Below are 72,044 nucleotides of genomic sequence, written 5' to 3'. Positions count from 1 at the left end.
TAAATAGAATGGTATCTTCATGACGTAAGTCCCAGATTTGTCTCTCTGGGCTCCTCCTATTGCTGTGAAGTTGCTTAGGAACTTGTCCTCACAGCTCAGAGAGCTCACTCAGGCACCCCTTAAAGATATATCCATTCAACATTTATTGGCACCGACTATGTTCCAGACACTGAGGATTCAGAGATCAATAAGAAATAGTTTCTGCTCTGTAAGCTCCCAGAACCTAGAGCTAGTAACACACTATATATTAAATATAAATGATTTAATATATCTAAAGTCATTTAATATATCTAAAAAGTGCTTGGTAGAGCTATTTAGATGTTGTTGTAGCAGGTTGAGGAGGCCATAAACCGGCTGAGAGGCTTCCCACAGGAGGTAAACTCTGTTCAGTATTGTTTTCTCAATGTGCTCATGGTGAGCTGAGGTCAAGGACACCCTCCCTTTTATCCTAGGGGTTCCTGATTGAGAGATAACTTTGCCCATCCCTCTGGTTCAGAGAAGCCTTCCCTCCTCACCCCTTTTCTCCTATCTGTCTAGCAAATCCTTTCATCACACTGCCTTCATTCTAACAAAAGTCCAAAAGAGCCTAAGGACTGGGCATCTGGACAGGAAGTCCAGAAAGCACCGTATTTTTTGGACCATAAGACCCACCTAGTTTTCAGAGGAGGAAAACAGGAAAAAAAACCTTGAGGCAAAAAATGTAAAATATTTAATAACATAAATAACACAATATTTCACCAATTTAAATGTAAACAGAACTCAACAGCAGCATTAACAACCATTATTCCTCCCAAATTTGGGGTGTGTGTGTCTTATAGTTCGAAAAACATGGTAGTCCAAGGCACTGACTAATTTTTAGGCTCATGAGGGCTTGGTCTTGCTATACCTCAAAGATCTTTGAATCAGATGGCAAAGTGCAGGAATCACCTAGAGCAACCCATATGTGGAAAACTGTTTGTGGAGAGTCAGTGTGTCTGCAGCAACAAATATTTATTGAGTCCCTTCCATGCACTGGCCACTTTCTGAGAACAGAGCAAACAGGGTGCAGTAAGGACCTCACAGGTTTTTCCATCATGGGGAGAAAGAAAGATGATAAGCACATATACAACCAAGAAACAAATCAGTGAATAACATAATATCAATTAAGTCATGAGGGCTATGAAATATTATAACACAGGGATTGTTAACTAACATGGTTAGGGAAGGCCTCTCTGAGCCAAAGACATGGGAGCTGAGCCTAGATGATGGCAAGAAGTTCATGAAAAGGTCTGTGGATGGAATCAGCAAGAGCAAGAGCAAGTGCAAATGCCCTGAGATGGGGCTGGTCTTGCTGTGTTCAGTGAGCATCGTATGACTAGAGCAGGTGGGTTCAGGGAGCCAGATGGGGCCTGAATTCCATGCAGTGCAGGGTTGTGGAAGGGTCTGAGCTACTAGTGACTGTATCTGAGGTTTGCTTATAGAGGTCACTATGTCTGCTGTTAGAAGGTAGGCTGGGCCAAGACGTGGGTGGAGGGTCCTACCTGCCTCCTTATCTTGGATTCCTATCAAAACCCAGAAAGCATATTTTAATTCTAAGTTTTTATTTTAAATTCAGTAAGCTGGAAGTCATACACTTATAAATGCCAAGTGTAAGCCTATTTGAAGTATATTGTACTTCACAGATTTTCTGGAACTGTGCCTCAGTTATAAAAGTAAGTTCTCTGTCTATCTGAGCACTTTTGACCTTATTAGATGGCACACTCCCATTTGAGGTATTGAGGAGAGAGGTCACTGTCCCAAGTGGACTTTTGTTGAAAGAATCTTCTCGTCACTCCTTCTCCCATGCAGAAGTACCATCTCAGACTAGCCCTACTGTACTTCTTAGTTTGGCTTTCATCCCGAGCTCCTGGCTCCTCAGTAAGAATCCCGGTTGTTCAGTGAGAATTACATGGAGCTGGTGGGTTCTGTGCTCCAATGTGGGTTGAAAATCACCCTTCTTATTTCATTTTTATCACCTCATACCTATGGCAGGGGCTTAACGAAGAACATGGTGGGAAGAACATAGTGGGAAGAACACAGAACATGGTATAAAGGCCAGCTGGTATTTCCATTTTATCTTTCTGCTTCCCACACTCCAGCCAAACTGAATCACTCCCTCCGTTCACACCTATACTGTTTCTCCATCTATTTTTTCATCCATGTTCCTCCCACTGGGACCCTGCTCCATCTCTTTTAGGTATTTATTCTTGGTACTCATCCCTCAAAGCCTAGATCATATGTCATCTCCTCCAAGAAGGCACTCTAAGAGTCGTTGAACCCTCTGCGAGATCTCCCATTGCATGAGCATGGATTCTGGATTCAGACATATCTGGGTTTGAATGTAGCTGAATGACCTTAGGCACATAACTTGTCCTCTCTGAACCTCAGTCTGCGTGTCTCTAAAGTAAGGAGCATAACTGCACTTACATCATGGTGTTGTTGTGTCACAGCTTTTGACACCGTGACTGATATATGGCCGACATTCAATAATGGTGACTGTAATTGTTAGTAGAGTCACTTGTGCATTGTTTTATACCTCTGCTCACTCTGAACCCTTCATGACACGAACTACCCTACTCATCACTGTTTCCATGGCAGTGTCTCACGTCGGGCCTAGACAGCCAAGCTTTGCTTTTTTGAACTTCCTTGAGTGGAGCCCATCACTTCCAGTCCTGCACTTCTGAATCAGGACACTAGAGGGGAGCAAGAGACCACAGACCCTGGAAAGAACACAGGCCCTGCTGGGTGTTCCTTCTTTCTCTTGGCTAGCTTGTGTGGTGGTGAGCCACTCACTGTAGATTCCTCTTGCTTGAATTGTACTCTCATTCCTTCATACTGGGAAAATTCCTAAAACACATAAGCCAGGACCCAATCACGGTAGTCCTTTTGGGAAGGCTTTCTCACTCCCTAACAGATAGTTTGCTTTAGCCAACTGGCTGATCAAAATCAGCTGGGATTTCCTGGTACTTACTGTATACCCTTTACTATGTCTCATGTTTTTAGGATTAAATGGGTTCAAAAATGCAAAGTACTTTGAACAATGCAGGCACATAAGACAGAAATTAAGCCTATTGTAATGGGCCAATTAGCGATGTGAATCAAAAGCAACAAGGGAAATAAAGGGAGCTTCTGAAATCCCAAAGGGGCGACAGAAATCCTTCCTTTTATTTGCTGAGTTCTTTCTTGTGAGCTAGACTCTATGCCGAGTACTTGGCAAATATTATTCCATAACCAAACCAATGTTAAGAACAAGGTCAGTATTTCTGTCTGCATTTTAACCATTGTCATGGACTACATGTTTTTGTCTGTTTCCCCCATCCTGATTCTGTGTTGAGATCTTAACACCCAATCTGAGGAGGTTGGATCTCCCTTTTCTCTTCCTCCATGTGAGGACAAAGAAGACAGCAGCGTGTGAACCAGGAAGCAGGTCACCAGACAACAAATCTGCCAGCACCTTGATCTTGAACTTCCCAAACTCCAAAACTGTGAGAAATAAATGTTCAAGCCACTCAGTCTATGGTATTTTTGTTATAGCAGCCTGAGCAGTTTAGGAAAACTATGAAGAAAGAGAGCAGACATATTACATAACTTGCCAGTGATCAGACAGAATGTAAATAGTGGAGCTGGGTTCAGTCCCAACTGTCTGACTACAACATGCATCCATTTAGCCTCCACAATGGTGCCTCACCTGATTGTTATTGTGTTTATTGTTATTGTTATTGTTGTTGTTACCCTGCAGATTGTTCCAGATACTTATTTCTGAGGGATGAGGGCCAAGATAGTCTTTCTTGTATGATATACTGTGACATTACAATAACTTCTACTACTGGATATGGCAATCTGGAGGAAATTAGAAAATGCTTAGAACTAAACAGTAATATGAACACCACATACCAGAACTCAGGGAATATACAGTAAAAGCAACAAAATGAAAGAGGATTCAGGATTTAAAAGTTTTTATAGAAATATGAAAGGCTGAAGATGAGTGATCTGAAAGATAGCCCCAGGTGCCCAACGTAACACCCAGCTCAACAACACACCCTTGGGTTGACTTTCTCTCCTGTCTTGTTTTATTCCTTCTAGTGCCCTTGAATTCTCCTACTTGGGGTCCTCTCTCAAAATAAATGACTTATTTGTATGTGTTCTTTTGCCTCAGATTATACTTCTTTGGGGGAACTGAGAAGATATCTCTACGCAATGTTTGGAAAGGTCTACACTATTCTTTACATTTTTAAGTTGAAATCTAAATTTTTTACTATACACTTAACTAATTAAAAAGAACATAATTTCTATATTGTATATATTAGTGTTTTTAATAAAATTATTTTTATTATTTTGTGGGAATTTAAACCCATACTAAAAAGAACAGAATAGTAGAATAAATCCTATGTGTGTCACCCAGTTTAATAATTATCAAATTATGGTTAATCTTATTTCATTTTATCTCCAGTCATTGGTCCCCTCCAGTTTTTTTAATCCTCACCTGAGGATATGTTTATCAATTTTAGAGAGAGAGTAAGAGAAAGAGAGAGAAACATCAATGTGAGAGAGAAATATCAATTGGTTGCCTCCTGTACACACGCTGAATGGGGATTGAATTTGCAACCTAAGTATGTGCCATGAGAGGGGATTGAACCCACAGCCTTTTGAGGGTCCAACCAAATGAGCCACATGGCCAGGGCTCCCTCCAGTGTTTTTTAAAGAAAATTATAGGCTTATGTCATTTCATTTGTAGATGTCTCTAAATTAAGGACTCTTTTCCAGTAGTTATGTTAAATATTATCACACCTTAAAAATACCCCTCAAGTCTTTACACTATGAAATATCTATTCAGTGTTCACATTTCTCATTATCTTATAGAAGCAATTAATTTTCTACTAATTTATTTAAATTGAGATCAAAATAAAACAGGTACATTTTTACTGGTTAATATGCCTATTAAATATATTTTAATCTATAGATTCTCTGTCCATTGTTGGTTTTCTTAGAATTTTTTGTTGAAGAGACCATGCTATTTGTCATATAGAGCTTTTCATAGTCTGGATTTTGCTGATTGTATCCTCAGGGTGTCATTCCATAGCACCTGGACATGCGTATGGTTTTGCCTCTATTTGTTCATACTCTGATGCTTCTTCAGATGACTTCCCTTGGGCAACGGAATTTGCTCTGTACTCACATGCAGAAAGCCTAGTGTTCTGTCTCCTTGGAGTGGCACTTAGCTAGTAACTTACAGGGATGGGAGTACCAAAGCCTAGGTCAGTACAGCTCTAAGCCTTCTTTAATACTCAGAGTTCTCTTGCTGGACCAGGTTGAAGCAGTTCTCCATAGTTCTTTGCTGAAACCACATACCTGCATGGTTTCTCTTCCATCCCAGTGTCTCCTGGTAACCCTGCCTTAATAAATCACTTCCAAACAAAGCCTCATATCAGGGAGTGCTTCTGGGGAACACAAACAATGAAAATTGGTACCTGCTGTGGTTCTAAGACAATGGTTCCTGTGGTAGTGTTACAGGGTGCAGCCAAGAGGGGGGACCCCAAATGGGCATTTGAAATGGGGTCCGGAGCTTAGGGTGTCCAGGAGATTTTAAGATGTCTCCATACCCCCACCCAGGGTGTGGGTTGGGGGAAGGGACAAATGGAGCAAGGCCATTGAGAGCTGTTTTGCATAGCAACAGCCTTGCAGCTACCCTCTAGCATGGTCACTTAACATATCTATAGCCTTTGGCTGGTTGCTTAGATATGTTAAATAGCTGTGATCATTTCTGAGCTAGGAGAATGGAAGTAACTTCCCCACCAAGATGTGACTGGGGGCAGATCCCCCAAGCTACAGCGCCTGCATGGGAGCTCAGAGAAGACTGGCTCCATGACAGGGGACCACGCCTGCCCAGACTCAAGATGGCAGCCCAGTAAAGCTGGAAGGATACGAGTTCTGGCATGTGAAGCCGAGTGTGGGAGGAGTCGGAAATGAGGCTGCAGAGGAAGATTGGCCATGGGGATTTAAAACCCAGACTTGGCGGCCATTGGGAGAGAACCATGCTGCTTTAAGAAGGAGAGCCATGTGCAGCCCTGAGAGAGAGAGAACCATGCGGCTTTAGCAGAATGGGGAGGACCTCAGCCATTGAGAGAGAACCATGCTGCTCTGAGAAGGAGAACCATGCGCAACCCTGAGAAAGAGAGAACCATGAGGCTTTAGCAGAATGGGGAGATGTGGCGGCCATTGAGGGAAAAACCATGCTGCTTTGAGGAGAGAGAGCCATGCGCAGCCCTGAGAAGGAGAGAACCACGCGGCTTTGGCAGAGTAGGGACTCTCCCCTTCCTGCAGCCCTGAGGGGGAGAACCACAAGGCCTGGACAGAGCAGGGACCCCCACAGCTTTAGAAGGGGAACCACCACCCAGTTTTAGCAGAGATCCTGGCGACTCAGCAGAGGGTGCCGGGAACCCAGGGAGGTCTCCCAGTCGAGATGGAGGACTAACTGGGAAGAGCCAGAGGACTGCCTGAGCCATGGACTTCTGTTTCCTTTCCTGAGATACAGTACTCTGGACTGGGCAAAGGGGGAAGGAAGGAAGGACTGTGTCTCTTTGTGGGTGTTTTAAGAGACTTTAGGATTTTTGATAAAGACATTAGGTCACTACTTGAAGTCTGTATAGCATTAAATAAACATTTCCTTTCCTTTTCACGAATCTCTGGCATTGAGAGACGTCTTTCCCCGGGCGGTGGGCATGACGGACCTGGGGGCCTTTTAAATAATAGTATATTGTCCCAGGCCCCCCTTGTTGTGTTCTGTAACAGTAGGGTTTTGGAGTTGGTTTACTCACAGTCCAGAAGAAAACAAGAGCCTCCTTACTAGTGGTAAGTGGAGTGTAGACAGCTCTTGGCATGTTGTAGCATTGTCATTATTAACTTTTATGGTGAATTGGAGCAAGGTAGAGTGGAAAGTGCTGCACTGGATTGTACAATATCTTCGATATTTGAAATATATGTAGGAAATGGTAACCATAAGGGCAGTGGAATTGGTTGATTGTTGCTGAAGGCTATTGATGCTTTAAAAAGGAAAAGTGAGGACTACTGGCCAAGATGGAGGTATAGGTAGACACAGTGTGTCTACCTACAACAACCAGACAGACAACAACAATTTAAAAGGAAAAAACAACTAGAACTGACAAAAAATTGAACTGTATGGAAGTTCAACAACCAAGGAGTTAAAGAAGACATTTTGATCCAGACTGGTAGGAGGGGTGGAGACAGGCAGCCAGGCAGAGAGGACTCTCAGCAAGGTGGAAGATTGTGGAGCAGGGCTCACAAGGCTGCAGCAGGTGGACTCAGTGGGGCAGCAGATTGCAGACTGGCAGTCCCACATTCCAACGCAGATAAACCAGGAGAAACAATGGGAGAGCTGGATGGACTTCACAACCCAGGGCCCCAGTGCGGGGAAGTAAAGCCTCAAACCACTGAGTGAAAACATCTGTGGGAATTGAAGTGGCAGCCAGAGAAACTCCCAACCTCACAGGAAACTTTCTTGGAAAGACCCACAGGGTCCTAGAACATGCACGAACCCAACCACATGGGAATCAGCACCAAAAGGGCCCAATTTGCTTGTGGGAAGTGGGGGAAATGACTGAAATCTGTCAGAGAGTGGAGCAAGTGGCATTGTTCCCTCTTGGACCCCTCCCCCACATACAGCATCACAATCCAGCAACATGGGTCATCCTGCCCTGGTGAACACCTAAGGCTCCACTCCTCACTACATAACAGGTGCATCAAGACAAAAAAAATGGCCCAAATGAAAGAACAGATCAAAGCTCCAGAAAACATACAATTAAGTGATGAAGAGATAGCCAAACTATTAGATGCACAGTTCAAAACACTGGTCATCAGGATGCTCACAGAATTGGTTGGATTTGGTTGCAAATTAGATGAAAAAATGAAGGCTATGCTAAGTGAAATAAAGGAAAATGTACAGAGAGCCAACAGTGGTGGGAAGGAAACTGGGACTCAAATCAACAGTGTGGACCAGAAGGAAGAAAGAAATATCCAATCAGAAAAGAATGAAGAAACAAGAATTCAGAAAAATGAGGAGAGGCTTAGGAACCTCTGGGACAACTTTAAAAGTTCCAACATATGAATCATGGGGGTGCCAGAAGGAGAAGAGGAAGAGCAAGAAACTGAAAACTTCTTTGAAAAAAATAATAAAGGAAAAAAACCTTTCCCAATTTGGTGAAGGAAATAAACTTCCAGGAAGTCCAGGAAGCTCAGAGAGTGCTAAAGAAGTTGAACCCAAGGAAGCACACATCAAGGCACACCCTAATTACATTATTCAAGATGAAAGATAAGGAGAGAATCTTAAAGCAGTAAGAGAAAAGGAGACAGTTACCTACAAAGGAATGCCCATAAGACTGTCATCTGATTTCTCAAAAGAAACCTTACAGGCAAGAAGGGGCTGGAAAGAAGTATTCCAAGTCATGAAAGGCAAGGACCTACATCCAAGATTACTCTATCCAGCAGAGCTATCATTCAGAATGGAAGGGCAGATAAAGTGCTTCCCAGATAAGGTCAAGTTAAAGGAATTCATCATCACCAAGCCCTTATTATATGAAATGGTAAAGGGACTTATGCAAGAAAAAGAAGATAAAAAATGTGAACAGTAAAATGACAGCAAAGTCACAACTATCAACAACTAAACCTAAAAAAACAAAACAAAAACAAAAAATGAACTAAGCATACAACTATAACAGGAACAGAATCACAGAAATGGAGATCACAGGAAGGGTTATCGGTAGGGGAGTGGGTGGGAAGAGATAGGGAAAAGGTACAGAGAATAAGTAGCGGCAGTGGTAGGTAGAAGATAGACAGGGGGAGGTTAAGAATAGTATAGGAAATGTAGAAGCCAAAGGACTTATATATATGACCCATGGACATGAACTAAAGGGGGGGAATGTGGGTGGGAGGGGGTGTGCAGGGCAGAGGGGAATAAAGGGGGGAAATGGGACAACTGTAATAGCATAATCAATAAAATATATTTAAAAAATAAAAAAATATTAAAAAAGAAACATAAATGGTAGGTGCAAAATAGACAGGGGGAGGTTAAGAATAATATGGGAAATGGAGAAGCCAAAGAACTTATATGTATGATTCATGGACATGAACTAAGGTGGGGGAATGCTGGTGGGAGGCAGAGTACAGGGAGGAGGGAAATAAAAGAGAGAAAAAATGGGACAACTGTAATAGCATAATAAATAAATAAAAAAAGAACAGGGTAACCATGTGTGCTCTCAGCATTCCTATTCAACATCTTAATTGAAACCAGAATAAAAAGGAAATAAACACTTCACCCTCAAAGATGGGGAGCTTAGCTTCCCACTTGTTAATTGTGGGCTTTTCATAGTGACTTTTCTCCAAAGAATACAATGTAGTAGGGTGGGATGTTGCAGGAGGGATGAGGAGAGTAACTTTACAATGGAGAAACCTGACACATACTACCTTATCCAGGTCATCAAGGTGATAAATCATGTCAGTAGTGTGTATAAAACATGTATATAATATTTAAAATGGTATTTTACCTCTGTATTCTTCCTCCTAAAAACCCATAACTCCAGTCTAATCATGAGAAAAACATCAGACAAACCAAACTGAGGAATAGTCTAAAAATACTGACCAGGACTGCTCAGAACTGTCAATGTCATCAAAAAAAGAAAACTCTGAGAAACTGTCAGAGTCAAGAGGAGCCCAAGGAGACACAGCAACTAAATGTAGTGTGATGTGTAGGTTCCTGGAACAGAAAGAGGCATTAGGTAAAAACTAATTAAGAAACTCAGAATAAACCATGTACTGTAGTTAACAATAAGGTATCAATATTGTTTTGGTAATTGATATAATAAATGTACCATACTAATGTAAGATGATAAGGGAAATTGGGTTTGGAGTGTATGGGAACTCTCTGTACTATTCTTGACATTTTCATAAATCCAAAACTGTTCTAAAATATAAGGTCTATTAAAAAATCATAACCTAATACTTCAAAATAATTTTTCACATATTCTAGGTGTTTTTAATTACTTCTGCCCCTGCCCCTAATTTCTGCCACCCCCAAATTCTACCCAGACTTCCTCTTAACTCTTGTCCTGTTATGAGAACCTGAGTCTGCATTCTCATCCTCTAAGTAATGAAAGGCACTGACAAGTGTTAACCCAAGGAGGGATGTGGTTAGATTAGAATTTTAAGTAGAACACCCTGTCCTCTATGTGACAGGTGGATTATGGGGTGAATTGCCAGGGGGTAAAAAAAGCCAGCTTGAAGGCTATTGCAATAGTTCTGGTAAGAAATGATTGCAGTCCGAGCTTGAGAGGTGTGTTAGGAATAGCAAAGACTTGATCATTGGTGTGGGGTAGGGGGGAAGAGAAGAGGAGAGAGGAATGATGATAGTGTCTCCAGTTTAGGTGAGTGCATGGGTGGTAGTATCATTCCCCAAGAGAAAGAACACCTGAAGAGGAAGGATAGTGAGTGTTGCTGGAGTTGGGAGGGGAGAATAGATGCTAGATGCCATTCAGACTTATTTAGTTTGGGTGCCTATGGAAGTCTCAATAAAGATGTCCCTGACATATTGTCATGCCTATGGTAAAATAGCTTTGGGTCATTTGAGACAAAATGCCTGAGAGGATGTTGTTAAATAGTTAAAGACTGGTTATTCCCGGGAAAGAGGGAGTGCCTCTTCCTGAAGTGACTGATGGCAGTAAAAACTACAGAAATGTCGAGGAAGAAGGGTAATGGCTACAATAACCTTGGATTTGTATTTTTCCTGCCAATCCAGTATTTTGGCTTCCATGATTCCTGTTGGCCCAACTTTTCCTTTCTTTAGTGTCACTGTCACACTCCCCATCAGAGATCTGTCCCAAAAGTCTCTTCTGTTCCAACCTTGCTCAATTCTGCTATCTAATGCTTTTCTGAAAACTTCCTTAATTGAGTAGGCAGTCCACAAAACTCTTGGAAAACAGGAGGACATTCTACAGAGACAAAACCCAAGATGGGACCAGAACCCAGAGGGAGCTCCCACTTCCTGCCCATGCCCTTGGTCATGGACTGAGATTGGGCTCCATGTGTGCAAGGCAGTGCAGGGCTGAGACAGCTAGATCCCCTTCCCTGCAACCAGAATAACTCATCTCCCCTTCATGACCCCTTCATGACTGTGAGTGTGCTTTCAGATGCATGGTGAAGTTGTTTTTGCCTTGGTTTGGTGTTGATTTGGTTTCATTTTAGAATCTATTAAAAATATTAGATAGTTTTTGGAGTGGACTTAAAGTGAAATCAAGATGTCTGTCCCCCTTTGGGAGCTGGCCAAGAGAGTCCATTGTAACCATTGACCCACACATAAGTTTTCATATGGTAAGACATGGAGGAACATAAGCCAAAGAGAATACAGGATCTCAGGACTTCCAGGATTTATTCTGTATCATTGTACATACTCACAGATTCAGCTATAATACTACGGATGAAGTCAGAGTTACCGTAGTAACTGTCCTCAGGCAGAGGCTCTGGCCACCTGAGGTTGGAATTGGGTGAAATCGGAGTCATCAGGAGTAGGTACTGGGCAATACCACCCCCAACCACACTATCACAAAGACATGCAGAAAAACAGGGTCAGGCAAGTTTACAGATAAGGTGGGCCATCCAGACTGGGAGACCTGAGGTAAGTGAGGCCACTGGCTCAGCTTTCTCTTCACTTGTATGGGTTGGCCTGAGGGCATCTGGGACACTGGGAGTGGTTATTTATGCTTGGGGGGCCACTACACCTCCTCTTTCTTCTGCTACTTCTCTGCAGGGGGTAAGACTTCTCCCAGCAGTGGCTGGACTGGGTGGGTCTCTTGGACCTGGCCAGGAACTGGGAACAATGTGTGTTGCTCCAACTGTCCCTTCTGCTGCTCTGTTGCTTCTAGCTGCCCCTGCCCCAGGTGCTCCAATTGCTGCTCTTCTTTCTTTTCTAATTGCTCATCTCTCTTTGCTAGCTCTTGATCCAGTTGCTGGTCCAGGATTTTCTTCTCCTGTTCCAGCTGTTCCTTTAGCTGCTGCTCCCTTTGTGCTTTATCCTTTTCCAGCTGCTGCTCCAAGTTTTCTGCTTCTTGGTCCTCATGCTGTTCCTGTTGATGTTGCTTCACTTCCTGCTCACATTGCTCTAGCTGTTTCAGATGCTGTTCTGGGTGCAGTTTCTGCTCCTGTGAGTCTTCTTGCTTTTGTTCCAGATGCTGTTCCTGCTGCTGTAGTTCCTGCTTCTGTGACTCTTTGTGCTGCTTTTGTTCCAGATGTGGTTCCAGATGCAGTACCTGCTTCTGTGACTCTTGCTGCTGCTGTTCCAGGTGCTGTTCCTGCTGCTGCAGCTTCTGGGGCTGTGGCTCACAGTCTTGCTCAGGTACCCCCTTCACAGGAGTTGTGTGCTTCTCCCCATGTTCCAAGAGGACCTCCCTTGGCAACTCAGAGGTCACCTTTTGGCATGGAACAGGCAGTGAAGTTGGCTGCTTCACTTGCTCCTGCTGGGTATCAGTGGAAGGAGAAACAGGCTTGAGGGGCTCCTGACTGAGAGCAGGGGGAAGGGTCACTGGCAGAATGTGTTGCTGGGACATCTTGGAAGCTGCTTTTGGTCAACCTGAAAAATAGGAGGGGTCAGAGGAGTGGCTGAAGAGAGAAAGTAGACGAATTCCCAAGAAATCAGAGCCTGGTTTCTCAGCACCCTCTCTCTTCTCTGGGACTGGTCACTCTCCCATCACCTCCAGCTGTCATTCCCCAGAAGCACCCAGAAGCAGCAGAGAGTGAGGATAATAATGTGGACAGGTAGGGAGAGGCCCACCTGGGAGCCGCCTTCTTTCCTACAAGAGGTCTGTCTCAGAGCTGCTCTGCCAGCATGGCCTGGGCACCACTGTGCCTCCTGCTTGTGACTTGTCCTTGTCTCTCCTCAATTCTGACCCTCATTGACCAAGGAGAAGAGAAGAGTTCTGAGATTATAGCAGAGAGAGGTAAAGTCCTAGGAAAGAAAGGCTTTCTAGAGGAATGCTGAGTCTTGGAAACCAATAGCCCATGCCGATGGGACATGAGAAGTCATGGCGTGAGCCCTGGGTCAGAGTCATATGACATATTCTTGGTTTAAATCTCCCTGTGTGCTCCTTGGCAAGGTACTTAGCCCCTCTGGGCCTCAACTATCTCATCTTTAAAGTGAATGGATTGGTGTATTCAAGTCCCAAGATACTTTCCCTCCTGATCCAGAGCTTCAGCTGCAGCCCCACTGCTTAGGTGAGGGGTGGTGGTGGGAGGGGCTGCAAGGTTGCTGAGAGTGGAGCTGGCTCTTTCAAATCTCCACTTTTAAGTTGGGTTTTCCTGCCCCTGTTTGGCCTGGGTTTCTCCAAATAGAAAGTTTTCCCCATTCTGAAGTTTCCCCTTTTGCCACAGAACCAAGAGTTGCACGTGTTTCCCTGAAGCCCCTGCCCCCACAGAGAAGGCAAAATCACAGCAACCTAAGTCAAGAAATTTTAAGAAAGAATTTAGCCATATTGTCCCTGTATCCACATCTCACCCCCCACCCCTGTCTGTCTGTCTGTCTGTCTGTCTGTCTCTCTCTCACACACACACATACACACACACACACATTTCAAAATATGGTCCCAAGAAAAGATGGAACAAGAGGGGGTTGTTGTCTGTTCTGTTTCTATTCCACAGCACACATCCCTCAGCACAGTGACCTGAGCTCTTCTAGGAGGACAGGTGCTGCAGCCGAATCCAACCCATGAGTAATACCTGCACCCACCCTGATTGGCCACCCTAGCCACATTTTGGCCTACGGGAGGCCCCTGGTCTCAAGCCTGCTGCTGCTGGTTAACACTTACCAGGATCACAGTAAGGATGGCTGGAGAGGCTTCTAGTGGAGTGCTGAGCTGAGCAGGGACCAGGGCACCCTTTATACCATCCCCAACCTGGCCACCTTCCCAGGTTGAAGGAGATGGACTGGTTTCACCACTGAAGTTGGTCAACTTCCCCCAACCCCTTCCTGACTCACTGGAGGCACCTAAAGCAGAAAACCGCTCAGGGCCCCTTTTCACAGAGAGACAGAGCTCCTGCCTGGCCAGAGGGCTCTGGGGGCTCAGGCACTCTTGCTTACTCATGACCTGGGCAGGGAAGTGAGGGAGGCAACTTGGGAACCGGGTCCCTTTTCCTACTGTTTTGTGACCTCAGCCAAGCATCTCTGAATCTCAATTTCTCCACCTATAAAATGGGTTTATCCCCATTATTAGGTTGAGAGATTCATTTCCAAGGGCAAGAATGGAAAGTTATGTGTCTTTCTGGAATATCCAGACCATGGTATATTGTGTAAAGATGGGAAGAATCACTTCTCATGAAGAGACGGAGTTACTGAGGGTTGTCTTGGCCATTAGCCCACAGCCCCTCTGCTCTCAGGACCTGTCTATAATTTTATTCAGTGAGAAAATAAACTCTGTCTTCAGGGGGAGAGGACTTTAGGCCAATACAGACTAATAGGGGGCTTGTAGGAGTCTCCTGCTATGTCCCATGGGCTGCCTAGGCCCCATGCCCAAGGCTGTAGTTCAAAAGTTCCTAAGAATAAAAACTCATAGATACTCCAAAACATGAGCCACTCTAGGCAAGGAAACAGCCATTTAATATACAATATATAAAATAAGGATTGCTTTTTATGATGCTGGAACACTTTCTATAATTTTTTTGAAAATGCATGAAAATATAAAGATGAAATCAAACCCTCTATTGCTTTCTCCAAACCATTCTCTAGAAGAGCTTAGGTAATCTTGCAGAGTGGGTACTGCAGTTTGTTCCTCCCTGATATTGGTGGTGACTCAGAGCTCCTGGAATTAAATCCAAACTCATGCCTTGGTGTCAGAGAACCTTGCTGAGGGTCTCCCAGGAGGAACCTGGCACTCTTACAACTGGGGTTGGTGCTCCATGGGTCCCTGGCTTTTTGTTCCTCAGCATCAGCATGAATGTCAGGGCTGCCACAGAGCCTTCCCTGACTACCCCTTCCATGGGGTTATCTTTTGGTTTGCTTCATGTCACTAATAACAATTGAGAGATCTTTTATTTGCATTTGGTCACTAGATTCTTTCCCATCTCTCCCATTGAAGAATAAGCTTTATAGGGCAGGGGTCAGTTTGCCTCATGTGTGCTCCACCACACCCCCAGAACCCATCATAACCACCACACAGAATCAGTGCTCTGCAAATAGTAAGTGAAGGAGTGAATGAATAATGCATCTCAACACCTGGAGATAACTGACCTGGAGATAACTGCTGTTGAAGAACTTAGTGTGTCTCTGTGTATGTGTGTGTGTAAACAAAACTGAATTGTGATATGTTTTTTTTATGATTGGTTTATAGCTTATTTTATGAACATTATTTAAACTCACTTCTATACAACCTAACAAATAATAACTATTAGAACAATCTGAAGACAAATATTCATTTCTAGGGCTAATTTTGAGAAGTATTCAGATTCTTCATGGATTTTCCAAAAGGCACCTTCCTTCCAGCCTCAACAGATCAATTAAAGGGTTAACTTTGCCACGCTCCAGGGACTCAGTCTGCAAAGAGAGATGGAGGGACTCCTGCCTCTGAAAGACTGCCCACCTCATTCCCATTCTGATCTCTGAGCCCACATGGGACCTACCTCTGTCTCCTCCATAGCACTGGGACTGTGTCATTTTCTGGGGCCGGGGAAGTCCTCCCCTTCACCTCACTGATGGAGAACTAGCATAGATACCCATGGCCTTGAAACTCTGCTGCTGATCTCACATGGCAGGAATTTGCCTCTCCCCAACCCATGACAGTCCCAAGGCAGCAGACTCTGCTTCCAGAAGTCACACTGGTCTTATGGGTTCCAGGAGCTGTATCTGCAGATCTGCCACCTGACCTCTGAATCACAGCATAATGAGAGCTTTGTGGGGATACAGTGTGTGTGAGCCTTTGGCCATGGGCAAAGTTAGGGAGTGGGAAGGAGGGAAGATGAGCACGAAGCTGAGGTGTGTACACGTGTGTGTGTGCAGGGCCAGAGTTGGAGGGATCCTGGCATTTTAAAAGCTCAGAGGCCTCATTCTCTGTCCTCAGGTTGCTGCATTTGTGGGCCTAATATGCATGTATATTGGGGAGATTCTCTCAGTGTCTGTGTGAGTGACCTCCTAGGGTCCACATGATAAGTGAGGGTAACTGTCTAGCCCCTGCCCAGCATAATGAGGATGAGCTCACACCCCATGACACCTGCAGAGGCCTTGACCCCAGCTCTTCCCCAGCCCAAGGAAGCCCTGGCTATTTCTCTTGCAGAGGTGGAAACTGGCAGGTTCTCTTTCTCTCAGAGTGAGACAGCCTCTTTGAGCTGTTGCTTAACTGTTGAGGGGAGGGGGGACTGGTCACAGCATTCACTGCCTTGGGGAAGGGGTGCTGAGAACAGTTTTAGTTGGCAGTGTGGGGTGATGGCAGACAGTCCTGGGAATATGCCTTGGGCCAAGAGGTCTTGTGTTCCCTCCCATCTTGGGTAGCCCTGCCTAGGCTGTTTCTAGGCAAGGCCATGCCCCCACACTCTGAGGCCGCTAACCTCTGATCCCTCCCCACAGGCTGACTTCTCTGCCCAGGACACTGTCATCTACATTATCTCTCAATCTGCAGCCTGCACTAGTTGCCTCCCTACATGCCCTGAGTCCTTACCATCCAGCATGGCCTCCTGAACCTGACCTTTGCCCCTCATTCCCCTTTTGTGCCCATCTGTGCTCTTGGGGCAACAAAGCAAGACAGGGACATGGGATGATGAAAGGGCCAAGAGGCTGATTCTTCCCCTGGCTTTGGTGCTGGTCTGTCTAATGTGCCTTTTGTTCTTCTTAGGTCTTCTTCTGGCTCCCCTTCTCAGCCTGTGGGATGGCTGGTCCTGCGTCCAGTCCCCAATGCGTTGCTCTTACTCTGCCTACCGTGGAAGATGAGTTTTAGTCCTGGTTTTGGTGCAGCAACAGGAACAAAAGCATGAATGCCTCCCAGTAGTGGGAAAAGGAGATACTCTGTGTCCTCTCCTCCAGCTGGCAGAATGCCACCCCTTGCCCTGGGCTCACTGTTTGGGAAATCACATTCTTTGTAGTTGATTCTCTGCACTGGAAGACAGCAGCATGTCTGAGCTGAAGGAGCCTTGGAGAATGCATGGAGAAGGCCTCACCCAGTGCCTAATGCATGGGAGTTTCTGAGCACAGCCAAGCCCCCTCCACTGGGGCTCATTCCCTCTTGTGACAGGTGGGCATTGAAGTCTGGAGAGAGGACATGAGTAGCCAAAGCACGGGGAATCTGTGATAGAGCTGAGCTGGAACCCATGTATACTGACCTCCATCTAGGGACTCTCCTCCCCACCATCCTGACTTCTCAGGTCCTTGAACAACTGATGGTCATGTGACAGGTTGCCCAAGTGACCTCAAACATCTTCCAAGTCTGAACTAGTCATTTACTGACTGCTCCCAATGTGGTCAGTTCTGGGTTTCCTGGAGGAAGGGCCAGTTTTCCTTAGCTCAGATTCAGCCAAAATGCCCTTGGGATAGTTCTCATTGGTCCAAGGAACAGACAGCTTTCCTCTAGTCTGGTGCTGATACTGAAGTTTGTTTTCACCTGACCTCACCTGGAGGAGTGTTACTATTCAGGATGGGTACTTGCTTTGGGGGCAGACAGGTCTGGGTTTGAATCCCACTGCACTTCCTGGACAATTATCTGGACAATTCACTTTACTCCTATGACCCTAAGTTTATTTGTCTATAAAATGGAATATGAATACCTCCTTCAATTTCTATAAGGATTTGGTGAGCTAATATATGTGGCTAGCACATAGATTGTATTCAGAAACTAACCATTATATTGCTGGGAGTCATGGCCAATGTTTGCTGATGGAATGCTGTGTGTTACCTGCCTAACTAGATAGAGTTTTAAGGGTGCAAGATAGTCAAGACTCATCTCATTTTGCTAATGAAAATCCCAAGGTCAGACAGTGCCTGGGAGGAGAGTGGGGATGGAAGTCAGGCTCCTGACTTCCTATGGGCTCCTTCCAGTCTATGTGCTGCAGGCCTCAGGTGATGCTATATCTCAGCCACAAGACTATGTCCTCTGTGCTTAGGAGGCCTCATGTGCATTAACTGTGTTCCCGAGTGGCAGGCTCACTGAGGAAACCCAATAGGTTTGCATTCCTACAGCATAATGTGCATGGAGAGGCCTGGGGGCCTGTGTATGCAGAGGAGAGGCAGTGGCTTGAGTCTAACTTTGATGTGGACAAAGGGGTCCAGGTAATAGAGTACAGCTCAGACAGCCACATGCAGCTAGAGACAGACTATAAAGGCTCTGCCAGCATATAGCATGTGGGGTGAATGGTGAAGAAGGCATGGGTAGGACTCCACAGGGATTGTGCAGGGAGAGGAAGGCAGGGGCAGGGACCCAGTGGGCAGGGGACAGACAGACAGGAAGAGTGGCAAGGCCATGGGTGGATGAGGTAGGGGAGGGACATCGCAGAGGAAAGAGAAGAGGCAGGTACACAACAAAAGGGTAGAGAGGGACAAAGTTCAGCCATGCTGCCTTCTCCAGAAGTGTCATCAATGGTCAGACAAGTCAAAGGAGGCAAGGATGCCCATGTGACTTGGCTGGCCTCCTGGTTTGCACTCCCACCCCTCTCCCTCCCTGCTTATTAGGGACTGGTGGGGGACACCTGATCCTTCATCATGCCTCCTGAGATGAGAAATTACTCTTAAAATTACTCCTGAAAGTGGCTGCAGAGACCATGTAGATGCATGTGGAGTCATATGCATGCACGTGTGTTTGTGTGTGAGTACATAGGTATCTCTGTGTGTGTTGTGTGTATATGAGTTCATGTGTTTGTGTGTGTGTGTGTGTGTGAGAGAGAGAGAGAGAGAGAGAGAGAGAGATAGATCTGGGCACATATCAGGTCCTGAAGGAGACATTTTCACCAAGATGAGTTAGTTGTCCAAATTTTCCTGCCTCTCTCAGGCCTTGCTGAGCCCCCAAAGCAGCCCTAGCCCAGATCCTTTCTAACCTCATCTGTGCTCCATACAGTGAGCTATTTGTCAGGAAGCTGTCCAACTGCTCCAGACTCCAGATGGGCTGGGCTGGACCAGGGTATAAAACAGGGCCTATTTCTTTCCCCTTAAACCATGCTTCCCATTGCCTACCTCTAACAAACCAGATTCAGGGCAAGTGCTGTGTGCCGAGGCTCCGGTTGGACCAGTGCACTGGGGAGAGCCTTGACCTAACTACCACTTCCCCTCTCAGTCTGTGGGAGATACAACCTCTGCTTCTGCTCTCCTGATGGAGAGGCTGGTACAGAAGTTGAGAGATGGGTGCAATGCATGCTATGCTCTCAAGTAACTGGCCAGGGCATGGATGCAAATGTGAGCAGGCCAGGGATACCAGAGTCTCCCTGGGGAGAAAGCAAAGGAAATAAATGTTCTAAGTCTGCTGTTTACCAGATATCGTATTAAATAGGCCTCATCTACTATCTCATTTAATCCTCTGCATTTAACAGGTGAGGAGCTGAGGCTTAGAGCAGTGCAACGACTGGACAAGGGCCCCACAGTTGGATCAAGCGTGTATATCTCTGCTCCCAGTCTGACCTCTCCACCTCTAAAGGCAGAGGTGTCCATCAAGTCAATAGACACTGAAGTCCTGTGTCCCCAGGAAAAGTCCAGGTTTGGCACAGGGGAAGACTGGAGAGCTGCAAACCGGAATACAAGCAAGCCAGAAATTGCTGGAGTGGCTGAAAAGTTATTTTCCTGCTACTCAGGTTAAACAAGGAAGCCTGCTTGGTGGGAGATGAAGGGGCAGGAAGGGGAGAGAAAGGTCACGGGGAGAAAGGTGAACCCAGAGCTCCTGTTACATGTGAGTTCTTGCTTGCTCAACTCTAGCCTGGCCCTTCTTTCTTCCTTGTGCCTCCGCCCCCAGCACTTATCCCAGGAGCCTCAGGCCCTAGTCACCTTAGAACAGCCTCCCAAACCAGCAAAGGGCCCACCTGTGAGAAAGCTGGTGCTGGAGGAGCCTTCAGGTCACCATCTAGAGAGGGCAAGGATCACACAGGGGTCAATGGCAGATCTGGGCCCGTCCATATCTCCCAAGTTCACGTTTACTCACCGCTGTGCCTTTGTGCCTGCTGTTCTCTCTGCTAAAAGTACCTTTTGCACCTTCTGCCTTATTTTTGGTTCAATTGCACTAGGAATACAGCATCAAACAAAGCAGATAAAAACTCCACCTGCCTAAAGCTTTCATTCCAGTGTGGGAGGCAGGAGACAAGTGAAATAAACACACATCTGGACTCTAAAGCCTGTCTGAAACACTATGTAGAAAAATAGGGCACAAAAGGGGCTCATGGAATGCTAGGGGAGGGGATGTCTTTCATTTTAAATGGAGTAGTCAGGTAAGGCAGCTTTATTTGTAGTAGCCAAAATCTGGAGCCAGTCCAAACAAGCACTTCCTTAGCGTTTATCCAAGCAAACAGCAGTTGATGTAGTGTTGAGGGGAGGAGAGGGGACACCAGCTGTGCAGGACTCCAAAGACACAGGGAAGTCTTTCCAGTGTGCCATCTTCCTAAAATGAGTTTTCTGTCATTCGTAGCTCTGGAGCAGCTTGTGGAAAATGGATATAATTTCTTCCTTGGATGTTTGGTGGAATTCATCAGAGTAGCCATCAGTGCATGGAGGTTTCTTTAGGGGCAGATGTTTAATTGAAAATATAATATCTTTAACTAATTTAGAGGTTATCAGATGATCTATTTCCTTTCAAATAAACTAGTTTTGTCTTTTAAGAAATTCATTCATGTTATGTTTAAAAATTTATTGACATAAACTTGTTTATAATATGCCTTTATTTTTTTTAATACCTACCGAATTTATAGTAAGGTAACTTCTTTCATTCTTGATTTGATAATTTATGGCCTATCTTTTTTTCTGGCATGGTCTGGCTAGTGTAGCCACCAATTTTATCAGTCTTTTTAAAGAACCAGCTTTTGTTTCTTTGATTTTCTGCATTTTTATTTTTCTGTTTCATTGATGTCTGATCCAAATATTGGAGAAGGGACTTCTCATTTTATTAGGACAGCATTACTTTTCTACCACAAGAGAAAGACATGACAAGAAAATTACAGACCAATATTTCTCATTAACAAAACTTAATGTAATTTTAGCAAATCAAATCTAAGAACATGTAAGAAGGATTAAGCCACCTATTAAATAAGGTTTACCTCAGGAAGGCAAGGTTGTTGTAACATTCACAGATCAATCAATGTAATTCACCACATTAACAGATTGAAAAAGAAAAAATATATAATCATCTCAATAGATACAGAAAAAGCACTTTTCAAAATCAACATCCATTTATTTTGTCAAAAGATTTCTTAGTACAGTGGAAAGAGAAGGGACAGTCTCATGTGGCAGAGGAAAAAAGAGAGGAATGAAGGCATCCCACCTGGAAAGAAAAAAGTAAAACTCCCAGGGGACCTAATCAAATATGTAGAAAATCCTACAGGATTTACATGAAGCTATTAAAACTAATAAGTAGTATATAACATTAATATACTAAAATAATTGTATTTTTATATACTGATGGAAAATAGTTACAAACTGAAATAAAATATCATTTACAATATGATCAAAGTATCAATATATAAACTACTTACGGAAAATATGATGAAACATGTGCAAAACTTGATCACTGAAAGCTGTAAAACTTAAAAAAAAAGTAAAGACGGCCTAGGTAAATTGAGAAATATTCCATGTTTATTAGTCAAAATACTCAGTATTGTTAAGATATTCATTCTTTTCCAATTTAATCTATATATTAAGTCAATCCCATTCAAAATCTCAGTAGACTTTTGTTTTTATAGAAATCATTTATTCTAAAATTCCTACGGAATTGCAAAGGACCTAGACTAACTAAAACAACTTTGAAAAAGTTCAAAATTACAGAACTTAATATTATCTGACTTTAAGACTTACATAAAAAGTTACACTAAATAAGACAAAATGGCAGGATAAATAGGTTAATTAAGTGTAAAAACTAAGAGACAAGTGCAAACAAATATGGTCAATAGATTTTTGACAAAGATGTAAAAGCAATTAATTCAGTAGAGAAAAGATAGTATGGAACAAGGGATATCCATACAGTTCCCTTCATACTCCTCCTACCAAAAAACCTTTGTTTGAAACTTTCACTATACAAAAATTAACTTACAGAGGAAAACAGGAGAAAATCTTTGTCTCCTAGGAGTAGGCAGAGATTTCTTAAATATGAAACTAAGAACAAGATCCATAAAATTACAAAAAATTGATTACAGATATCTTCCGCTTTTAGAGAGTGGTGTAACCCAAACTTTTAGAAAGTAGAGGATACTCTTCACTTTATGCCATTTTGGCTTATAAAAGGTTTCATAGTAACATTCTATTATTAGATAGTGGGGGGAACTTCTCATTAGATTTTATTAAAATTCAGAACTACTCTTTGAAAGAAACTTTAAAAGAATGGAAAGGCAAGCCACAGACTGCAAGAACTTGTATCAAGAATATATATATAAATTTGTATAACTATATAACTATATATTTATGTATAAATACATAACAATGCATTTTATATACAAATAAATATATTTATATATAAATGCAAATATTTATATATATTATTTATATATTTATATAAAATATATTAATATAAGTAAATGTAAATATATATATATTTATAGCTCAGTAAAGTGAAGAAATATTTGAACAGATAATTCACCAAAGAAGTTATATGGGGACAAATAACCACAAAGAAAGATGCTCAATATCAATAGCCATTAAGGAAATGCAAATTAAAGTTGCAATGAAATGACTCTATGTCTATATTAGAATGCCAAAAAATTAAAAAAAAACTGAGTATACAAAATATCAGCAAAGATGTGCAACAATCTGAATTCTCATGCACTTCCTGTGGGAATGGAAAATGTCACGATCATTTTGGAAAACAGCTGGCCAGTGCTTGAAAAGTAATACATATCCCTACTACTAAATAACACAGCCATTGCACTCTTAGGTCTCTACCCAAGAGAAGTGAAAGCATATGTCCATCAAAAGATTTGTCATGAATGTTCATAGCAACTTTATTATTTGTAATAGCCAAAACCTAGAACCAATCCAAATGTCCATCAATAGAATAATGAACAAAAATGTGTTCTATCTAAACAATGAGGGCCTATACATTCTCAATGAGAATCTATACATTCTCATTTACTATCCAGAAATAAAAAATAATGAACAATTTAGATACATGCAACAACTTATTTGAATCTCAAAGTAGTTTGCTGGGTGAAAAAGTCAGGCATAAAAGAATACACACTGGATGATTCCACTCATACAATTCTTGAAACTGAAAACTAATTTATAGAGATCAAAAGTAGGTAAGTTGTTTTTTGGGGATTGGTGGGCAGAGGGAATTGTGAGGGAGGAAATATAAAGGGGCATTAGAAAAATTTTAGAATATGTCAATTATATACCCAAAACACAGTAAAAATAGAAGTTTAGGAGTATGGTGAATAAGGCTAATTTTTTATCCCATCTATCCACTTGGATTATGGAGGTGTGTTTTGGGGACAAATTATTAAAATATGGTGGCTTCTTTGAGGGAAATATATACCTGGTGACAGAGAGAGTTTTAAGGAGAACTGTGAATTGTCTATACACTATATGTCAGACCCTACATTAATTACTTTAAATGAATTATCTTCTTTAATTTTCATAAAAACCCTTTGAGGTAAGTACCATTACCCTCACTTTACAGATGAGGAAATGGAGCCGGAGAGAGGCTGAACCACCTGCTCTAGGACTGAAGAGCCGGTGCTGATGACATGGGACTCCGTTACCTGCTCCAGAATGGAGCTTTGGAAAGTCCTGGGAGCTCAACCTCTACCTAAATCCTCCTCAGGCATGGGGGAGGGGAACCACTCCTAGGGACATGCTTGTTCTGGTCTCAAATGTGGTACCCAGGGACCCAGCTCTGGAATTCTTGCAGTTAAGGTGACTGGAGGGCTTCCTGCAATGCAGGACTTGCATTTGCAAACCAGGATGAGCCAGTCACCCTAACTGTGGCTCAGCAGAAGCCCTGTGCTTCTGGACGCTGGTTTCCTGGCTCTTCAGCCCTTCATAACATGCCCAGAACATTTTCTTGGACTTAGGCCATACAGGCGAGATAGTTTCACTGGTTAAGGAGCAAAGGGAGACAACGTTTTACTTATTGTGCTTTTATTTTTGAGCTATTTAATGTCAGGACCACTAGGAATGATGATACCACAGAAATGGTATCTTCAACCTTCCAGTTCCAGCTGGGGCCTCCCCAGAGTGGGGGACTATGAAGGGAAATAGGGGCTTCTGGTCAGAAGTAAATGGTGGTCAGTGAGAAACAGCTTTTCCAGATGTAGGTCTGGCCTGAGCTTACCAAGTGATGGGCATGGCCATCTACTCATTTGGGACAGTCTACTTCTTTGTCTTCTTCTGCGCCAAGCTATCTGGCTTGGGCCCAAGCTTTGGACTTTGGAGCGGCTGTTGGTTTGGGGAGCCTGGGCTCTCAGGTGGGGATGGCTTGGACTCAGAATCCTTATTCAGGGCCGTGCACTCAGGCTTGGGTTCCAAAGAACAGCACTTGGGCTCAATGCAGCAGGGGCGTTTTGGTGGGCAGCAGCGGGGTTTGGTTGGGCAGCAGCGGGGCTTTGGTGAGCAGCAGGGGAGTTTTGGTGGACATGGTTTGCATTTTGGTTGTTCACCCATCTTCCAGAGTTTCGGAGGTTCTAGAAAAAAAGAGAACATTCTCAGAAGGAAAGTAGGCTGCCATAATTATAACCAGCTCCATCTGTCTACGCTTTTCATTTCCCCTTTCATTGACCCCCAAACTCATTCATCTTCAGAGAGATGACTCAGACCAGGCCGGGGAAAGCAGGGCTGGACACACCTAAGGGCACAGGAAGTTCACAGTTCACAAGCAATTCCCACGAGTCCGTGTGTTGGTTCCTCACTAGGTAGTTGTTTTTTAGGTAAAAATGAAAAGATCAGAATTGTGAGAAATTTGCCTGAGGTCTTTTAGCTAATGAGGAACAGTGTGGCCTTTAGTATCCTGAATGTGGGTCCAATGTCAGGCACTTCACAAACATTATCTCATGAATGGGCACAGCCTGCCTAAGAGGTTCTTATCCCATTTTACACTTGAGAATGGCTAAAGTTCAGCAATCTGCCTCAGTGGCTCATAAGTGCATTCAAGCCAGCCTATATCCCAGCTCAGAGCATGTGTTTAATCTGGTCTCACATGTGGCCCCCAGGGATCCAGGTGCAATGAGAGTCTTGCACTTAGGGCAACTGACCATTAGTCACATCCTTTCTGTGAGCACCATCTCTCCCCTGGCACCTTTCAGCACATGGGCAGTCACCAGCCAGGGGGCCGTGACAGCAACAGGATATGGAAAGGACATTGCTCCTGGCATCACAGGCCAGGGTCAAGGTCTGGCTCTATAACCCCCAAGGCACAGGATGGGGGCAGCTCTCCTCACTTCTTTGGGCTGTATCTCTTCCTCTCTATGGGGCAGTGTCTGGGGATGAGGAAACATGAAGTGGACTCTATAGTTGTCCTCGAACTCAGTCATTCAGGACTCTTAGAATTTCCTGATTCTTCCAGGAGCAGGAAAACCAAATGATTCTTTCTTTGCTTCCTATCAACCCACCTTCAACCCACCCAGGAAATCCAAGGTCTCCCAGTAATTAGGCCTCAGCCCTGATATGTGGACCTGGGGGCAGAACCTCTATGGTTTCTGTCCTGCCCCTCCTGTGGCACAAGGATGACAGCCACTGTTGAGGCCCCAGAGCAGGACGGATGGAATGGAAGTGACTGGGAGTCAGTGGGCAGAGACCTGGAGAGCCCTCTAGCCTTGGAGGTGGTGTGGAGGGAGGGGAAATGGGGAAATGAGTAAGTATGCTGGGTAGGGAGGTGCCTGATCTGTCAGAGCCCTGTCGCTGGGTGGAGGAGGATGGGTGTGTGAGCTGGAGTGACAGCTGCTGAGGTAGAATTGTCATAACCTGCTAGCTTCCAGCACTCACAGATAAGCCCCTGGCCCAAACTGGTTTTTAAAATTGAGCCAGGATTTCCACTAGGTACACATGCTTGTATATCTGTGTGTGTGCATGAGGGCACAAGCTGACATGTGTGTCTCTGTGTATTTGTGTGTCTGTACAGAAAGAAGTACAAACTCAAGGGAGAACTTGAGGTTTCTGAGGCAGCTGTGTGTCTGGACCAAAGGGAGATTTCTTTGTACTTGTTCATTAAACTTTAAAATTGGAGTCTGTCTGAATGGCTCATGAAGTGCTTGTTTCTGTTGTGGCCTCAGTCCCTCCTGCCAGTGGACCCTTCCTCATCCTCTGTCCCAACCCTGCCCTGCCACCCTGCCACTCCCTCTCAGCCCTGCTCCACATTCTCCATTGGAAGCATAGAAAACCACATCACTCATCTCTTTGTTCTTTTCTGTGTTCTGAAGATGGAGGGACTCCTGCATACAGGAACTACAAATCCCCCTCACACCAAAGCCTCCTTGAGTGGGATGGAGAGCAAGACCACCCCTCCTTGCCATTGAAGGTGGCTTCGGTTCATGGAAGACAAGCAGGATTCTCAAATTAAGTGGTTCCTAAAGAGTACCTGTTAGGTGACCTACTCTGCTGTAGACTCAGGGTCTTCGCTGTCTTGGGTAAAGGATGTTAGGCTCTTAGCCTCAACCCTTTCCATCTGGTGATTTACCTGAATCAGCTTGTGTGTGTGCACACGAGCTGGGTCCCCTGAGACTGACGTGGCTGATACCCCCTCCCACTGGAAACAGTAACTTTCCAACTGACAAGCTGTGTGTCCCAGCCTCTCTCCACCCCAACTTTCAGAACCAGCAGAGCCTCATCTCAGCATTTCTCCGTGGGACAGAGAGGCTGGCAGGTGCCTGAGGAGGCTGTCACTGTGCCCTTTGCTGCTGTCTGAGGGGCAGACTATGGTGACTCCCCTTCAGGGTCCACCCTGCTGTGATTCCTGAACTGGAGCACCAGGAGAGAGAGATTTCAGGAGGAAGGGTCATGTCGAAGTCCCTGCCTCCAGTGGTCTGTTCCCTCTACACTCCCAAGCTCCCAGCTGTGTGTCTGCTCCCTGAACTGGGCCAGAGGCAGGTTCTCACCTGCGAGGGAAAAGTGACTTCTAGGGAGGGCGTTGGCCTCAATTCATTCATGACTCTATGCCTGTTATTCAGGAAATAATTGTCATTCAGGAAGAGGTTTCTGCTTAGTCTCAAAAACAGGATCATAGACCAGAACTCTTAAGCTGTGGGAGTAGGGGACAAGACACAGTCTCTCCCTGTAGGTCAAGGGACAGTGCAAAGAAGCTGAGGTGGCAGAGATCTGCCCTGTGGGTGCCCTGACTTGCTCAGCAGGGAAGAGGAAGGTGAGAGGCAGAGCAAAGGGGAGGTACACAGAAAAGGGAACTAGAACAGAGACATCAGCATAAAAATGGGGCGATGAAGGGAGCATAGAAGAGGGCCCAGCCCCATTCTTTGTCTCCTTGTGGTCTTCTAAGCCACTTGAAAGAAATTCTGTGTGTGCTTGATCACCCTGCGGCCCCCTGGCTGGAGGGGTGGTGGTGGTAAATTTGGGCATGTGAGTGTTTGCAGAGAGCCTGCATCTGTCTCTGACTCCTTGTCTGAATCTATCCCCTTAGAGGCCAGACCCGAGTCCAGGCTCTGAGAAGTGAGACGGAGGAGCAAGCCCCTTATTTTCTGTTGCTTTTATTTTTTGTCTGTGAAGGTTTTTGCATCCTTTAAGATTTCTTCCCTTTGCTGCTCTGTCTCTCTGTGGCACTGTTTCTTGCCTCTTTTCTTCTCTCTTCTGTGCTGTGGTCTACCTTTCTCCCCCAAGAAGGTCACTACCCTGGAGTGGACAGTTCAGAGCCCTCAGTCCACTTAGAAGTCAAGCATGTTGGTCTCCATCCTTCACAGTCTGGACAGGGCTGTTTCTATATCCTGGTGACCGGAGGGGAGCCAACTCCCCCACTCAAAGGTTTACATGGCTACTCCCACAGATATCCCCTCTTAACAGACTTTTGTGGGAAGATCCTGGGAACAGGTCCCAAATGGGGATTTGCCATGTCAAGGATGGAGAATAGGTTAGGAATCAGTCTTGTGCACTAGGGCATGAAGAGGGAAAGGAAAGGTCCCCAGGTCCATGCCTCCTGAGCCAGCACTGTCTCCATTGTCTCGCTGCCTAGAGAATGGCAAGGCTGCCTTCTCTTTGACCTTCGCTTACCAGCCCAGTCCAGCCTGCAGCCCCTGTTCCTTTTATGTGCCAGACTGGTTGAGAGCAGGTCCCTGCCCAGTTCTGCTCACCTCTCTCTGAATCTTTGCCTGTGTCCTTCTCCCGGCCTGGGACCCCCTTTCCCAGCCCCATCCCCACATCCTCCCCAAGTACTACTCAACCATGAAATCTCAGCTTAAATGTCACTCCCTTGAGGAAAACTCCCTAACACATGGGGTTGGTGCCCTGACAAAACTTCTTGGCACATCCTGTACTTTTCACTATATTTTTGTGATTTCCCTAATTGCCTGACTTCTCCTCCAGTCTGTTAGTTTCATAAGCACAGACATCCTTACTCCCCTACCCACCACTGTGGTCAGCATTTAACACACTGCATGACCTTATGTGGGCTTCAATAAGTAAGGAATAAATGAATGAATAAACAAATGAGCTATGAAGAGAAGACCCAAGTGACAAGTTTTCTTGGGTTACCTGTCTGGCCACTTCTTTTCAATCTCTTAATTCAAAATTTCCACACTTGGTTTCTCATGAGAACAGCCATCCTTGGACTGCTGCCAGCAGATGGGATGCCCCCTCAGCCGCCTGGTGAGTCCATGACTATCAGAAGCCAAATGGTTTCTCTTCCCTCCCAGTGCCAAGATTCTGAGGTTCTGAGCCTCTGTGACACAGTCCTTGTCCACAAGATTCTATGGTTGACACACCCACCCCCCTGCTGCTCAACAGCAGGACTCCTCTTGGTTTCTGCTCTCAGAAAGGACAAAGTGAGCTTTTTAGTTAACCCATAGTCAGTCATTCAATCACCTAAAACATAAGCCTAAAACACACACTTGTCCTGAGTGTCTACTGTCTATCAGGCTTGGTCCTAAAAGTGAAGTATATAAGCTCAATAGGATATAGTTCCATTCTCAAAGCTCTTCTTATTCAATATAGAGACAATAGACAAGGTTAATACTGTGTGATCAAAATGATAGTAGGGTAAATCACAGGAGACCTTGGGAGCACTCGGGGTCAGGTTTGGGGGTCAGGTTTGTGGGTCAGGACTGCTTTCTGGAGGGGGTGATGTGTAAGCTGAGATTTGAAAGGCAATTGGGGTTAGGAAGTAGAGCATGCAGGTGTGTGTGAGAGGGCATTCAGACTTGGAGATGGAGAAGCAGGACACTGTGCCAGAGAAGCTCAGTGTGGCTGGAGCAGGAGAAAGGAGAAGAGGCAGAGTAAGCTACAAAAGAAGGTGGAAGCTGTGTGGATGAGGGCCTTGTACACCATGAGAAAGAGTTCAGGCTTTATCATGGGGACAATGGGAGCCACTGAGGGCTTTAAACAAGGGAGAAGCAGGGACCCCTTGGAGAGCAAGGACTCTGTTGTTTCATTTTGATATCCGCGTGGTCTAGCTCAGCACAAACACGCACACAGTACCAAGGCCCTTTGCACTGGCTGGAAGACCTTCCCCAGATATCTCTATGACTCTCTCCCCTCTTTCAAGTCTTTGCTTAAATGTCGCTTTCTAAAGAGGGTACTATACCCCTACCTTCCCATTTAAAATTACAACCTGCCACCCTTTCTCTCACTCCAATCACCTTGACATAGTTTATTTTCTTCAGTAGCACTTTTCACGTACATACAACACCATTTCTTTGTTAAGTTTCTGTCTGATGTCTTTCTTCTCTCACTAAAATCCCCCAAATGACAAATTCTGTTTTTTCCACTGACACAGCTCAAGTTCCTAGGATAGTTCCTGGCACATAGGAAATAGTCAAACAGAACTAGCTGAGTATAAATGATGATGGATAATTACTCTTTTTTTGCAGAGGGTGATCATAGTTTATCTGCCATAACTCCCAGTGCTGGTCCAAGTTGAGGTGTCCATTTTTTTGAGCCTGTTCTCAAAGTACATCCAACAAAATGTGTCTTGCCTTAGCCCCACTCTTACCTCCCTTATTTTTCTTGCCTTTGTCATCAAAATTAGGGACAATTCTAACCACCTTCCTATGACCATCTTCCCTAGCTAGGTGGGCTAAATGTATTAGTGGTAAAAAAAAATGAGGCTGGCTGGCAGGAACCAGTGTTGTATGCAGTAATGGAGCAAATAAATGCTTGTGGAGCCTCATTCTGGGTCCCAGTCTCTGAGGTCCTGCTCCCTCTGACGTTATTCATTATTATCATATATTAACCCAAAAGGTAAAAAAAAATACACAGTATGATTTCCCACTGCTACTCTGATTTCTTTGGTCAACAGTGATCAGTTTTTCAAATATCCTTTCAGGAATATTTTATGCACAAAAAAAAAGATACATAAGACATAGGTCCCTTGCCCTCTTTTAACAAAATAAGAGACACTCCATATTGTTTTGCTAATTTTTCACAACAATATAAGTTGGGGATCATTCTATTTTGGTACATAAAGAGCTTCTTCATTAATTTCTTAGCCTAAAGAATGATCTAGAGGCTTAGGGGAATTCCCAGCTTGGGCCTTGCAAGTGATGCCATAGTGGACAGAATGCACATATTTCTCACATGTGAGGGGAAGGCATGTGTTTCTGTAAGTGCAGCTGCTGGCTCAAAGAAAATAGAGACTTATTGTCACATTTCTTCTATGGAAGTTTACAAATTTATGCAGCTCCTCTCAAAGTATAAATTGGCACATTCCCCCACAAACTCATCAACACAATGTGTTACTAAATTCATTGTTCTCTGCCAACCTCATAGGTTAAAAATAATTTCTCAGAGTAGTTCTGAGCTTTTCTTCATAAGTTAGCTCAATTATCTTTTATTACCTTAGGAGAGATACTATTTATTCTGTTTTCAGGAGCTGCCTGGCTGTACAATTTACCTTATGTTGGATTGTTGACCATTTCATTATTGATTTGTGGTGTTTATAATATACTGGGAAAATTAAACTGTTTTGTGCTATGAGGTATATAATTTCTTCTAGTGTGTTTTTGACTTTGTTAGATTTTAACCACACAAATACTGTTAATTTTTATGTAAACACTTCAAAAATATTTTCTTTTATAGTTTTTGTTGTGTTATAATTAGAAAACTGATTATCATTTTGAAATATAAGTTCATCTTAGTATAAAATGAGAGGCTTTTATTCTTCCTGGCTACCCAGTTGTGGCAACATCATTTACTGACTAATTGATCTTTTCTTCATAGATTTGAGGTGTGTTTATCATGTACTAACTTCCTCTATATATTTGGTCTCAGCTCTGAACTTCCTTTTGTGTTCTGTTGATCTGTCTGTATATTCATGGCTCAGTACCACACCAACTACATGCCAGCCTTATCATACATTACAACATCTGGTAAAGCTAGTCCCTACAAAGCCCTTTTATTTTTTAAAAATTGTCCTGCTACTTTTATATTTGTTACACATTTGTGTGTCTCTTATTTTAAAGTAGTTTGAAATGTATTATAAAGACATCAAGAATACAGCTCAATGAATTTTCACAAAGTGAACCTATCTGTATGGTCGACATCTAGTCCAGAAAGTAGAATACTGCTCCCTGCCCAGGTTCTGCATCACACAACTCCAGGAACTGAATTAGCATGGGGAGATCTGCTGAAGGTGGAAACACTGTTGGCAGGAGCAGAATGGCGTCTGTGAAGTCGAACTGTCTCTCAGCTAGTGTGCAGGGAACTTCCCCAAAGAACAGCACGTTCATGATTTGCTTGTTGGACTCAGAGGCTCCTTCCATTATGGTCTAGTGGTCCCTGCACTTGCTTTATTCTTTGCCTGCTCTGCTGAGTATTACTCATCTCAGATACTTCCAGAGGCCCCGCTGGGCTGAGCCTGGCCACATCTGTCACAGTCCTCTTCCCCGGGCCTTAGACTTGGGGAATATGTGTCTTTCCAGGAACAGACCCTCGGGGGTGGGAATTAAATCCTTCCCTCTCCAGAGTGTATGTCCCTGCTAAGGTGCCTTTATGTTTGTTACAGGCAATTGCCACATTTGCAACACTGTGTAAAGACTGAACTGAAACACAGTGAGCAAACTTTTCTATTTGTGTCCAGCTGTAAGCAAAAATGAATGTGCTTACCAGGCAAGGAATCTTTAGACAAGTCCCCTGGCTGCTCCTCCCACTCATCCTGATTGCTCTCCCTAAGCCGTGTATCTATTCTGAGCCACCACGGTCCCTTTAATGAATTCTTTACCTCTGGAATCAGTTGCCATGAAGATAAGAGCAAGTACAGGGGCTGTCTCTAATCCTCAATTTTCCAAACAGTATCTGACAAATTTCTGAATTTGCACCAGCTTGTTGTGGTCCATAAAGTCCTGGGTGGTGTTACTAGGAATGCCTCCTGGGTCCCTTGGGAAGTAAAACTAAAGCTGTTGCCTTTAACTCAAGTCCTTATCTGTCCTCCACTGGGATTTGGAAATACCTCCTCTCTGTCATGACTCTGCTCTCAGGAGGTTGAAGTATCACATCCTTTCCCCAACTTCACTCTGACATTTTGGTACAAGCTCCAAGGAGAAAGAACTGTTCGTGGAGGTATCTGTGGTTGTTCCCTTCCTCCTCAGCCCAGATCATCCTCTCAATAGCCAGAGTTCAGGAGGCCCTTCAGGGTTATGATGTAGTTAAAGAATTTCTGAGTAAGCCCTGGCTGGCATAGCTCAGTAGATTGAGTGTGGGCTGCGAACCAAAGTGTCGCAGGTTCGATTCCCAGCCAGGGTACATGCCCGGCTTGCAGGCCATAACCCCCAGCAACCGCACATTGATGTTTCTCTCTCTCTCTCTCTCTCTCTCTCTCTATCTCTCCCTCCCTCCCTTCCCTCTCTAAAACTAAAAATAAATAAGTAAAATCTTAAAAAAAAAAAGAATTTCTGAGTAAATCATGACTCTACAGAGCTGTTGCAAAATCTAGTTTAGGGCTTAGCTTTACTGCCCCCTGGTGGAAGATACAGCCATCCTTACAGTCCTGCAATGTGAACAGTATTTCCTTTTCAGTTAATTTACAGATGTGTGAATTCCAACCATAGTCACCAGTGAACAGTGACTATCCTTCCAGGACAGCAATGCATTTGTCAGAGAATCAAGTCTTCGTGGCAGTGTGTGTGTGTGTGTGTGTGTGTGAGAGAGAGAGAGAGAGAGAGAGAGAGAGAGAGAGAGTGTGTGTGTGTGTGTGTGTGATGGAGAGAGAGTGAGAGCGCCAGGGTGTCAGTTAACGATTTACTGCCTCTCAGCTCCAAACACACCGTTTAGCATAAGCTCTATGATAAACTACTACAGAATTCTTTTAAGCATTTCTCCTTAAAGTGAGCAGATGTTAAACTTTCTCCACAGAGGGCGCTGGAGGGACAATGAAGGAGGAAGAGGCTACCTGAGATTTCCACTGCAGGGGGCACCCTGGAAGGGACAGGTGAGTGTAAAGACATCTGATGGCTCCTGCCCCAGACATGGGCCCAGTATGAGGTCCCTCTGCCACCTTGCAGCCTCTCTCTGAGAGTGATCTTTTCACAGACTCCTCGACCCTGAAACAAAAGCCCCCACAGGGCCTGACTGCATGCATCCCCTTGTATGAGGACTTGTCCTCACAGAGCTGTGCTCCCTCTCCAGCCCACAGGCTCTGAAGGACTTCTGTCCCCACTGTGGCCTGCACTCCCATTTCACATCTGGGCCACTGTGGGTTACTGAAGTTCCCCTCCATCCCCCTCACTGTGAACTTGGGAAGGTGGCTATTTGCCAAGCAACTGTAGACCAGCTCCAGTCTGGCTAAACTAGAGAATTCTGCTAGCTGGCCACTGAACCACACCTCTTATATCACATGGACCCCTTCCGAGTTTGTCCTTCTGTGGGTACTCTCCCTCAGGCTTTTTCTTAATAGAATAGTGTACTGCAGTTACTCTTCCTTTCTTTATTGTTAATAATTTTTGTGTTAAACTTTCCCTACCTAACTTGCCGGTTGGTGTAGCAGTGATTGGATGTCTTAACTCAAAGCTCATGTCTATAATTTACCAGCTCTGTGACCTTGAACAAATTGCTTAACTTCAGATTCCTATACTGTACAATGAAACAGTACTCTGTACACAGTGGTTGTGGGATTGTATAACACAGAATGTGTCAAGAATGCTGGCACTGATTAACAATCAGTGATGATGAGTTATGATGAGTTAAGGAGACAGAAACATAGAGGAAAAGAAAAGAAAAAGGCCAGAAAGGAAAATAAACCAGAAAAAATGCCAGATAGAACAAAAGGCAAGGAGAAATTTGAACATAAACACGTCAATCGAAATGCATAAGAGATCAGGAGGCAACTGTTCTTCAATTTATTGAAAATACCAAACATTTGATGCAGGACTTTACAATTTAGAAACAATTTTCAAATACACTATCTCACTTAATCTTTAAAATAAGCCAACTTAGTACATATTGTCATTGTTGATCCCATTTTCATCTAAGACAAGGCTCAGAGATATGTTGGGAGCCACATTGCTAGCCTGTGAGTGGGAGCCTCGCACCTGCCCCAGATCCCATGGTCTTTCCACCACTGCCCTCTTGTGGTCTGGCATATATCAACACCTGACACTTCAGGCGCCCCAGGGTCTGCAGAGGGCATAGCTCTGGTGATTGCTGCTTGGTTTTTATTTAAGCCAGCGCTCATCTCCAAAGAAGACTCTACACAACATTGCAGGGTGTGCAACATGACTCAAAGATGAAATATTTCTAATTATTATCCCATCTTCTGAATTTTTGTGTTGTTCTTCATTATGTTGTCCTTAAAATTAGCACAGTAATGTGTGTAGAATTCATTAATGAAGTGCTGTTTACTGACAAAAGTTTAATGAACATTGTTCTAGAGTTGTCTTTCCTGAGCTTATTTCAACATGGAATATGTAATATTTTTAATTTAATAAAGGAATGAATTTTTGCTCAAGGAATATATATACTGCCCTCTTGTGTTAAACTAGAGAAAAAAACCAAAGGTCTCACAAATTTATTAGTTAACACATTAAAGGGGAATACATTTGTGGAGTAGAATATCCAATATTTAATAATATTAAATAGTATCTCAAGTGTATACTGATATTTAAAAATAAAATAAATGACGTCGAAGAGTTTTCCCATCCATTAAGTAGTATACATCAAGGCAAAAATGAACCAGAAATTCTACATGAGAAATAGTGTCCAGGTTAAAGGTCATGTGTTCCTAGTTCAAATAATCTGTCAGTGACTTCCTGACTTTCTCTGGTTGGGTGTGTTATTTTCTTAAATTCAGATTGCATACTAAGAAGAAAAATAGTATTTCTATTTTTAGTATAGTATAAAAAATAGTATTTCTATTAAATGGAAAAAATTCCATTTAATCATGATACTTATATTATTTATAATATTGTAAAGAAAAATGTCACTTGCATTTTTTATAGAATACCTATGCTATATAAAATACCATAGTATGGAATTTTTAATATTCTGTGAAAGGTTTTAAATATTTTAACAACTGCAACCATTTTAAAAATAAAATATTATATTGAGACCATGATATATAAAACAGACAAGAGTTTATGTATTCACTTAAGTTTATTTCTTAGAGCCAAATTTACATCAGTAAATCAATTAAGAGAAAGTGGTCTATTTTGGTAAACTCGTGGAAATTAATGGATTGCAGAGGACAGTTGCAGTCTTATTACCAGTCTTAGTATTCACTTCTGGTTGGACAGTATTGGCAAAAATGTAATTATCTCTTTGCAAATTGTAATCAGAGTCTCTGCCCAGAGCTGCATAGGCCTATAACACACAAACCCAGGAGGCACCAGTGAAGCCCACCCATCAGCCAGCACGAACACTTGGGGTTTTTTCTTTGTTTTGGTTTCAGTAGCTCAGCTTTCAATTTTAGCACATTTTTCTGCTAGACTAATATCAGCATTGAAAATGGAGTCGTAGAGGGTTCGGGATTTGTCAGTAGCAATATTTAAGAACTGTTTACAGTCCTTAATTGAATAATATAATGTCAAAAGAATAAAATGGACAATGTAAAATCATTGTTGAGTAGAGAAATATATGAATGTGATGTGATATAAAACAACAGATGTAATACTTGCCTGAGTTTTGTGCCCACGGATCCCTCTGTCAACAGTGCTGTTCCTCCAGATAGATACCCGGGCAGCTCAGTTCTCCACTCCCTCTAAAGAAGACTTCGTCAGGCAGGCCTTCCCTGAACCTGCTGTGTGAACTAGCAGGCCTCCTACCCCAGCAACTCCATTCCCTCAACCTGTCTTTATCCTTCTTCATGTCACCCAGAAGCATGTAATACAGCATTTGACTCTTGTATGGTTATTGTCTGCTTCTCCCACTGGACTCGAAGCAGCATGAGAGCCGGAACTATTTTCTTATTGTTTATAGCTGTATCTTCAACTCTTTGATGCTTAGCACATAGTAGGTGCTTCATAAATATTCACTTAATGGATTAATAATAATTAAGTGTTTTAAAAAAGTTGAATTTGTTTTTCTACATTGAATCATTTTCATTCCCTCGTTCATATTTTATCTGCTGTTTAACATAGTGACAATGCAATACTGTATATGTCAAGTCTTTTTAGTTTATCACACAGATCAGCAAAATTTGGCAACTGATTAAACTATGACAGTTTTATGAGATATTTATCAACCATAATATTTATCAACAAAAAATGGTTATTTCTCATCACCTTTGAATTATTTACACCTCTGTATTGGCAATGTTCTGTGGTATAAAAGAGTAAATTCCATTTTCTCTCATTTCATATAAATAACATTGGAAATGTGGTGATTTAAAGCCAGTTTTTATGAATGGTTTTATCAGACCTTGTTTTACAATATGTTAGCATCTTGCTAAATTCATTTGTTTTTCTTGCAGCCCACAATTACTTATGCCCATGCCAGCAGTAATCTCTATATGAAGCACAGTTCCTATAGTTTTTCTTGCCTTTGCTTTTGCAATATCAAAATAAAAATCACATTCTGCCTATTTATTTAATAATGTGTTGAAAATCTGATCTCAATGTTTAAAGTTGTTTTCTTCTTTTGAGTGTGTGTCAGTCATCTTTATATTTACTTGCCTGAACACATAAGTAGCAAAATAACAAAACAGAAAGGTTCTCAACAGCCATATTCCTCCTGTGGAGCTTTATTTTAAGTATCTCAACATTTAGAATAATTCATAAAGCGTGGTTGCTGTCATATTGGGGATCTTTGCAAACTGCTTTATTAGCAAATGATCCTAACTGCATCTCTAAACCAGCCAGTCATCTAACACCCTTCTTACATGGTCGACTGCACATGATTTTTAGCAAGCTAGACACAATAGAAATGCATTCTCATTGCCAGATTTAAATTTTTCTGTATTTTTTAAATTAACATTTAGCTATTTCAAGTCAATGTATATTATACTTTCGGGGAAAATAACATTTTTAATTGTCAGGAAGTAGCTGGCTTAGCTATCTTGTGAAATTTCACTACATAAACATGTTAGGGATTTAACCTATTTTGAACCTCTATAAAAGGTAACTCCTGGTGATAAAAATATAATTGTGGTGTACTATTTTGGGGTAAATTTGAGTCAAATTTTGGGCACATGACATTAATTTTGTGTACTGTAATCAATGTGATTATTGATAGTTGAAAATCACCTAGTACTGCCACAGCAAAATTTTTTTTAATTTTTATTTTTAAATTGTTTTTCAATTACAGTTGTCTCCATAATTGTCTTATTTTAAGCCTGACTATTCTGTTCTATACAGCAGTAACTATCTTTTTAAAAATTTTCTCTATTTACTCAGTGATCAATTTTGCCTCAAAGAGGCAATATTGCCTCAAAGAGACAATATTTACCTTTACAAAAAATAAGCATTTATAAATATAAAGTCAGATACGAAAACTTATACTAAGTGCTAAGACTAGTGTCACCACATTATTATATATGGCATAGGACTTGTTTAACAGCTATTAAAATAACTACCATGAATCACTGATGTACCTGGATTTACTTGGTACCACATTTAATGCACAGTTTTATGTGACTAAAATTGTATATAACAAAATACAGCATATACAGGGATATCCATCATTTTGGTGCCTCTGCACCACACTGGAAGAAGAAGAGTTGTCTTGGGTCACACATTAAATATACAAACACTAATTAAAACTGATGAGCAAATAAAAAGGATTTAAGTAAATTTACAATTTTGTGTTGGGCCGAGTTCACAGCCATCCTGGGCTGCGTGTGGCCCACAGGCCATAAGTTGGACACCCCTGGAAGACGGGGTGGACTGAGTACAAAGCTACACTCTTCTTGACACTGGGATTTTTGAGAGGGCTAATTTATCAGATCTTTTTCTTCTCCAAACTCTGAATCAATTAAGAGCAAGAGACATTGGTGTGAGACAGAGGGTTGATAAAGCAGAGCATTGAGGAATGTAACTTGTATCATGGCCACAATGGAAAACATAATATTTATTCCAACGTTGAAATCTGGATTGGGCCAGGAGCTGGTCTGTGGAGGACGCTCCCCCAGCTCCTGAGAGTGAGCACTTCACACATGAGTGAAGGTCAGACTCCTGCCATTTCACCAGTCAGATCACTCACTGTCCAGTGGTAAGAAGTAAGTTTGAGGTGAAAGACATTATCTAAAAAAATAAAGCTAGAATGTGGTAAAAAGAGTTTACCATAAAGCAGTAAATATGACTAAGGCCTTGAAAATTTACCCTGCCATCTGTCTGCTAGAGAGTCTCATGATGTCCAAGGTGTTTTCAATTATAACTAGTTACTTTACACTTTTGAGCAAGCATGCTGACTATTGTAACAGAATTTAAAATAAATGAACACATACATACAGAGTTTCCCTCTCAAAGGCATCTCAAGAGTCCCTGAAATACCTCTCTGGACTCCACTGTTCCTTTTGTCAGAGGTTGAAAACCATGGATCCAGAAGTTCTCTCTCTTGGACTGAGTATTGATTAGGATGTAAAGAATGGTGGTCATGTCTACCTTCATTCTCACCCCCCAAAGAGCCAGGTCACAAGGCTCTTTGTGACCTGGATGACCTTGGCCAACCATGGCTTATAATGATTTATTTTGGTCCAAGAGGGTGTCCTGGAGCAGCAGCCCTCAATCTCTCTTCTGCTATGGCACGCTCAGTGTGAGAGACACTCTCCACCACATGAGCCCAGACGTTTAGGCAGCTGTGGATTCCAGGCAGTTCCTGGGTGACCAACCCTAATTCCACCCCTTTGTCTCCCACCGGTCCGATAGGCACCAGTGTGTGTTGATACTGTGATTAGAATGATAGTCACGGAGGGGCAGGCGCAGTGCTGTTGCCTACGGCCCACTGATGGCTTGGAAAGGGTAGTGCTCTGAGAACTTGCCCTCAAACCCATGCCATTTGTCCTACTGAAGAGAAGAGGAAAAGAAACCACAAAGGGCAGATAGTGACAAGTGCCTCCTGGGTGCTGTGCTCACTGGGCCATGGGATAGATTCTGGCTCCTGTGTGGAGAGAAGGGACTCAGTCAGGTGGACATTCTCAAGGAAAGTATTTGTCATGAACCGAGATCTGAAAACTACAACATGTCTGTGCCCTTTCCTTCTTGAGCATAAGATTCCCCCAAATCAGAAGGGTCTGAAGGCTGTGCTCTGGGGCTGGGAAGTGGCATGTCCTGCATGAGCAGCAAGAAACCTCAGTGGTGGTGGCACCAGAAGCAGTGGCACTGGAACATCCACCTGGGACACCCCTCTGGAGCTTTCCCTTTCACTTCCTCTCAGACAGCTCAGACCTGGCATCTACCTTTGTGGGAATGTCCCACCTGGCTGGCTCACTGTGGGGCCTTCTTGGAGATTCCAGGTTAACGGGTGCTCCTCAGAGCCGAGGATGGGGGATCAACAAACACCGAGAAGTTCAGGGAGCCAGGAAAGATAAGCTTTATTTTTGCACACTGATGAGGCTTTAGGGAGCACCATTTTTTTGTAGCATTCAGGTCTCCCTGATCTGGGAACAGAGCCAAGGTCAGGAGGTCTGAGGTTCCCAGTAGAAAGAGGATCCATCACCTGCACATCTAGGCAGCGTAGTTGGAGAGCAGAGCAGAGATCAAGGCTGAGAGTGAGTGAAGATGTCCGTTCGATGCTGGCCCTTGTCTGTGGATCTTTGGCTCCTCAAAAGTTGCAGATCAGCTGCAGCCTCCAAGGCCATGGCAGCAATGGCAACATCCAGAAGATTCCCTCTCACAGCAGGTGGAAGGCTGGGGCTGGCCCAGGCAGACTCCTGGAAACCGGTGAGACAGCAGAGAGCAGCAGTCTCCAAAGCCAGAAATACAGCACCTGGGGATGCAGCAGGAGGGAGGAGGAGGGGGGCAGGGAGCTGGGCTGGGTGCTGGGCAGGGAGCAGGGGCCTGAGGGGCCTGAGGAGGGCACTTGGGTGGGCACTTGGCGGGGAGCTGACACTTCTGCTGTTTTTGTTGGCAGGACATCTTGGAGAAAGTTCAGCTGCTCTAAAAAGCAATACAGATATTTTGAAAGTCCAGTAAATGCAAATGTAGTAATTTGTATCCGTATCTTTCTACAGAGTCTGAAGTTTTATAATTGATTCTGTGGCTCCAGGGCCCCTGTCTTTCAGCAGAATAGGCCTGCTTTCCTGGCAGGGGAGAAATCAGGCAGGTGGTCAGTTAGAATTTTGTAACATCTTCTAACTCTCCTGATTTTTCCCAGACTCCTGGCTTCAAAAGCAGCAACTTAGGACACTAAGTAGCTAACAAAGTCTTAAACTGTTTTTTATAATGTCTCTTAATTTATGCATTCTAACCAAGCGGCGATCCTGAGTCCATGTTTACACCACTGTCCTCACCATCTCTCCCACTCCCCACTTTTTTTCTTACTTCATGGGCTCTGCGTTTAGTCCACTCTTCAGCCCGGTGTGGCTGTCTCTTGTCCTACAAACTAGCTTCCCCAGCCCCAGCCCGTCTTTGGCTGAAATTCAGCCTCTCTTGGGATTGCTACCTCTGAGCCAGCACAGTGATTTCCAGGAGCCTGATCTCCCTGCAGTGACCAGTGACCCCATTCTCCCCAGCTGGAGTGGCTTGTCCCATTAAGCTGATATGTGGCAGTCCCGGCCACCCGCAAACTGCCATCAAATCAGTAAGGACACTCACCTTGTTCTCCTAACCTCAGGTAAGCACTGGATACGTCAAATGAGGAGACAATATGATCTGAGGACTTTTATACGTTTCCCGCACCCACCTCGAGGGAATGAGCCACGATGATGTGAAAGCTGTTCCCAACCAGGTGGTTATGACGACGACTTCCGGCATTCCAGTGCCTCTGTTATTTTGTCACTTTGTCACACTCAGTCACTACTGGTTCTTCCACACAAGTATCTTCTCAGAGCATTCCCTCAACCCCATAAAGCCTGGGAGGATTTCCATAAAGATAAGAAGATCCTGGTTTATGAGGGAGTTTCCAATGGCACAGCATAGGGATTGAATTTTGGGTTTCTGGAGGAATCCAAAGCATGCTTGTGAGATGAAATTGTAAAGCCACAAATGTTGGAGGAACCCAGGACATAGCTAAGAGTTTCTGTAGGTTCTATCAACAGGTTCAGAACCAATAATCTAAGCACTGATGGGCCACTACTGAGGGCTCAGTGAGTCTGACTTGGATTCTAACATGTCTAAAGTACTGACCAACAATGCAGCCTCACAGTAAGGCCCAGCTGGAAAGGGTCTAGGTTCACTCATTATGCTCCACACATAGGTGAGAACACTGGGAGCCTGAGAGGACACAGGAGATGCTCCAAGTTGTTGTGCAGAATCTGAACTAGAAGCCAGATCCTAAGTCTCTGACACCACAAAGCCAGGCACCCTGTGTCGGATCAGTGCCTTCTTTCAACCTGCTTGCTTATATCCACTGAAGTCCACTGTCTCACCAGCTCCCTTCTTCCTCCAGCCCATTCCCCACCCAGTATGCTTTCCTAAGTCTGTCATTTCAACCATTTTTTTCCTAAAGATGTTATTTATTTATTTTTAGAAAGAGGGGAAGGGAGGGAGGGAGAGAGGGAAGGAAACATCAATGTGTGGTTACCTCTCATGCCCCTCATCGGGGACCTGGCCCACAACCCAGGCATGTGCCCTTACTGGGAATCAAACAGTCAACCTTCTGGTTCTCAGGCGGGCACTCAGTCCACTGAGCCACACCAACCAGGGCTCAACCATTCTTTTGACAATATAATAAGCTTTTCACCCTTTGACTCATCAATGTGCTTGACAGACAAACTTCAGCCTTGGCTGGATCCTCCATGCTGTGCCTAGCTGCTACAGAAATAACTTTTTTTTTAAAAGACACTTTAGCAAGCTGGCATCATCATAAGACCATGATCATCCACCTGGTCTAGGCCCAAAACACTGCTTGGCAATCCTATACATTTCTCTGTATCACTACACACATGTGTCTTTCCTCCTCTCTCGAAACTTCCAAACCTCCAGGGCAGCCTGTAGGTAGATGCTATTGCCTCTACTTCAAGGGGCAAACAGTAGTTATTAAATGTGAAGTACTTCTGCTTCCCCCTACCAAGTTGTCAGGCGTAGGCCACCTATGCCTTCAAACCTCCTTTGTGACTTCTTGTGTTAGAGGAGGAAGAAACTCCTTTTGTTGCTTAATGCTGCTGTACTCCTTTGCTCTGGATCCTTGTATCTTCAACCTCAATTATATCAGTTTCTTCTAGAAAATGCCCCCATGGTATCCTGTATTTCTGATAACAACCTGCTTGTATTTATTTTTCAATATCTCTCATCTTAGATAGAATGAAATCTCAATATTAGCTGGCTCACTCTTTATACCCAGCACCTACATGGTGCTTAACATTCTTGTATGTGCTTAAAAAACATTTGTTCAATGAATTAATGAGTGATTTGTGGGTGAGGGAAAGGTCTCCCTCTTTCTACTCCTCAGAGAGATTACCTTGGGAAGCCAGGTCAGAGGTGGGCACTTGGGGCAAGTGTGTGAGGCTGCTCCCAGAATGGAATTATAGATACTACCAGCCAGTGACAAGGGCTTTGTGGTGGAAGTCAGGGCTCTGTTCCTGACTCTGACATTCCTTCTGGGTTCAGAGGAGACTGGACCAGATGATCTCAGTACATCTTTAAGTCTGTATTTGCATTTATGAGCATCAGAACTCCAGAAAACTAATGGCCAGCCCAAGGGCTGTCTTTCCTGGTTTCTTATTTTTCCTGAGCATATTTTATCTGGGAGTGGGAGTGGTGGTAAACTTGATAAGAAGGGAGAGATGATGGCTGGTGTGTCTATGAGGATGTGAAAAATCTGAAGGTAAGTCACTCCCTGAGGAGCCAATTCCATCTAATCTATTTAGTTGATCCTAGTTATTAGAGGAAACTTACTTACTTAACTTATGACCTTGTTGTGCCAGAGCAGAGTATTGTGTATGTATGTGACTCTTGACTAACCCACCTCTCCTAGCTGAGAGCATGAGATACTGAAGTCCAGATAAGCAAGGATGGGCACAAGTATGCTCCTTTCCTGCGATGACCCCAACTACAATATTATAAATATTTTTAAAAGGTTGGAGAACATTGTTCTATTGTGTTGATTCAACACTATCAATGAACTACTGGTTCAATAAAGAAAAAATATTTATCTCAACAAAAACTCCCTTCTGGTAGTAACTTGGCAAACACTACTTCAAAGATATTAATTTGTTTGCTGAGTACCTATTTTGTGCAGGGTTTTGAGAGTTCAATGATTAAGATACTTTTTTTTGGCCCTTAATGGTACAAGTGGGATGATATGAGGGAAAGGAAAAGAGTTAAAGTTTATTCCCAATCTTCCATTCATCAGACTTGTTATTTGCATTGTCACAGTATAATAGGTCTATGAGTTTCTTTCTTATTGTTGATCCCATTTTACAGATAAAAAGGACTGAGGCTCAAAAACAGTGGAAAGTAGTCAGGGGATGAGGGGCAACTGTTGTTCTAGGTAGAAGGAAGAATGCATGAATGGGCATAGAGATGTGAAAGGGCTTGATCTTTTCTGGAAACCAAGTGGCCTTGATATTGGAGAAGAGCAAGAAGTGGTATACTAACTGGACAGAAAGGATGGGAGGGCCCAGAACATAAGAGTTTTACTTGCTGGGTTCTGTACTTTAGTTTCTAGCTTAATGGTTTTTAAATTATAGTCCTTGGAGTCTTTTTGCTGGGGATGTTCCAACATCACCTTTCCCATGAGCCACACCCTCCTACAGAACAAGTTGCTCTGTGTGGAGTGCTCCCCACCCTCCCTCCCCATCCCCACCATTTCCCATTGGGTCAGCTTCATTTCTTTACACAGCATAGAGGTTGGAAGAAAATGGGTCTGGAAAAGGGGCACAGACATTTGAGCCATGGGGATGTTCATTGTTTTTGAGACTCATCTTTCCTTTAATCTGTAAAATGAGACTAACAATAAGAGACTTACAGAGTGATTGTGTAATAATGCAAATAATAGCTGATAGATAGTAGGTCGTATGTGGCGGACCCCAGCCAGCAGAGCCTACCTGTTGTGACTGAAAGAGAAAATAAATGCACAGGAGACAGCAATCCAGTGGAGAAAAGGGGGATGGCATGGCTACTCTCTCAAGGGGAGAGTGCCTAAGAATGCCTCGGCCACTCTCTCAAGAGGAGAGTGAGCCAACCCATGCCTAGACAAGCTTTTACTGTTTTTCTTGGGTTTTACATCAAAGAAGGATTTATTATCTATTACATAGAATATTATTGTCTATATTTTAGGTACAATCAAGGAAACAAAAATAACATATGCAGAAGGGAAAGGCATCAAGCTGATTAGCTCTGTCCTTGGGAAAAGTCACATAGGCTTTGGAAATTACTTTGAAGATAGATAATATACATTTGTTGTTTTAGACCAGGGTGATGGAGTTTTAGCAAGAGCAAGCCATAACAGTCTGTATGCATTTTCTAGGCCTGATTCCCACGGGAAAAATCGGTTTGAAGGTCTGGCTCCTACTCACCACTTCGCTTCTGTAGGTTTTCTGTACAGAGCTGAGTCATATTTGCTAGACCGAAACAAACAAATGACGGTCCTCTACAGTCATACACACATTTTAATGTCCTTCTCTTCCCTTGTATCATTTTACCTATATGGCGGTTCCTAAAAATTTTGGGTCACTTTTTAAAATATCAGTTCTTAATCTTTGACTATTTAAGCTGCGTAGGAAGAGGCAAGAATTTGGGCCTTCCACTCACCCCATGCTGCAAAGTAATTATACCTTTACTTACCTGCTTTATATTTTGAAGGTATGCATTTGATTTAATTTGAAAACAGCATAACACTGCTTAAAAAGTTTGATCTGAGACAATTGCAGCATCCTTGACCATTTAAGTAAGGGAGGGACATGATATGATTTACATTTTAGAAAGATTACTTGGGTTACATGGCCTTGATTTTGTTACTGAAAAAGCTGAAGTCTGTGGATGGGCAGGCTCCAAATGTGATGGAAGAATCAGAACTGGACTTGGGCAAGGTCTTTGTTAATGAACTTGTAGACAGAGGGACTGGCTGGAAGGAGATTGGAGGGTCTGTACTTGGCTGAGGCCTCTCTAGGCACGGTTCATGCATTCCTGGACTCTACTGTCATCTGCCCAAGCACTTCCTCACCATCCTGCCTGCTTGAGCATGCAAGCATGGGATGGATTCCTGCCTGTGTTGGGTGTGTCCCTTAACAGAAGGGTTAGATACCAGCCAGGTCAGCATTGGCATGCATAAGATTCTTATCAAGGTGATTCCCAAGTGATGAAAGAAAAGAAAACAAGGATCTTCCTCTGCCTGAAGCAGTCAGACCTTTGAACAGTCTTCCTATGGGCTAGAATCCCAGTGAGCAGGCCACATGAAGTCTGACTCTGGTAAACAGCACACCGTCTTCACAAGGGCAATGGGATCCATACTTGAGTCACTGAAGGGCTGATGCTTCTCTTGGGGTGGAGGAAACACGCTGACCCGTGTTCAATGACCTGGCCCTGTGGGTCTTAGCCCATCCCAATTAGAGGATAGAATAAAGGAAGAAGACTTGCTCAGTCTAACACATTTCCATCACTTCTATAGAGTGCCTCAAAAGCCAATTATTCTCCCTTGTCTGTATAGTGTCAGCTTACCAGTGTCAGCCTGTATAGCACAGGATTATCAGGTATAATATGGTGGTTAAAAGAAATATTATGAGCAAAGAAACCAACACTGTCCAGCATTCACCACTGAGTAAGCCTGAAGTGGGTGTTCCCTAAGCTGTAGTCTTAATACAAGCATTATCATTTATTGTAGTCCCAGGTGTTCCCCAGCTTCCAAGTCCTATACCTATGGGATTTGGGAACACACACTAATTTCTTCTGGCACTAGCGTACCAGCCCCTTTTTCCTCTAATATTTCCAAATGCAGAAAAGTCTCTTGGATTGAAGGAACAGGCCATTCCTGGAGCATAGGCCCAGACCTGACAATGACCAGTTGTGGATCACTTATCTCTTCGGGGACTCAGTGTCTTCATTTGCAAAATGAGCGTTGTTGTTGTTTTTATCTTGATCTCTGAGGTAATGACAAGAGCCTGTAGCTGGGGCTGCCAGATCACATTAGAACCTGGGTGACTTCCTGACATGACATCTTTTATAGCTGTGATGATCTTTTGCCTGTAGAACAAAGGTAAGAATTCCCTCTTTTAATCTTAGGGTCTACCCTGGCCTCTACCTGACTGCAATGAGCAGAGCCACAACTAAAACATCCTGCTGGGTCTTACAGATGTCACCATCAAATGGTGCTTTTTAGTCCTAAGATAGAAAATTACAAAGAGAGATCACTTTGCCTTTTCCTCTAGGCAATGATTCCCAAGAAGATATTTCTAAATCTCCCAAAAAGGAAGATGAACCCTCCCTGCAAGCTTATAATGACAGATCTTTCTTATTCCTGTGTTACTTTGTCCCTATCTTCTGATGTTAAAGGGGGGTTCCCCTTACCAAGGTGAGCAGAAGAGGCCCTAGGCTCCATCATCCTCCCATCCTTAGAGACTGCTGCACTGAGAGGACCTCTGGCTCATCTCACCCCATGCTAATGACTTCACAATCCTTCTGTCCACTGTGCCCAAAGGAGACAGCCTGGTAGACTGTATTCTTCATCCTGCAATTAACATATCTTAAGAGAAAGGCAGGGATGGTGAAACCCTTTTGCTATCATTCCTCTCCACAAAGCCTGCTTCCATTTGGATGAGTATGCTCTCTTTACCTAGGAAGGCCAAAAGTATAAAATATAAGAGTATAGGGGATGGGCCTAAAGAAGCCTCAGGTAAGTTGCTCAAACTTTTGGGCCTGCACTCTGTTCTGTGACTTTCTGCTCCATCATTCTGCAAACCTGTAGTTCTAAGCTATTCATACTGTAAAGATTATGGTCACATGCTTTATTTTTCTCCTCTTAACAGCCCCATGAGTTGAGTGTTACTACATATGGAAACCTGAGTATTGGAGAGTTTAAGAGCAAGGGAAGAGCATATGGTTTCTGGGTTTCAGAGCAATAGAGCCAACTCAGGAAGGAATTGCATGAAGCAAGTAAACTGTCTTGCTTTTGATGCTGTGATAGATTAGGGACTCTAAACCTGGCTGTGTATTTGAGCCACCTAGGGAAAACTTTTAAAATGCAGATTTCTGGCCCTCAGCTAAGACCTATTGAGTTATAAACTCCAAGAAGTAAGTCTTAAGAATTTGCATTGTTTAAATATCTCCAGATGATGCTGTTAGTTCAGGAAATATTGTCCTAGATTGTTCTGGTAGCACCACTATATATATATGCATAAACCTGTTCAGAAGTTATTCAGCATGTAATATTAAAAATAGACATTTATTGAAGTAGATATGAGATGCAAGAAACATTGTACATAGGACAATGATGCTGCAGTCCCCTTCAAAGCAGGCACCTTGGGACCTAACATAAGGTGCCATATCTGGGCTGTAGGGAGGCTGAGTCACCTGGGTGATTTGATGTTTCACCAAAAAACTCTGCATGAGATGTGATGCATGAGCAGGTGCACTATGATGAGGCTACCAATCACCAGTTGTCCATAGTTGTGGCCTTCTGAATCAATCATCCCCATAGATTCTGCAGAAGAATGTTTAAGCTTAATGCAAAATTTGATGCCACCTGTTGCTCTGTTTGCTCAGTCATTTTGAATGCAATGGTCACACAGTACACATGCTCACTCAACAGCATCCACTGCCCCCACTGACTGGTACAGTGAAGTCATCATTGTTCATGCATGCACATTCCAGTCCACTCTCCTTGACTTCCAGGTCACATCAGTGTTGCACAAACCTTTCTCGTTATATTGACAATGGTTGGACTTTTTTGGGACAGTTCCTGTGTATGTAGGTGTCACACACACGTGTGTGTGTATATATGTGTGTGTAGAAATATATATATATTTATATTTATGCTGACTGCTGGGCATTTCAAAATTTTGTTTTCAAAAGAGAGTACACCATACCTTCATACTGGGATTGAACAAATAAGTGAATGTGTGGCAGATGGTGGAAGCCAGATTTCTCACTGTTGGAGTAGGAGGTCACAGATAAGCAAAGAAACAGGCTAGAGTAAACCATTTGATATTGAATTGGAGCTGAAGACATCAGTATGAACTCATGTTTAGCTTAATATAGATACAGATGGATAATTATTGAAATAAAGCTATGTGTGTATACACTGATTAGTATACACATGTGTATTTCCAAGTTCCATCCAAAGACAAGGGGCAGAAGCAGTGACATCCCAGTGGCAATGAACACAACCAGCACCCAGATCTTGGTTTATAATATAATTTTTCAATAAGTGAAACCAAGGCTCACTAGATAAATGGCTGAATCTAGATATGAGGCAGAGAAATGAGCCTGACACATCTCATACTGTCAGAACACAGAGAAGTACTCAAAAAAGAATCCAATAGGGTTGTGACAAAGGGACACAGGAGCTGATGGACAGAGCTGGAACAATGTGAACAACAAAATAAATAACATGAGATTGGATTACAACTCAAAGGATAACATAGGTATTCAATATTCATGAGTCCATACTGATATAAATAAATGATTGAATAAGTTAAAAAAAGAAAGATGAATCTCTTGTACAGAAGAATTCCAAATAATTTTTGTAGATGCTGCCTCTTAAGGAGGTGGAGCATAACTCCCTACCCCCTCAAATGGCTGCATGTAGTGACTTCCTTCCAAAGAGAGGAGTAGGAAAAGGAGGAAAAGAAACCTGACAAATACTACCTCCATCAGATGATCAAGGTCAGTGTCAACAGTGATGCCATGTTATTAATATGTACCCTTGGTATGATGGGATGAGGGTGGCACTCTACCCCTGTGATTCTCCTCCCAAGATTCCATAATCCTGTTCTAATCATGAGAAAAACACCAGACAAATCCCAATTGAGGGACAGTCTACAAAATTCTTAATCAGTATTCCTTAAAACTGTCAAGGTCATCAAAAATAAGGAAGGCCTAAGAAACTGTCACAATCAAGAGGAGCCTAGGAGACAAGACAATTGAATGTAATGTGCCTTGGACGGAATCCAGAACCACAAAAGAGACATCAGGTGAAAATTAAGGAAATCTGAATAAAGTATAGGTATGGACTTTGGTTAATAACAGTGTATCAACATTGATTCTTTAATGGGAACAAATGCACCATACTAACAAGGTCTGAACAACAGGGGAACTGGATGCCAGGAAAGTGGGAAATTCTCTGTAACACTTTTGCAACTTTCCTGTAAATCTAAAACTACTCTAAACAAAAAGTTCATTAAAAATATGGAACACTCCAAATGTAAGTTACAGCTAACAGTTATTGAGTTAAATATATCAAAATATGTTACCTGTGATATCATGTGTAATATCTTCCATTTTCATGAGGAAGATATTATTATTTTACCTAATTTTAATGTGAGAAAATGGAGGCATAGAAAGGCACACAAACTTGCATAAAGTCACAGTAATCAAAGATGTAAAATGGGTTTTATCTGTCAGGGGTCTGAACTTATATTCTCTCTGTTAAGGAAGGTCTAGAATTCCTACAAATGTGTTTAAAAACAGGATGTGATTTTATTTATTTTTAGAATAAAGAATATATTTACATTAAATAAAAATCAGGTAATCCATTTTAACGTAAAAAAATTGTGTCATTCTAACTTACCTGCTTATACGTTTATTTCTTTGCCGCCTTTCAGATGTGTCTGCTCACTTCCCCAGTGGCACACAAAGGATAAGCTCATGTTCATCATCCTTTCTCTCCTTCCTCCTTATTTAGACACAGTTTTTCTGACTACTATTGGCTCCTCCTATATCTTTAAGTGTGTGTGTGATGTGCTTTGAGTTGACCCCAACTCCTGGTGACCCTATTAATAAGTGGACTTTAAATACTATAATTAAAACTCTGTTTCTTTACTTGTCAAGTTTAGGCAGTATTTCTTGACTTCCCACTAAATAAGAGAAGAAATTAGCACCACACAGTTTCTTTCACTTTAGGATGATTTCATTTTAATATTTTTCTGTTATGTCTTTACAGAAGTGACTAAAAGCCATGACTCTTTATTACTATTTGCAATACCATGAAGTCTATTATATCCAGTAAGAAAATATGGTCTGTCATACATTGTAAACTTAGAGCTGCTGAGAATACACTAGACCTAGGGAGTGGGCTAGACCAATCTCCTGAGAGGTGGACCGTGGGGTCAGGTTGACCAAGGACACATCCATCTTGACTGGAGACCCAGGAAGAGCTGGGCATGCTAGGGCAAGGGCTGACTTACGTTCTGGCAAGAATTTGCTTGCTGGAAGGCTGGAATCCAGATTTGTTAAGAGAGGACAGACTGCTCTTAAAACGACCCGAGGGTCTTTCAAAGTCCCTTGGAAAGCTCTTAAAAACCTAGCAGCTTTTGAGAAATCAGCTCACACCCTCGGGCACTCTTGTGTAGGTAACTCTCTCCTTTCCTTTTGCATTGTTTAGGCATAAAATAGACAGGGGGAGGATAAGAATAGTATAGAAAATGGAGAAGCCAAAGAACTTATATGTATGACCCATGGACATGGACTAGGGTGGGGGCAATGCTTATGGATGGGAGGATACAGGGAGAGGGGGATAAAAGGGAGAAAAAAATTGGGACAACTGTAATAGCAATAAAATACACTTTAAAAAACCCGAGCAACTTTATTTCTTTTTTTTTAATTTACATGCTCTTAGTCCATGCAATACTACATTTAATGTTTTTTTTTAAATTAGGTAAAAGAGCATATTAAATATCTGATGTTCTATCAAAATAAAATTTTCTAATTAGAAAATTTTAAAAATCATAAATATTTAACATTTGTAAAAAGCATAAATTAAATATATTCTTTAAAAAATGGTTGTGCTACTTTCCTATCTTTGTTGTTCCTATAAACTTATGATATTGTGTGTAAGCCATTTTGCATAAAATGTGAAGTCTGTAGTTTTCGTTATTCATTACTATAAAAAAAGTACAGTGTATGTACAATACTAAAACGAAGCCATAGTAAAACCACCCCTGAAAGAAATGCATAGATATTGACATTTCTGATGCACAGACATAGTTTAGAAATGTGAAGATGCCAAATGCAGGCCTTTATGAGGAAAAAATGATCAGACCACTAATTTATTTCTGATGTAGTAATTTCAAAGTTAGTTTGAGACAGACTAAACAGTGTGTCTATGAATAATATACTAGTTGAACAATTAGCTTAGGGAATCCAAGTACTGACTAGGAAACTCTAAATAGGCTAAAATATTAAGTAGTACTCTCAATCAAAACATGTTAGTTTCTGTCAAACTTTTAAAAAACAGTTGTTTCATGAATATCTTTTTTAAAATAAAGAACAAAAATAAAAAATGAGAAGAAATAGCTGGCTTGTGTGGCTCAGTGGAATGAGTGCTGGCCTGCAAACCAAAAGGTTGCAGGTTCGATTCCCAGTCAAAGCACATGCCTAGGTTGTAGGCCAGGTCCCCAGATGGGGTGTCTCTCACACATCAGTGTTTCTCTCTCTCTCTCTCTCTTTCTCCCTCCCCCTCTCTCTAAAAATAAATAAAATACTTTTTTTAAAAAAGAAAAAATATTCTTAGATGTTAAGCTTTATACAATCTACCAAAAATTAATATTTTGCTGTTTCTTATGGATTTCCCAGAAATCTCTCACATAAACATAACAGAACTTTAAAAATTATATTTAAATACATATAAGCTAAATATGGGAGTTCAAGAAATGATAAAATTTATAGAATACTGCTTTATACAATATAAAGGCACTGTTTTCCTCTCAAAAGAAGAACCAGCTACTCTTTTTTCACAGGTATTGATTTTATAATGGTAAAATAGGCAGATACTTGTTTAGTTCTCACAAACTGTTTTTTCTCATAAAATGGATTCTTCTTCTATTTGGGGTAATTTTTTAAAGTAGTCCTCACTCTCTCTCTTTAACAAAAGAAACCCCTTCCTGAAAATGATTTACTTGAATGGAGGCATTTGAATTGCTCCCAAGATACAATCTTCCTGAAAAGCCTGAAAACAAATCTTCATAAGATTTGACAATTCTAAAATTTACTCTAGGAAAATTACCAAGGATAACCAGCAATGAGAATTTTTATTTGCTATTGTTTAGACAGCAAAAGACTGAAAACATCCTGTGTCCAATATTAGAAAGGTAGTTACACAAATTATGGTCTTCACACAATAATGTTATTTATTTATTAACATAGAAAAGTACTGACATAAATTATATTGTTAAGTAAAAATATCAGGTTATAAAATATTCTGAAATTATTCCATTTTGTAATATTCAAAAGAGGTTGGAAATCTATGGAATTATTAGCAGTGGTTATTTTAGGTGATAAAATTTGCAGTTGGTCTTAATCATCTTCCTATGCTTATCTACATTAACAAATCTTTATAACAATGAAAGAGGCATGTGTATTTTGTTTAATGAGAAAAATTATACATGGAAATCATAATTCTATATAATTATGAAGTATCTATATATCTCTATATAGATGTATCACAACAAAGGCACAATCAGGTCCCAGCAATCAGGAAGAGTGCTAAGCTCTGGAAACAGGCATCCTGTGCAATATAAGCAACTAGGTGGAGTACTTGGAAAAAATATTTTCAATGACCACGCCCCCCCAAGAAAATGAGAATCAGTTAAAACTTGTCCCATGGAACGTATATTGATATACAACATAGTTGAGTCTTAAGCCCCTGCAAACCCCCTACACATTACCTTAAGTTCCCTCAAATTTAGGCGTATAGACCCTGAACTTGGCCCAGACGACAATATATTTTTATTTATTTATTTATATATTTTAGAGAGGGGAAGGGAGGAAGAAAGAGAGGGAAAGAAACATCAATGTGTGGTTGTCTCTCATGCACCCCCTGCCGGGGGCCTGGCCTGCAACACAGGCATGTGCCTTAGACTGGGAGTTGAACCAACCACTGACCCTTTGATTCGCAGGCCCGCACTCAATCCACTGAGCCACACCAGCCAGGGCCAAATGACAATACTCTGATAGCAGTAACTGATCTGGTTTGAGTTATCATAAGGAATTGAGGTTATGAACTGTCCCACCTCATCATCTCATACCTGATAATGTAGCCAAATTAAAATTCATGCTGCTGGTATGTACAACACTTGACATGCATCCATTTATGCTGTGTCTCTTATCTAGAAGGTTCTTCCTCCTAATTCTACCCACAGCACCAAAATTGACTTAACTTTAAGAGCTCTGTATAAAAGCTATTTACCCCAGGGAGCCTGTTCTTTCCCCAAGACATGGTCTCTGTTTCAGACTTCTTCTAAGGCCCAGGAAACCACTTTCCATCAACACCATCAAGATAAGCCTCTCCCTTTGTCTTTGACCTTTTGAACTTTTTTTCTCCTTTAAGTTTTTTTGGACACTAAGTGAGAAAACAAATATGTCAATCAGCTTACAATTATATTTATTAGTTTAAATATTTCAATCTAGAGTGTACATTGCCTCTTCAAGTAGACTGTAAGCTTTTCCAGAGCAGGGACAAATCTCCTACTTGCATCTGTGATCACATAGCCCAGTACACAATAGATACTCAACATAAGTTTATTATATTGAAGACTTCAGTGCTAGGCTCATGCAGTGACATAGGCTGATGGCTGTGAGGATGCTGAGAATTTAGTTATAAATCTCAAACCATCTGTCTCTCTGAAATGTTGTCAGCTGTCTTAAGAGGAAAGAAGGTGGGGCAGCATGCACCTGCAGAGGTCTCGGCACATCTGAGCTGGGACCTCAAGGGTCATAGCAGCCAGGGATCCAAATGAAGCAGTATCCTCATTGCTGAGCTGAGGAGGTGGTGAAAGACAGAAGCAGAAGTACAGTTTGGCTGAGTTCTCACCTCTGAAGTGCTGGGGCCTTGAAGGTATTTCCTGGCCCAAAAGAGAAGGAGGGTCCTGAGCTTCCCAGCGGAATGAGTACACAAGACCTGAGTAGGAGAGAGCAACTGTTCCTGTGCCCCTCTCCTCTAGGCTGGTCATTTTAACACTCCTTCTCTTTGATGTTGTAGACTGTGCCACCCCTGAGGCAGCGGGGCTGTCGGCTAGCCCTCCGAGTGCTGGACTGGCTCTGAGTCTGGGAGCTTTGGGAACCAGAACCACAGCCTCCTGAACAGGGAGTGCAGCAAGGGGCAGAACAGGAAGTCAGGGAAGGGTGTGGGTCCTGGAGAGGGGAGCATTTGGAAGCCTGTGAAGACTCCAAAGGTTGTTGCTTCTGCTGTGACATTGCTGGGCTAGCAGGTCGAAACTGGAAGGAAAAAGAACATTCAGTTACATCAGGGTCTTGGGCACCTGTTTCTCTTCTCCATGAGCTGGAGCTGTCAAATGGAGCCTAAAATTTGCAGCCTGCTAAAATCCATCCCTGGAGGACAAAAAATGATTTGAAAGTGCTAGATATTTTGGAAGTAAATCATGGTGGGAACCCCAGGGGATCCATTCAGCAACAACCAGGCTAATATACTCCTTTTCTTAAACGAGAGAAACAAAGTGCACTCTAGCTGAGCTGGCAGTCTACTTTTCCCAGGCCAACATCCACCATGGTCAAATGGAAAGAATAACTGAGTCTTTGCTCTTTCTTCATTTAGTTTTATTTTGTCCCAAGCCTCCTAAGCCTGTGTGCATCTTCTGTTCTCCTCTGGCCCTGTAGCTTCTGTGGCTTTCTTCCATGTGAGATCATTTGAGGTCTCTTGCAGGAACCCGCTTCCCTTCCCTTCTCCCTGCCCAAACCTCTCTTACCTGGCTTATCTACTCTCTGGGAAGAGAAAAGAAGAAAGATTGGGGCTACCTTATAGCATCTGAGTAAGGAACATCAAAGTGTCTCTCCATCCAGAAGTAGCCTTACCCTAGAGAAAGATGTGTGGACAAGTCACCCCAGGAGGAGTGTGGAGGCCTTGTAGGGCCAGGAAGGAAGAAGCCATTTATACATCCTCCACTTGAAGCCTCCAGGCTACATGTCATTGGAGGGCAGCATGGAGCAGATTATCTATCCAGATGTTTCACAATCCCCAGTGCTGGATTCCTCAGCTACGCACAGCTATGATGTGGGCCAAAAGGATTTGCATGTGAGTGAGTGACCAGAAGGCTGAGGCCTTCAGCTGACCTGAAAGGAGGTGTGCATGACTAAGTCCAGACTACATTCCTGTGGGAGCCGAATGGGGAAACTACTGCTGTTGAGTCCTGTCAAGGATTGGAGGGGGAAGATCAAGTTCAATATCACTCAAGTCTGAGGAAGACCCTACTTGTCCACCCTCCACCCATCACACATGACTTTTATCACCCAGCTCAATGTCATTGCCTCTACAGAGACTTACCTCACCTCCCAGCCACACCTGAGTGCTCCAATCTCTGAACTTCATAAACATCTCTTATAGACTTTATACTGCTTAGGGTAAAGGTGACCTAAATACTTGTCCTATCTCCTGTATTAAGCAGTTCCTTAATGATAGGGACCTTCTTTATAATTTCTGCATTCCTAGGGCCTGATACTGTCCCTGACATAAAGAAGATGCTCATTAATATTTATTAAATGAAGCAATCTATGTGCCATTTTAATAGACTTTGTTTTTGGGGAGAACAAAAAATCAGAGGAAAACAAAATCCCATTAATTTCTGCTTTGTAGATCTCTATTTCCTGTGTTCACCATCCTCACCTAATGCCTTCAAGAATACCGCCTCGCAAATAGTACAGGAAATCTGTGGGTGGACCTCACCTTACACAATAGGCTGAGAATTGTGTGGGGAACAAAACATTTGTAAATCCTGCCATCTCTTACATGTACAAGGGGAGCTGTTTATGTAATTATGAAGGGGCCCATGGAAAAGTTTTCCACAGAGTGAAAGTTTCCTCCATATTTCATGAAAATTGATCTCAGCACACGTTGGCTATGCTTAGAGTGCAAATACTTATCTAAATACAGTCCCTTGCTCCTGATGCTTCTGCCTCAGTATTGCTGCTGATGTGCACAGCTAATGTGACTCCCTGATGGTAGGGACCCTGTCTCACCTGCCTCTGTCTTCCCGATGCTTGACACACAGCAAGGACTCAGGGAAGAGTTGAAATAAATGAGAAAGATGAGAAATCACACGGGATATTCTGATTTTAGGAGCAGTTCTTGAAGGCTTCAAATTATATGTATATAAGACAAAGGTAAGCAGGGTTGGGAGGTGGGAGGTGAGATAAGAAACTAGCCAGGGTGGGAAACAGAATGAGGCCAGATAAAGAGCAACTGTTGAAGCCCCAAGTCCATCAGGGCAGAAGGATCAGGACTTACCTGCTTCATCTAGGAAGCTCCAGGAGGAGGTAGGCTTTGACATGTAGTTGGGATGTAGGGAGAGCAAAGTCCTCATGACTGAAACAGAAGGTGAGAGAATGGTATGAAGCCTACCGCATCCCCTCAGAACAAGATGCTGGAAAGAGTACCTGATTTTTAGAGCCTCAGAGACCAGACCCCTTCTTCCCTCATTTTGTTCTCTCTCTTCTTCCTTCTTCTTTTCCTCTTTTTCTCCTCCTCCTCAGGCATCAGAAACAACCCTAACTGCTCTTCAGAAGGCTTCACATACACTAATCATTAGTGGAAGGTAAAGTAATCTCATCTCAATATACCAGTTGTTTCTTTCTCCGCCCACACTCCTGAGACATTACAAAACTTTGAGGTTAACTATCCAACCTGTACCACCCTTACTTAAGGGTTGAGGGTTCTTTCTGGAGGCTCTGCCCTGGGCGAACTAAGCTTCTTGCTTCCTCTCCAGCTCCTCTAGACCACTCCTCAAAATAGTTGTCTACAGAAATCTCTAGCTCCAGTCATTTACAGTACAATATATTTCATCACATGCGGGATGGTGTTGAGGATCAACTCCAGCAGGACTGGTGCTTTAAGTAAAGGAGATCAGCATATAACTTTGCTCATCCCCAAAGTGAGCCTCCTTGAGGCTCTTGAGCTGTTCTTTCCTCCAGCTAGACTTACAAGCTCAGCTAGTTTCCGGTCAGGACCCCAGAAATTTAAGGTTTGTCATCTAGTCTCACTTCATCTCTCTTCCTGATTCAGGTTGCGTCTGAGTATTCTATGTTTTGATATTTATTAAGTATCTCTTATATACCAGATACAAGAGGCAGTAAGAGCACCATCTCATGCTTCAAAGATGTTACTCTAGAGATAATGTAGTCACATTAATAAAGAACACAAGACAGTAAGTGAAAGGTGAACTGAGAGGCAGGCTAATTCTGGTTACAGAAAGAGAATACAATCAGTCAGCTTAAATATACCAAATAAGAATGATAGTATTTTGAATGATGTGGCTCCCACTATTGTGAGCATCCTATAGAAATCTTGGGACAGGAGCCCATTCCTGAGAATCACCCATCCCTTCTCATTCCTAGTGCCTATCCGTGACCCTGTTTCTCTGAGCAATAGCACGTGCGCACTCTCTCTCCCCTTTCTGCCTGTTTTTTTCTCTTTTTCTGTGCTGGTTATTCTTCTGATAATATCTTCCTCCTCTTCCTTTTGTTTTTGTCTTATGGAGTCTATAATGGGTTCCCTGAGAATGCCTGACCAAGAAAACATTCCAGTGTACTATTGCTTGGCATACATATAATTTACTGTCATGCACAATTTTTTAAATGTGAGGTTGCAAGCACTTCAAGCATGGAGCTATGTCTCATATACCTTCTATCTATTTTCAGTGTATGTAATTATTAATTGCAAGTATTAGTTATTAGGTTTTTAAAATCTATATCACCAACATTTGCAAAAAAAAAAGCCCCAGCTTACAGAATGCTTTCTAAATGATATGTTTTGATTGATTAATTTCAGATAAATATGAACTCAGGCCATGAGAAAAGTAACACAGCATAGGGTTGTCTATGTCACACTGTGGACACTTCAACTACATTTCCTGAATACTATGATATTTTTATTTAGATTTGTGCAAAGTTCAGTGTGGTAGGAGTGTACAGGAAATCTACACCATTACTCCCACAGGTACTTAATTTTTTCCCAGAAATCAGCCATACTCATACATTCCTAGTGAGAATGGCTAAAAGATCTTCTGGTCTGGGTTCTTCTCTCCAGGTTAGCCAAATCACCAATTGTCCTGACTTCTACCCAAGGCTATAACATCTTGAGGATTGGCTTATTAACCCAGACACTTGGGTCTAAATGCATGGTTTTCATTTCATAGAAAAAACTGTCACTAGCAAAGGATGGGCTAGCTCTGTATCAGCCTTTTATTCATCAAAAGGCTATTCATCAGTCTTTTTTGTTCACCATCTCTTGCCATCCAAATGAAGAAGAGGAGAAACTTCTAAAATTTAGAATAAAACAGTTAAAATTGTACCTAGAGTTTAGGTTGCCCACACTACTCATAAAATAACCTTTTAAGAAAAATTATAAAGTAAATCTTTAAATACCTAAAATCTTCAGATGCAGAGTCTTTTAAAGCTTAAGAAACAACTTATCCAAATTAAATAAAAAACCTTCAAGGAGAACCTTCAGAATGATAGCATGAAGAACACCTTGGACTCTCTTCCAAAACAACTATAACTGTTGGAAATTATTTTTTAAATATAAAACATTTAAAATTTTAGAAGTTGTCCTAAAGACATACAGCAATTGAAAAACCTTTTATTCAAGAAAATCTGCTTAATCTCAGTAACAACAGCAAAGTTTATGGCATTTAAATAATTAATTATTTCCTCCCTGATCCTTTCCTACTCAGAGTGCTGGTAGCTCTACTTCAGAAGTTGTGGCCAAAAAGTTGGGGCTTCTCCTCCCCTTACTCCAGGGCATGGGCTGTGGTGTCTTCCTGGGAGTCTGCGAACATTCTTTTTATCACTTGCAACTCTGAGGTGCAGAAACTGAATTCAAGGGGAAGGTAGCCAAGAGTTGGGGGTTTCCTTCTTCCACCCATGTCCTATTTGTGGGGCAACAGTGACTCTACCTCAGGTGAAGCAGGCCTAAAATATGGGGACCTTGATCACCTTTGTCCCAGCCCACTCAGAGAATAGAGGTTCCATGGTGAAAGAGGCAATCCAAGAAGATTAGAGGTTTCCACCCCAGTATTGTGTCCCATTCATAAAGCAGGTGTGTCACTCCAAGAAAAGCATCCCCAGCTCCAGGCAGTGGCTCAGAGATTTTGGCCAGGCAAAGAAGTAGGCCATAAGAACAGAAAACTGAAGTTCTCAGCAAAGTAACCAATCATATTCAGAGCAGAGTTAAGGGAAATTCAAGCCTATAGGCACTCCAGAAAATAAGAGGGACTTTGCTGGCAAGGAATTAAGAGGAAGCTGTTGATCTATGAGAGTGATATGCTAACCTATGGGACAGCTAGTTTACTACAGAAAACCCAGGGAAGTAAGGCTAAATAGAGCCCTACTGGTTCAGAAAAATTTCAAAGACTGGTCTTAAAAACTACCTCTGCAAAGGGGCTTGGATCTAATTGGATAGGTTGTGGAAAAATTATGTTCTAGAATTTTATCAAAACAATAGAGCATCAGCCAGCAACTAGTGGAACCTGACTCTTGGATGTGATACCAGCAGGGGAAGACAACAGAGAAATTATCAGAGAAACAGGCAGCCAAAGAGAGCTGTTGAAACTAGTGTCATCCAGGGCAACTGAGTATATGCCCAAGGCTGAGCCCTCTGAGGAGAGACATCTTGGGCTTCATGCTTCAGAGGAAATAGACCACACTAAAACAGTCCCTCCAAATCTCTAAACAGATAAACAAGCAAACAACAATAACAACAAAACCTGAGAGAAGGGAGGCAAAAGGATCACTACTCAGAGTTGCTGTATTACCTAAAATGAGAATTTTTCAGGAAATAACTTATGAGATATGTAAATAAATAGAAAGGTGTCATTCAATACAGTAAAATAAGCGAGAAACAGAAACATCCTGTGACAGGGCCCAGTGGTTGAACGTATTAAGTAAACCTCAAAGCAGCTATTATAGCTACATTGAAGGAGACCATGCTTAAAGAAGAAAGGTATGGTAATACATCATCAGATATAGAATGTCAATAAAAAGAAATTATTTTAAATGAAAACTTCACTACAGAGATTCAACAGTATATTTGAACTGGCAGAAGACAAAATCATCAAACTTGAGATAGGTCAATAGACATTAAGCAATCTGAAGAATAAAAAGAAAAAAGAATAATAAAAATTGAAATTAAGAACAAACTGACAATAACCAGAGGGGAGGAGGGAGGGAATAATGGGGGGGAGGGGGAAGGGTTTTCAGGAACATGTATAAAGGACACATGGACAAAACCAAAGCAGGGTAGGATCAAGGGTGGGAAGTGAGGATGGCTGGGGGAAGGGATTGGGGGGAAGATGGAGACAACTGTTCTTGAACAGCAGTAAAAAATGTGAGAAAAAAGTGAACAGAGCCTCAGAAAAATGTGGGACACCATTAACTCGCTAACATATATTTAATGAGAGAACCAGAAGGAAGGGAGAAAGAAACAGAAAGGAACAGAAAAAATATTCAAAATAATCACGGAAAATTCCCCAAATTTGATGAAGCACAATAATACAATAAAAAAAGATCAAGAAAGTTAAGGTATGATGAACACAGAGAGATCCATATTCATACACATCCTAGTAAAAGTACAGAAAGAGAAAGATGAAGAGAAATTCTTGAAAACAGCAGGAGAAAAACGACATCACTTACAAGGGGCTCTAATAATAACATCTGACTTCTCATTAAAAAGTCAATGGAGGCCAAAAGGCATAGAAATGACATTTTCAAAATGCTGAAAAGAAAAAAAAACCTAGATCAAGGATGCACATAAAGATCAATGGAATATAATTGAGAGTCCAGAAGTAAACCCATCAGTGTACAGTCTATTGAATTTTGGCAAGTTGTCGAGACATTTCACTGAGAAAACAATAGTTGTTTCAACAAATGGTATTAGGGCAACTGAATACACATATAAAACAGTTGAACGACAATAGTTATAAAACATAACATTAAAAAAAACCTGAAATGCATTAAGCACCTGAGAAATTAAAACTATAAAACTCTTAGAAGAAAATATGCAAGAAAATCTCCATGACTTTTAGAATCCCAGCTTTCATGAAACTCTGGACTGAGAGAGATATATAGCACCTATGGCACCTATCTTAGGAAACAAGCAGTCTAAAGGGAGGGAGGAAACCCCTGGCCTCGAAGTACACTTGGTATCAACTGAAACATTATATTTCTTGGAGATATAGGATCCTTTTGTCTGAGAATTTCTATTTCAATAGAATGGTGGTCATCTGTTATTTTGGCCAACAATCAACTCCATACTTGATATACTAGGTGACTTGGAGATGATCACTCAATATGTGTAGTGTTCGAGCTTCCTCTTATGACTGGGACCAAAGGAGATATGTTCCTCTTCTAATTTCCTGGAATAGCTCCTTGGATAATCCCCTCACAGAACTTTGAATCTTGAGTGATCGACTAAAGAAAGACATCTGTTGAGAGACATCTAGAGGTCATATTAATCATTGTAGTTGTGAAGCATGAACCACCCTAATCCCTTGAGGTGCTCCTACTTTCTGGTCCACAAGATACTTAAGTGTTTTTTTTTAATGGATTAAAATATTATGTGAAATTTTTAATTGAAAAGAATTTTGATGAAAAACCAAGACTTCTTTAGAAAATATAGAGATGAAATATTTGACCTGAAAAATTAGACTTGTGCCTCAGGAAGAGAAAAGGGAGAAGTTACTGATATTTTTAAAGTTCTTGATTCTTTTAAAGGGTTTAACATTTTTGTAATAATCGCCACATGCAATATGCATATTTTTAGTTAGAATTAACTAATAGGCATGTTCTACTTTTAGAAAGTTCATGTATAATTTTCTTTTTTTTTTTTAAGGATAAAAAACACTTTCTTTTTTTTAAGATTTTATTTATTTATTTTTAGAGAGGGAAGGGAGGGAGGAAGAGAGAGAGACAGACAGACAGACATCAATGTGAAGTTGCTGGGGGCCATGGCCTGCAACCCAGGCGTGAACCCTGGCTGGGAATCGAACCTGGGACACTTTGGTTCACAGCCCGCGCTCAATCCACTGAGCTACGCCAGCCAGGGTATGTATAATTTTCTAAACCATTTTATACTGAGAGAAGAAATCTGGAGGTGAGTAGAAGTAGTATCACAAAGAGAAAAAGGAAACCAGTAGGGGATAGTATACACACCTGTCTTCTTGTTTTGCTCCATGGACTGGACAGCCTAGAGTTCAGGGCACTGTGTTCATGAGAGACATCAGGAGGCTGCACTTAGGCAGCACTATGTACAGCACTTAGGCTGTACATAGGATTCATCAGAAAAATGGTGTCAGAGCAGGAGACAAAGCCATTTTTCTTTCACTTGCTTTCATATCTAATCATGTAGCTAGCACATATTTGATTTCCAAGGCCTCCAGGCATCAGAAGAGTGGATAGTGGTATAAAGAATATTGGGACACATGCAGGCAAGGAAGAGTTCAGAACAGGATGGTGGGAAGATTCATTGTTTTATTATTTTAATTTTTGTTTGAGGCAGCAGAAAGCAAGGAGATTAGCAAGGGAGTGGGTTAGAGTATGCGGTTTGGGGATCCCAGGGCAGACAATAAATCTGGTATAAGAAATCAGCACTTAGATTTTGGGGAGAGGATTTGGGCTTCTGAATCCCAGGGTAGAAGGTGTCTCTAGGCCAGAGATCAGTTCCTTCACTGGCACCTTTCAATCATTCAGGTTAGCCCATTATGGTAGTGGGAGGAGAAAGGACTTGGCCACTTGGTGCCTCTAATTCTGCTCTTCTTGACTGAGGGTCCACTTCAGCAGCAGCCTCCAGAGGACTGACCACTGCCCCCTCCACAGCAGCTGGAGCTCCCTCCACAGCAGCTGGAGCTCCCTCCACAGCAGCTGGAGCTCTCTTCACAGCAGCTGGAGCCCCCAGAGGGCTGGCTGCAGCAGTCAGACCTCCTGTGTCTGAGGTGAAAGGACCTGTGGGGCTTGTGGTGGCTCAGGCAGCAGCCACCACCCCCAGAGCTGTGGCCACAGCAGCCACCACCTCCAGAGCTGCAGCAGCTCCCACACCCAGAGCTGACACTGCAGCAAGAAGAGACTGGAGGGCACTTGGGGGGACACTTTGGGGGGGGCATTTTGGGGGGGGGGGCACTTGGGAGGGCACTTGGGGGTGCACTTGGGAGGGGGCTGGCACTGCTGCTGGTTCTGCTGGCAGGACATCTTGGTGGGAACTTCAGGAGCTGAGGGAGAGACAGACAGCAGGTCAGCTCCATGGCTGAGGCCACCCCCTACCCTACCTATCCTTTCTGCATCATTGCTACTAGATACACTTCAAAACCCCTGCTTTAGATGACTCTGAGAAATCAAATCCCTTCCACTTTTATCATTTCTGACACCTCACAGGATCTCCTTCACCCCTCAGACAAAACTTTTAAAGGAAGAAGGGATCATCATCTGCTTTATCAGTTGGAAAATTGAGACCAAATGGTGTTAATAAATTGAAAAACCACTTTTTTCACTTCTCCCATCCAACTACTGCAATTGCTCTACAGAGACTAACTTAGAACTGAAATATGTCCTTCATGACAGAAAACGTCCTGTGGAATATCATTGTAAATAGTTTCAAATTTTAGACACTTGGAAGAACAGAGTGGGAAGAGACCTTGGCCATTTCCTGGCTGGCTCATTCACTCCACAGGAAGCTGATAGGCCCCTCTCTCATGGGGGTGGGGTGTGCTGATCTCCTCAGAAACACCACCTCTTGACCAGTAGCTTGGCCAAGAGATTATTCAACTTCTTGTGTTTTTGGCCCCAGAGATTTAAAATGCATTGTCAGGCCCTGTCCTATACCCATGTGTGTGACAATGGCCCAATTGTCTCTGATCTGCTGCTTGTTTTGGTAGTTGCTGTCCCCAAATCATACCTTGCAGAGGATGCAGTGGCATCTTAAGGTTAAGGCCATTCTGAAACCTCTTTGGGACACCAGAGCACCCTGGGGTCTCCTTCCTCATGCTGGGAGTGTCTCACACAGCTGCAGACCAGCTGGCCCCCTCAGAGCACGTGGAACCTTCACTACAATCTGTTGCTCTTGCTGCCTTCCTGCGTGCTCCTGGCTCCTGGCTCCATCCTTCAAGGTCTGGTCTCTCTCTAATAATATAAACCCCAGCCCAGCAGGTCCTGCCCTGCCCTCCCCCTCTGGCCTGAGCTCCCGTCTGTGAAAGGCCCTGCTCCATTCCCAGTGGACACTTACCAGGTGCACAAGCAGCACAGGGTCTGTCACCACCTCAGGATGGAGTGGATGGAGGTGCTCTGGCCCAGGTGCCCTTTTATGCTGGGCTTGGTCCCTGCCCCAGCAGATGAGACAGGGCCTGGGCATGAGAGGACTGCCTCCTGCCACTCACATGGTCCTGTGACAGCTGGTGACTGACAGCTACTCACTGCCTCCTACCATGGGGCTTAGGCCAGCCGCTCCTGGACTAGCAGTAGGAGCTACTTAGAAATGGGGAAGGAGAATTCCTACCACCATCTGTTGTCATTATTTTAGCAGTTCCTGCCTCTCAGTTTCTTACTCAGAGTTGGTTCCCCAAACCTTCTCCTTCCTCCTACAACATTAATTTGTTAGCTTCAGTTCTGTTGGTTTACACTAAGAAATATAGATGCTTCCAAGCTTTTTCACATGTGTTCTAATCAGTTTGCTGTTATGATTCAGTGTATCTGTGTGGTTATGTGTGCATTTGCTTTCTTTTAAAAAAATACATTACACATTTATTTCATTTTCCTTATTCTAAACTTAGATTTGTCAGTCACTTTTTTCAGTTGCAGTTGACATTCAGTATTACTTTATATTAGTAAAGTATTACTTTAGTAATATTACTTTAGTAATACTGACATTCAGTATTACTTTACATTAATTTCAGATGTGCAGCATAGTGGTTAGATGTTTATATAACTTATGAATGGATAAATCTAGTACCCTCTTGGCACCATACATAGTTATTAAAATATTATTGACTATATTCCCTATGCTGTTCTTTACACTGTGCCATTTTGAAACTACTAATTATACTTCTTACTTCCTCTACATTTTACAACTAGTCCACAACACCCTTCCCCTCTGCCAACCATCAGCTTATTCTCTATCTATAAGACTGTTTCTGTTTGTTTGTTCATACTGTTCTTTAGGTTCCACATATGGGTGGAATCACATAGTTTTTGCCTTTCTCTGTCTGACTTATTTCATAATACACTCTAAATCCATCCAGGTTGACAAGAATGGTATGATTTCATTCTTTTCTATGGTTGAGTAATAGTCCATTGCATATATGTATATACCACCTCTTCTTTATTCAATTGTCTATTGATGGGTGCTTAGGTTGCTTCCATATCTTGACTATCATAAATAATGCTGCAATGAACATAGGAATGCATATTTCTTTTCAAATAAGTGCTTTGGATTTTTTTGATAAATACCCAGAAGCAGAATTCCTTGGTAATATGGTAATTCTATTTTTAATTTTTTTTGAGAAAACTCCATACTGTTTTTCATAGTGGCTGCACCAATTTGCAATCCCACCAATAACGCACCAGGTTCCCCTTTTCCCACATCCTCACTAATTCTTGTTTGTTGGTTGGTTTATTGGTGATAGCCATTCTAATAGGTGTGAAGTGGTATCTCATTATGGTTTTAATTTATATTTCTCTGATGATTAATGATGTTGAGCATCTTTTCATATGTCTATCAGTCATCTGTATGTCCTCTTTGGCAAAATGTCTCTTCAGGTCCTCAGCCCACTTTTTAGTTGAGTTCTTTCATTTCTTTGGTGTCAAGTTGTAGGTTCTTTATAAATTTTGGATTTTAACCCCTTATCACATATATCATTAGTGAATATCTTCTGTTAATTTTAGGCTGTATTTTCATTTTGTTGATGGTTTCAACAAAACTAAAAAGGTTTTTTTTTTCACTTAAAGGTGAGATCATATGGTATTTGTCTTTCACCTCCTGACTTAGCATAATGTTTTCCAGTTCCATCCATGCTGTCACAAAGGGTAGGAATTCCTTCTTTCTTTCTGCTGCAAAGCAAACAAGCAAGCAAAATATAACTACAGACATTGAAATTAAGAACAAACTGACAGTAACCAGAGGGGAGGTGGGAGGGGATAATGGGGGAAAAGGGGAAGGGGTTTTCAGCAACAGCTACACAGGACACATGGATATAACCAAGAGAGGGGATAGGATCAGGGGAGGGAGGTGGGGATGGCTGGAGTCGGGGGGAGTCATGGGCAAAAATGCAGACAACTGTACTTGAATACCAATAAAATAAAAAAAAATTAAGTTTTTTTCAAAAGTTTTTTCTATTCAATTTTTTTTATTTGATATAGTCTCATTTCTTTATTTTTTTCTTATGTTTTCCTTGCCTGAGGACATACATCAACAAAACTTACTAAGAGTAGTGTCAGAGAGTTTACTTCCCATATTTTCTTTAAGGAGTTTCATGGTTTGGGGTGTTACATTTAAGTTTTTAATCTGTTTTAAGTTTATTCATATATTGGTATAAGAAGTGATCTGGTTTCATTTTTTTTACATGTATCTGTCCAGTTTTCCTAACACCATTTATTGAATAGGCTGCCTTTACTGCATTATATTAACTTCCTTTGTAATAGATTTATTGACCATATAGGCATGGGTTTATTTCTGGGCTCTCTAGTCTGTTCCACTTCTATATTGTCTTTTTTTAATGTTAGTATCATTCTGTTTTGATTAGTATAGACTGTAGTATACAGGATTTAACAGAAGTTGTGCCTGCTTGGGTGGTTGGTAGGGTGATGACATGGATGTAATAAGTTATGGTTTTAATTTGAATATTTCACCTAAAATGTCATACAGTGTGCTTGAGTGTGATATTGTTATATTACAGATTTCATGCTTATGATTTTGTAATTAAAAAGGGGCATTATTTGTGCTGGAACCTATAGTTTGATATCAGGTAACATGACTCCTCCAACTTGTTTTCTTTCTCTTGATTGCTCTGGCTATTTGAGGTCTCATGAGGTTCCATATAAATTTTAGGATTATTTGTTCTAGTTCTGTGAAAATGCCATTGGTATTTTGATAAGTATTGCATTGAATCTATAGATTGCTTTGGGTGTTATGAACATTTTAACAATGTTAATTCTTCCTATCCATAGCATGGTATGTGCTTCCATTTATCTGTATCTTTTTCAATCTCTTTCTTCAAGACCTTATAACTTTTTGAGTACAAGTGTTTTACATCCTTGGCTAAATTTATTCCTAGGTGTTTTATTTTTTGATGTGACCATATAAAAATGTAAGTAATTTCTAAATATTAATTTTGTATCCTGCTACAATGCTGATTTTTTTAATCAGCTCTAGTAGTTTTTGGTGAAATCTTTAGGGTTCTTTTTATATAGTATTTTATCGTTTGTGAATAATGACAATTTTGCTTCTTTCTTTTTAATTTGGATGCCATTTACTTCTTGTCTGATTGCTGTGGCTAAGACTTCTAGTACTATGTTGGGAAAGATTAGTAAAAGTGGACATTCCTGTCTTGTTCCTGATCTTAAGGAAAAGGCTTTTAGCTTTTCACTCCTGAGTATGATGTTTGCTGTTAATTTTTCATACATGGCCTTTATTATGTTGAAGTATGTTCCCTCTAATACCAATATGCTGAGAGTTTTTATCATACATAGGTGCTGGACTTTGTCAAATGCTTTTTCTGCATCTGTAGATATGATCATATAAGTTTTATTCTTCACTTTTTTTTGTGGTATATCATGTTAAATCATTTGTGGATATTGAACCAAACTTGCATCTGAGGAATAAATTACACATGATCATGATGTATGATCTTTTAAATATATTGATCAATTCAATTACTAATTTTTGTTGAGTATTTTCACATGTATGTTCATCAAGGATATTGGCCTTTAATTATTTAATTAATTAATTAATTAATTAATCTCTCTCATTTCTTTCTTTGTTTCCCTCTGTCTCTCTTTCTGCCTCTCTCTTTCTTTTTCTTTCTTCTTTCTCTCTCTCTCTGCCTCTCTTTCTCTCTTTTCTTTCTTTTATTTTTGTGTGTGTTTGTTTCTTTGCTTCTTTCTTTCTCTTTCTTTTGGTAGTGTCTTTGTCTGGTTTGGAATTAGGGTAATGCTGGCCTTGTAAAAAGAGCTGGAGAGCCTTCCTTCCTCTTGAATTCTTTTGGACAATATGAGGACAGGTATTAATTCTCTTTTGACTATTTTGTAAAATTTACCTGTGAAGCCATCAGGTGTAAGACTTTTGTTTTTGGGGAGGTTTTTGATTACTAATTTGATTTTGTTAGTAGTTTGGTCTGTTCAGATTCTCTGTTTTTACTTGACTCAGTTTTGGAAGATTGTGTTTCTAGGAATTTATTCATTTTTTCCAGAATTTCCAATTTGCTGGCAGATTATTGTTCATACTATTTTTAAAAAATAATCCTCTGTATTTCTGTAGAGTCAGTTGTCACTTCTCTTGTTTCCTTTATTGATTTTAATTATGTGGGTTTTCTCTCTCCCTTTCCTAGATGAGTCTGGCTAAAGGATTATTAATTTTGTTTATCTTTTCAAAGAAGAAAATCTTGGTTTCATTGATCTTTTGTTTTAGACTATTTTGTTTATTTCCACTCTGATCTTTATTATTTCCTTCCCTCTTGTCACTTTGGTCTTTGTTGTTTTTTTTCTAGTTCCTTTATGTGTGAGGATAGATTATTTATTTGAAAATTTTTTTTTTGTTTCTTGAGGTTGACCTGTATTGCTATGAAATATCATAGGCATGCTTTTGTTGTGTCACATAGATTTTGGGTTGTTATGTTTCCATTTTCATTCATGTCAAGGTATCTTTAGATTTCTTTTTTGATGTCACTGTTGACCCATTCATTGTTTAGTAACATGTTATTTAGCCATGCGTTAATGTGTTTTTCAGTTTTTTCTTCATTTCAAGGTTAATACCACTGTAGTTAGAGATGTCTGATATGATTTTAATCTTCTTAAATTTATTGAGACTTGTTTTGTGGCCTAATATGTGCTTTGTACTGAAAAATGTTCCATGTGTATTTGAAAAGAATGTATATTCTGCTGCTTTTGGTGAAATGCTTAAAAAGTATTAATTAAATCCATCTGGTCTAATATGTCATTTAATGCTGCACTTTTCTTGTTGATTTTCTGTCTGAAAGATCTATCTGTTGATTTCAATGATATCTTAAAATCCCGTACTATGACTGTATTACTGTTGATCTCTCCCTTTAGGTTCATCAAGATTTGCTTTACATATTTAGGTGTTCCTAATTTGGGTGTGTCCATGTTTACAAGGGCTATATCCTCTTATTAGATTGATCCCTTTATCATTATATAGTATCCTTCTTTGTCTCTTGTTATAGTCTTTGTTTTATAATCTATTTTGTCTGATGTAAGTATCGATACTCCAACTTTTGCATTTGTTGTTCTTATTTTTATAAAACAATTTTTCCTAACCCTTTTCTTCAATCTATGTGTGTTTTTCCATTTTAAGTGGGTCTCTGGTAGACAGCATACAGATGGGTGGAGTTTTCTTACCCATCTGCCTCCCTTTGTCTTTTAATCAGAGCATTTATCAATTTATATTTCAAGTGATTATTGATAGATACATAGTCATTGCTATTTTATTATTCATATTTATGTTTCTTTTCTTCCTAAAGAAGTCTCTCTAACATTTCATGTAATACTGGCTTGATGGTGATGAATTTCATTAGCTTTTTATTGTCTTGGATGTGCGTGTTTGTTTCTAAGTGTGGTATATTCATTTGGTGTGTGCTGTGTGGAGCTCACAATCTAAAGTAGATTTACCTCTTAAAATTGACTCAAGCTTAGAAAAAGTCCTTAGACATTAGGTGTGTGGCTCTGGAGCCAGACATCTTAGCAATAAATTCTAGCTCTGAAACTTAACTGTTTATATAAATTAGGAAAAATTGTTTCACCTATTTGTCTGAGTTTCCTTATCTGTGAGAAGGTGATTTTAATAACTTCTTTTTAAAAAATCAGTATTTTTATTGTTGTTCAAGTACAGTTTTCTGCCTTTTTCCCCAACCCCTAACCACCACCCCAGCCCTCCTTACCTCCTTCCCCTGTTTCCACCCTTACCCTGTTGTTGTCCATGTGTCCTTTATAATTGTTAATGCAAACCCTTCACCCTTTTCTCCTATAATCCCTTCCCCTCTCCCCTCTGGTCACTGTCAGCCTGTTCTCAATTTCAGTGTCTTTGGTTATACTTTGTGTGCTTGTTCATTTTGTTGATTAGGTTCCTGTTAAAGGTGAGATCATATGGTATTAACTTCTACTTCATGAATTTGTTAGGAGTATTAACTACGATAACATGAATAATGCTCACAGAACTTTGCCCTCTCACATTTTATACATACCAAAAGCTATCATCATCATCATAATCACCATCATTTTGTTAATCACTGTCTGGGTGCATGCTGTGTCAATCAACATATTTTTTTTGTCATGCATAAAGCCAGCATTGATTAGGACATTAGAGTTTATAAATAGTTTCTCCATGCCACTTAGGCCATCAACATAAAACCTGAGCATGCAGACAGACATGGTTAGGATACATCACCCTCCAGAGGTCTGGCCCTATGTTGCCTGAGCATGACTCTTGTCTTTCTGCTCAGGCTACTACAAAGGATTTAGTTATAAGGGAGTGGTTCAGGATATCAATTCCTTGGCTCACACAGGTAAGTCTTACTTAGCACTAGAGCACTGATTCTTAAAGTAAGTGGCCTGAGAGATCCATGGTCCATGACTCTACAAATGTGGTACACAATCACCAATCAACCTGATTTAGCTCTGGGTGCTAAGTTGGAAACACATTTGAATCCACACAGGATTGGTTTGCTTGCCTTGACTGTGTGAACTCAGTGACTGGAGTTCAATTCAATAAGAAAATTTTCATTAGGCAAATGATTGGCTTTCTAGGTCTTCTGTTATCAGGGACGGATAGGGAGAAAACATGACTGGGATCTAGAGTAGAAAGACAAGGCAAATCAAAACCATGCATCTGC

At 41.9% G+C, this 72,044-nt stretch overlaps 2 protein-coding genes across 2 annotated transcripts; both read right to left on the bottom strand.

The window, feature by feature from the left end:
- Positions 1-11,435: 11,435 nt before the first annotated feature.
- Positions 11,436-14,024, bottom strand: IVL (involucrin). Its single transcript, XM_045816976.1, has 2 exons — positions 13,881-14,024; positions 11,436-12,649 (listed from the first exon to the last, which is right to left on the bottom strand). Exon 2 carries the CDS (start codon positions 12,624-12,626, stop codon positions 11,817-11,819), a length of 810 nt encoding a protein of 269 aa, XP_045672932.1. The 5' UTR covers positions 12,627-12,649; positions 13,881-14,024; the 3' UTR covers positions 11,436-11,816.
- A 26,494-nt stretch (positions 14,025-40,518) lies between these two features.
- LOC123804600 (late cornified envelope protein 2D) lies at positions 40,519-40,818 on the bottom strand. The gene has a single exon (XM_045816960.1). It carries the CDS (start codon positions 40,816-40,818, stop codon positions 40,519-40,521), a length of 300 nt encoding a protein of 99 aa, XP_045672916.1.
- Between the last annotated feature and the right edge of the window lie 31,226 nt (positions 40,819-72,044).

The sequence above is a fragment of the Phyllostomus hastatus genome, unplaced genomic scaffold (genome assembly GCF_019186645.2).
Source record: "Phyllostomus hastatus isolate PE091 unplaced genomic scaffold, TTU_PhHast_1.1 phas_scaffold_216, whole genome shotgun sequence".
Classification (NCBI taxonomy): Eukaryota; Metazoa; Chordata; class Mammalia; order Chiroptera; family Phyllostomidae; genus Phyllostomus; species Phyllostomus hastatus.
This window is presented reverse-complemented; position numbering and strand designations above follow the sequence as displayed.

Bases quoted from the DNA above. Each gene is read 5' to 3' on its own strand.
- IVL (XM_045816976.1), bottom strand. From the start codon at position 12,626: ATGTCCCAGCAACACATTCTGCCAGTGACCCTTCCCCCTGCTCTCAGT.
- LOC123804600 (XM_045816960.1), bottom strand. From the start codon at position 40,818: ATGTCCTGCCAACAAAAACAGCAGAAGTGTCAGCTCCCCGCCAAGTGC.